Source organism: Pleurodeles waltl, chromosome 1_2 (genome assembly GCF_031143425.1).
Source record: "Pleurodeles waltl isolate 20211129_DDA chromosome 1_2, aPleWal1.hap1.20221129, whole genome shotgun sequence".
NCBI lineage: Eukaryota > Metazoa > Chordata > Amphibia > Caudata > Salamandridae > Pleurodeles > Pleurodeles waltl.
In genome coordinates this window covers 1,187,500,027-1,187,572,115 of record NC_090437.1, presented here as the reverse complement: position 1 = coordinate 1,187,572,115, position 72,089 = coordinate 1,187,500,027, and positions in this window count along the sequence as shown.

Here is a 72,089-nt window from a genome sequence, read left to right as displayed (position 1 = left end):
TAATTACCAAGACATACAGATTAGGGTGAAATACGAAACAAAATTTGAATTTTAGCCCTCATTATCTGGGACAAACTTGTAATTGGGAGTTATTAATCCAAACCAGCAGAATTACCGGCTTCATGAAATTAGGCCTAGGCGGTAAACTCAGTTCCACTGGCAGAGTTTTCAGAATTCGGGCACTTCATACTATGAGGAGTAACAGAGAGATCACGAATTCTGCCGGCCGGTAAAAAGCAGAGTTTTTTCTTTCCATTCACATGCCTAAGATTTGTTTTTGGTGTTCGCTCATGAGTGGCACAATATTCTCAGGCTGCTCGTGAGTGCGCTCAAGATTTTGTACCCGCTTGCACGGCTTGTGGCCACGCCAATATAGTGCCACTCGTGAGCATGAACACAGTAGATTGTCTACTAAAGAAGCAGCTAAATCTACTCAAAAAGACGTTTTCAAGTGGATTTTCCTTTCTAATCGACTGTCGAAGTAGTTGCGAGATCTCTTTTTTAAAACTTTTTTCACAACAGGAGTTAAGTGCTCTTGAGACTCCCAGTTCCTGTTTCTATCCAGGAGGCTTCTCCCAGTGCTTTGTCCATCTTCTGATAACTTTGCACTTGGATTTCAAAGCGTAAGGGTCACTCTTTTTATCTGCTGTATATATACCTTTGGATTTAAGGACTTTGATTTTGTGATATCACACATGCAAGTTAAAACACTTTTGTATAAGGGTGTTGCTTGTTTGCCAGGGCATGCACCAGTATTCCTTTGTATTTTTATTTGATTTTTTACATTTCATTCTGTCAGGTGGCCAGGAGTTTAAGCAGGGGCTTAGTTATTTTTTTGCACTTCATCTTTCACTTTTTGTACAGGGAAAGTGTTGCACAGTTCAGTAGCTTTTCTCCATGTTTGTTACATTTGCAATATTCATTTATTTTACTATGTGGGCTAGTCTTCCAATCAGCCATCCAGCCAGTAGATCCATGTGAGAGAAAAGGGCTGATTGCAGAGGCCCCCTAACTTTTTGCCCCCATTTTCCACTTTTTGCTGGTGTTTTCCTGACTCTGATGGTGCCCTGGGTACTGCTAACCAGTCCCAGGGCCTGTGATCTGTGTAAAATCAGTATGCAAATTAGGCTAATTATAATTGGCTAAGTCAACCTACCTATAAGTCCCTAGTATATGGTAGGGCATGTAGGTTTAGGGACCCCAGCATAGGTAGTGCCCCAATAGGTGCACTGCTGAGGTGCCCAGTGTCATTTTAAAGGCAGGCCTGCCTTGCTGGCTGCTTTTAAATTAAAGTAATATGCAAATTCGACTTTGGAATTAAAAGTAGTTACAAAGTCTTAAACTACCTTATTTTTACATATACGTCACCCCTAAGGTATGCCCTATGTGCCCATAGGGTTGTGTGCCATGTAACTATAAGCTGGGAACTTATACAAATGGTTTTATAAGACCTGGTGAGGTAAAAACAGCCAAATTCGTTTTTCCCTCATTGTAGTGAATGGCCTCCATAGGCAGGAATGGGGAGACTTTATTTTAATTTTAAATGTCCCCTTAAGTAATGGATACTAAGAGTTTGGTATCAAATTAATTGTTATAATAAATCCCACAACTTCCAGTTGTTGGATTTAATATCACTTGTTCAGGTAAAGAGTTTTAAACTTTACCTGAAAAGTTGCCAACTTCAGCCCTGCAGTGTTTTTGCTGCTGTGCTCTGATTGGCCAGCCTCTGGCAGCCTGGCCAGGCTGTATTGATGAGGTGTGAAGTGGCCTGGCTTCACACAAAGAGATGTGCCTGTGGGAGAAGATCTCCCACCAGCAGATGGTGAGGCAGGAAGGGGGAGGACTGCCAAACTGGTCTTCAAAGGCAGAGAAGGACATTTGGAGCAACCCAGCAATACCCCGACATCCTGCAAACCCAGACAGTTAGGTCCCCCCTTGATTAGATTAGGAGAGGGCAGGAGAGAGGTGTGTTTAGGATTTTTAGCCACACCAGTGGGTGGGCTCAGCCAGATGTAACCTCCAAAAATCACTTTCAGCCATGATGCTTTTTTGAGGAATGTTGCCTCCTGGGATTGATTTTTGCCACACTTCCCAGGAAGTGGTTATCACAGGTGGAAGGACCCTGCACCTGATTGATAAGGATAAAACTGGCAGACCTGCACCCACACTTTAGTTCCCTACCAGATTCCCATCAGATTCCAACAAGGAAGCACCACAGGAGAAGAAGGACTGCCCTGCTGGACCTCTGGCCTGCACCTGGATCCTGAACTCTGAACGACTGCATCAGCTGCACACTTGAGCTTCACCACGAAGGACTTTGCCTGGCTTCAACTGGTTCCAGGAGGGACTCCCTGTTTGCTACTGGGGAAAAATTGCTAACCAGAGTGCCCTGCACCAACTCCTGAAGAAGTCAACTAGATGACCACTGTCCAGTGGCCAAAAAGGAGTTTGCGCCAGGTGCATTCTGGGAGTTGTAGTCCACACCCCCAAGGATCATCTCAGAGCTTCTGGAACCTTGGGGTGAGTTGTGGACCCCAAAAGAACCTTAAAGGAACATCTGGGAGAAGATACAGAAGTTTGTAGAAGTTTGGAGAACGTTTGAAAAAAAGCTCCATAGAGGGACCGACCCGCCGTGGCAACTCTAGCCGGCTTGCCTCAACCGCGACCCGGTCTGACTTGCAGGTTCGTCCTGGCGAAGAAAATCTCCAAAAAAGAGACCAAGTGTGAACGTAGGATGTTGACCGGGACCTCTCAGCCAGCCTATCCGAGGAGGGCTCCAAGGACTTCGGATCAAGATCCAGGCTTGCCCAGGTCGAAGGATTTTCACCTCGAAAAAACGACTAAGTCCGAAGGTAAAAATCTCCACGAGGGCTCCCACGACGCATATCTGGAGAAGGGTTCCATGAGGTCGGATTAGACTGGCAGGTTCGTCCCGCTGAAGAAAATCTTCAGAAAAACGACTAAGTCCGAAGATAAACTTTTGACCGGGGCCTGCCGCAGGCTGTAGCCGAGCCGGGCTCCATCGCGGTCGGCCTTAAACTTTGACTTTGCCCCCGTCGAGGTGCAACAGATGACCCGATTGGAGCTTTTTGTTTCTAGGCACCTAGAAAACAATAATTCTTTAAAAATTCATATCCCCGGTTCCCCTTATCCGATTTTATTTGTTTTTGTGTAATTTTAAAGATAAAAATATAATCTATTTTTATAAATTGGTTTTGGATTTTTAAACTGTTTCCTGTGTTTTATTTGATTACTGTTTTGTGATATTTGAATGCTCTCCACTCTGTCATCTAAGTTAAGCTTTGTCGCTCGTTGCCAAGCTGCCAAGGGTTGAGCTGGGTTTAATTTACTGAGACCTAACTGGACCTACGTGGAGGTTAGTGGCCTATTGCTAAGTGTAGGTACTTACCTGCCCTTACCACTAACCCATTTTCCAACAATCCAGTATTAGTCATCAGTGCATGAAAGAAATGTTTCTGTGGTATATTTTTTTTAAACATAATTTAGGAAAGGGATGGCACTGGATTAAATTAAAAATGTTGGCTATTTTTTGTATTTCATGTCTTTTTCTTGTGTGTGAGTGTGTTTGTCATCAGCCACCATTTGTCTTTGTTCACTATGCGGCTAGGGGCCTTTTGTGTAGTTTATATCCATAGACCTGAACGTGATCTTTGTTCACCCTGCCTGCTTGTTCGTTGTTGTTGTTTGACCATATGGCTGGTGGCCATTTTGTGCATCCAGCCAGTGTGCCTTTGCCATATGCTTGCATGTGTTCTTTGTTTCCCATACCTCCTTATTCGCTGTTGTTGTTTGACCATGTAGCTGGTGGCCATTTTGTGCATCCAGCTAATGTGCTTTTGCCGTAGGCTTGCATGGATGGATGTCATATCAGTTTAATAGTTTGCTTGAGAATCATTATAGTATATGTATATTATGAATATGATTATGAGCTTTATGAGCTTTTTGTGCTTTATATTACATGCATTTGTTTGCATTTTTAATTTGCACCTCCTTGCCTCACAAATTATTTTCCCATAATTCCATGCAAACATCAGCAATTATTTATCTTTTTTAATGTTTTATTTGATCTATTATTTTAATTGTGTTTTTTCTTTAATTTTTGTACTTTAATTTTAAGTTTATTCTTTGTTTATTTTGTTATTTTTATTTCTTTTTTTCTTTTTGCAATTTGCATTTTTGCCTCCATCCACCATAGGCTTCAGAGCACCATTCATTTTTTAGGTATAATTCAATTTCCTTCAGGACACCCTGTCTGCCATAGAGTAAGTGCATACACATCAGCATCATTCATTTTCTCAATATTTATTCCATTGTCCCCTGGACCACCTTGCCTGTCATAGGCTCACACTAACCTTCATGTTTTTTAAGGATTATTCCATTTACCTATGGACCTCCCTGACTGCCACAAGTGTCTCCTTGAGAAGAGATGCACAGTTATAGCTGTATGTTGTGTTATCCTGGTTGGAGATTACATTTTATGGTATGGTGGTGTGGTTTGAGTTTAAAATGGCTGCCTAAAATGTTATTTATCACCTGAGTAGCTAGCCAAACTAATATTGCCTTTGTCTGTACTAATTCAAACCACAACAATGCCATGTTTCACTAAACATGTGTCTTTCTTGTTTGCTTTTAGGTGCATCAGAGAAGAAGAGTATCACCCACAGTATTGCCAATTAGAAGGCCTGTATAGTGAAGCTGCCCTATTCTGCTTGTGCAGTTTAGTGCCACTGCCTGAGCTTTAAGATGACTCCAAAAACAGTTGCTGCTAAGAGATGTGGCCAGTAATCAGAAGTAGGTTTCCAGTGGTGTGTCGACTACAACCTTTTTTGGGATATGTGTGCCTGCCGCACCAGCCTTTGGGGATGAGTCTGGGAGCAGCATGGCTTATGTCTGTCAGAAAGGCAGCCCCTGCAGTCATGGCCATGCTGATGAGCAGTGATGTTGAATTGGATTTGTTTTTTTTCACAAAGTAGTACCCAGTCGTCTCAGGAAGCAAAGTGGACAGCAGCTGCAGCCAGAAATAGTGGATATTCCTGAAGTTGGAGCACAACAGAAGGTTGACCTTCCTGTTGAGCAAGAACCTTCTCTTTTAAACAAATTAGCTCCCAAATGACCAGCAAGGAAAAGGAAAGGTACTCCACCATCTTCTCCATGCACCAGTTTGAAAGATGATGATGGGGACATGGAGTGAAGCCTGGCAGATTCCAGGCGATCCAGGAGAAGCAAGGGAAAAGAAAAGTTCCTGAAAGCCTTAGGCATCTGGGTAGTGTCTGTGGGGGTGGGTGAGCCTCCTACTAGTGACAGGGAAGGAATTCTCTGTCACTGATAGGCCTACCACCATGGTTTTCGTGGCATTGAGAATGCCATAAAAACTATGGCAGTAGGCAGGCTCAAAATGCAGCCAGCAGTAGAATAGCAGCCGCTGGGCTGGAGATTGTTATCCCCGGCCCAGCGGGTGCTACCGCCATGGCAGTAGGAATGGTAAATTGGTGGGTTGGTTGCAGCCAACCCTCCAATATCAAAATGTGGCGGTATGTACCACCAGCCTGTTGGCGTTACTACTGCCAGGGTCATAATGACCCCCATAGTCAGCAACATACTGATGATGTATAGAAGAATGCACACTCATTTCACCCATTCTTTTAAAGCCCAGAAGCACTTGCAGATTATTCATCGTTCTAATAGAGTACCAGTTAAAGCCGTGATACAGGAGGTGCCTTCATGTTGGAACTCAGCCTATTACATGTTACATGTTTGAGCACTACAGACAGATCAATCACTATACTATTCAAAGAGGAGACAATGCAATTGGGAAAGGTATGACCAATGATGCCGACAAATGGGGCCTAGTCAAATGTCTGACACAGATGCTACTCCCTTTTGAGGTTTTCAGTAGGGAAGTTAACAAGGAGGACAGTACAATAGGCCAAGTTATCCAGTTGTTGCAACTGCTAGAGGACCAGCTAAAGAAGGAGTCTGAAAGGTTTTCAGTTGCAGGTATGAACAAAAATGTAGAAGTGCACTAATTGATTCAGAGCGTAATGCTTTGCTTGGCTTGTGATGCAAGGCTGTAAAATGATATCATCTTATCCAAAGAGTACATCTGTGCCAAAATACTTGATCAACAGTACAAAAAAGTTCTGCACACTATCACTCTTTTTCCTGAAAGTGATATTTCCAAATAGAAGAGGTGGACTGTTGAGCAAGCCAGAGACCTGGAAGAGGAATGGCTGGAACTTAGAGCCCCTCTCTTCAGTTCTGGGATTCTTCCTTCAACTTCCAAAGAGGGTAGTCTTGTCTCACAGCAGCCAACACTACACACAAGAATACCAGCAACAACAGCAAAAGAAGAAACAAACTCAACCTTTGCATTTTCTTGGTTTCAAGTAGAAGGTCTAAAGTCCAGTGCAGAAGTGAAGACAAAACAGGTTCAGCAAGTGGCACCACCAATGACCATTCAGATGATGTTCCAGGCGTATCTGGATGACCCAAAAGAGGTCTATGTGGATCAAAACCCATTGGTGTATTAGTATGGAAAGATGCACCAATGGCCATAGCTCGGCAGGCTAGCAATAAAGTGTCTGGCTTATCATTTATCCAGGTTGTCTGCTGAACATGTGTTCAGTGTAGCTCACCCAGTTTTCAGAGTGAGAATGATAAGTCTCTTGCTTCAAAACGTGGAGAGATTGACCATGATCAAAATGAACCAACATTTAATGCCACATGATTACACTGTTCATAAAACAGCTCAGGAGGAGGAGAATGACTGTTCAGAATCAAGTGTGTTAGCTGACCAACTTCTCAGCATACCACCTGAGCTTGAGGACAAACTCTACTTCCCTGACTGAGTTTGCTAGTGCCACCATACAACGTTTCAATTATTTATTTATGGTTGAACTTCTTTCTTTACACAAAAAGTAGCTAGTGGAACATGATGTTTGTGTCTGATATATGCTGCCCCACCATTTTGTATTCACATGTATGGCCAGATTGGAATTGGACCAGTGTGCAGTGAAGAAGCCTTCTCAATTCCTTCAAGACATTTGATACAATGCCTGCTTATCCTTTTTTGCATCACATAGCAGGGATTACCCAGAAGATCACTGATTTACAAGACTGCCAATACCAAATTCCAATGTTTTGCTTGCATCAAAGATGCAATTGTGTACCTACTACCATACGTGGATTGGAAGAGGTAACTACAACTATTGTACCTATCAGTGAGTGATTGTGATGATTGATGACTTATGCGATGGCAGACAGCAAAGGAGGATGTTAAACTAATAGTAAACTTTATTTCTATAAATTGCAATGTTTAAGGCCTGATAGGTGAGCATTTCTCCTGAAGGTGATTGGCCTTTACAAACTTACTTAGCAAGCATTTACCTGCAGGGTTCACTCCTTCTTTCTGGTTCTTCAACATCAAGCACACATCTCTACAAAATACTGTAATTCTGTTTCTCTACTTGTGACTACAGGTCCGTCTCACTCAGGTTAGGATTGGGACACATGTACTCAGCGTCAGAAAGAGGAGTGAAGGACTCTTGGTGGAACTTCCTCAACAGTTAGAAGAATTTGGTTATCAACTTCAAAGGGAAACCATGATGACGAGGGCTCTGAGGCCTAGTGCACTACTCAGCTACATGAAATGGAGAGAGGTGAGTTGATTTGGGAAATGCTGCTGAGTGTTTGTGTGTGGCACTGGTGGCAAATGTGAAATTCCTTTTTGTTTCTCTAGTTTTTGCTCTGAGTCTCCTTGGTACACTCCTAACAAAGCTTACCTTTCTTCTGTCCTTCTCCTTGACTCTACAATACAGTTTCTATTTTACAATGTGCAGGCCTTCTCCTCTCCTGCACAAATGAAAGGCAAAAGCTGAGCTCAACACTCCAGCTTACCTACAGGACCACTTCAGACAGGCACCCGAGAGTGATGGACATTCCAGAGGAGAAGGCAGATGCACTGCCCAATTTGTCAATACAGTATAACTTTTCATTTAATAATCATATTTTTTAGAGCTGGGTGGGTTCAATTCACTCCTCCATAATTTGATTTTTTCAAACCTAGATGACAAAATATTTAGATATGCAATAACGTGGGTCTCTGGGGCATAAGGACTGTTTGCAAAGTATTCAGCTGAACTGTGTCATACTTATTCCTTTGTTTCCTTCCACAACAGATTTATGATGATGTGCTGCTCATCGACCTGATGAGTATTGTTCTTATGCTGTGGTTGTCGTACCCACACATTTCCCCAAAACTCGTTTCCCATCCATTCATCAAACCTCTGAATCTCTTCCCCAAGAGTTAGAAATGGGGTCTTATGCTGGCAGTCAGGTTGCATGTTGTCCAAGCAAGGATCCTTACTCTACTGCAAAGGACAAACACACCCGGTTAACCTCCGCTCACCCCCTTGATAGCTTGGCACGAGCAGAAGGGCTTAACCCAGAGGCAATGTATAAATTATTTGTACCAACACACACAGTAATACAGTGAAAACACTACAAAATGATTCCACAGCAGGTTATAAAAATAGGCAATATTCATCTGAGTAAAACGAGACTAAAATGACAAAAATCCAAAACCAATCAAAGTTATTAATTTTTTAAATATTAAACTACAATATAGGGCTTAGAAACACAAATGCTTTGAATTGGTGATATCACAGCGTTGTGACAGAGTTTTTCCCAACAATCGGATGCTAATGGCACTGGTCACGGAGTCACACAAACCTCCAGGTAGAGTACCTTGTGAAAATGAGGAAACCAGCTGATGCACAAGGTTGGTGATCGAGGTATCGCTGGATCCGGTGCGACATTGGTTCCGGTGCTGCGGAGCAACGGAACAGAGGCGTCAGTGTGAGGTGTCGGGTCCTTGGTGCGGAGGGGTGGAGGTGTTGGTGCAAATCGTTGGATCAGCGCACTTCTGGCAGGGTCAATGTTCAGAGGTCATGGCATGGTGCAGCAAAGTCGGGTGTCACAGATGTCAGTGACATGGTACTTCGGGACTTCACAGAATTATGCACTCCAGCACTCAAGCGAGCACCATGGTTTCAATTGCAGGTGCTTTGTGTGATCCTGCAGCGGCATCAGTCTGGAGTCGCCCGAAGTCAATACACTTTTTTTTTCCACCAGCTTCTACTTTCAAGGGCCCATCGACTGATTAGGCACCACTTGGCAGGGCAGGAGTCTCAGCAGAGAGTCCAGGTGCTGGTAGGGGAAGTCTCTGATTCCCCTGAATCTTCGGAACAGGGGTCAAGCTCAGTCCAAGCCCTTGTAAGAACTTATCAAGCAGGAATATACCACAAAGTCCAGTCTTTGTCCCCTTTCTCAGGCAGAAGCAGCAACTGCAGGATAACCCAACAAAGCACAGTCTCAAGCAGGAGCAGGACTTCTCCTTCAGATTTTCAGCTCTCCTCCTGGCAGAGGTTCCTCTTGAATCATTGAAGTAATCTAAAAGTCTTGGGGTTTTGGTCCAATACTTATACCCTTTCTGCCTTTGAAGTTGCCCAACTTCAAAGAAAAGTCTCTGTTGTTTACAGGATCCTGCCTTGCACAGGCCGGGCTCCAGACACATACCAGGGGGTTGGAGACTGTATTGTGTGAGGGCAGGCACAGCCCTTTCAGGTGTAAGTGACCACTGTTCCCTCCAGGCTAGCCCAGATAGCCCATCAGGATATGCAGGCTACACCTCTGCTCCCTTTGTGTCACTGTCTAGTGGAGATTCGCAAACACCCCAACTGTCAGTCTAACCCAGACAAGTAATCCACAAATAGGCAGAGTCATAGAATGGTTTAAGCAAGAACATGTCTACTGTGGCATTTTCAAACCAACAATTTATAAAACAACTTCACTAAAAAATGTATTTTTAAATTGTGAGTTCACAGATCCCAGATTCCATATTTCTATCTGCTTTCAAAGGGATACTACGCTTTAAGGACATTTAAATGCAGCTCCCATGTTAACCTATGAGAGAGATAGGCCTTGCAATAGTGAAAAATTAATTTGGCAGTATTTCATTGTTAGGACATGTACAAACACACCAGCACATGTCCTACCTTTAACATACACAGCATCCTGCCCAGGGTGCTATCTAGGGCCTAACCTAGGGGTGCCTTATATGTATAAAAAGGGAAGGTTTGGGCCTGGCAAGTGAGTACACTTGCCAGGTTCAATTGGCAATTTTAAAACTGCACACACAGACACTGAAGTTGCAGTTCTGAGCCATGTTTACATGGTTACTAGTATAGGTGGCACCTCTAGTGCACTTTACCAGGGACTTACTAGTAAATCAAATATACCAATTTTGGAAATCCACTTACACACACAATTTCACATAGAGAGCACTTGAGCATTGGTCAGCAGTGGTAAAGTGCCAAGAGTAACAAAAACAGCAAAAACAGAGCCCAGCACACAGCAACAACCTGTTAAGTAGAGGAAAAAAGTTAGGGTAGCCAACGTCAAGGTTACCAGGTCTAACACCAAAGCTATGTGACGTTTTTAGGTGTGTCTTAATTTTCACCACAAAAATCACAAACTTGGTGGGGCAGATGTGGTTCAATGAAATACCAGCTCCCTGCGGGATCTTCTATTACCTGGGCAATAGCCCATAGCAGCACCACTTACCCAACCATGTATAAGTAACAAAATCATTTCCCAATGCCAACATCATTATTAAGGCCTATGTTATACAAAAATAAATGGGTAACCTTGTCAAATAAAGAGTACAGATTTTGAGTACACTTTTCCTGACTTGGGGCCTCATTACGAATCAGATGGTCAACAGTCTGCCAGACTCGCTGTGGCAGTCATGTCACAAATTAATAGTTTGGCAGTCGGAGTACAGAACGATCACCGTCTCTACCAGGAACAATGTCCCCGACAAGCTGATGATGGTACAGGTCATAATCAGCCATAGCGGTGCTGAAGTCACGACCTGGTTCTCCATCAGCCTTTTCATGTATACTATTGCCAAGGATAATTAATCATTGATAGATTTTGTTTCAATATGTGGTATTCTTTGATGTGTCATGGTGGTAGTAGTCTGTCCTCAGTCTTTCTAAAACTATAATATATATGTATATGTTTAACTTACTAACTCTCTGTTTTTCTTTCAATTTAGTTGCCTGTGATGGATCTTTGATCAATCTTACTCTTGGATATCTCCTAGGTGGGAGTGGGACCTCGCTTGTTGTGATGCCTTCATTGTTAGCACACTACCAGTACATTAAAGAAGGTGTCTTGGGAAAACCTCCAGTAAGGTCTTAGAAGATTGGAGCATCCACCAGCTTTCACTTCATCTATTCAGATGAGAGGATGAGAGGATTATGTGGTGAATTGAGCCACTTTACTTAGTACATAACTAACTTATACTGCAGATAAGAGAATTGTTTATCTAGGTTTCTGTAAGCAATATAGGGAATTGCATCATAGCCTCCTGTCTGGTATACACATTAAGAAGTAGATTTAAAATGGCTGCTTGAAAATGCTAAGTTAATGTAAAACACAAACTCATTCTTCAGACATTAGGTAGGTGAAAAATATTTTCCCTTTACTAACATCACACCATCACAAACAAATGTCCAAAATAAATATAAATGTGAAAATGTACATAAAGAAAAATGCCCTGCCCAAATTCCTACCCTCTCCTCCCACAACAAAGATTCTTCCCACCAAAACAAAACATTAAAAAAGAGCTAATAAAGGGCATTTTCGATGTGTTGGATCTGGGCTTTGAGGCATGCCATTCTATGGCCCGGGTGTGCTGGCTTGCACAGCACTCAGCAATAGTGTATCCGGTCTGAAAGGGAGACAGCAATGGTGGTACAGGTTGGGCAGCTTTAAGCTGCTGTGGCCCTGGCGTGGCCTGGAGGCTGTAAGTGCAGTGGTTGGCTGGTGGGACTGGGTCCTGGAGCAGGGGCATTTGCCTGGCCCTCCTCATTCACCAGCCGCTGGTAGTGGGTCTTGGTGGCCTCCAGCCTCTGCCGCTGGAGCCAGGCCGCTATCGCCTGTCGGGTCAGTGGTGGTAGTAGACCAGCAAGAAGAGACATCAAGAATGAAAAACAAATAAAAAAAGACAAATTGTAAAGAATGCTTAGTGCAAGCCCTTGCTTTTTTAAAACTAAATAGTGCTTATCCCCTACAGATATTGGAATTTTTCACGTGATTAGGAAAGTCACAGGGATGTGATTTTACCAACACGTGCCTCTTATGAAAGCACTAACTGACTGAAAGGAGGAATCATAGGATTAAAAACACAGATTGTTTTTTTTTTCTTATGAAGGATTTCCCCCAAAAATGAAACCAGACACTTTGGGGGTCATTAAGAGTTTGGCAGTCTTTTATCAAGACCGTCGCAGTGGTGGGCACCAAAAGATTGCGATGTTAGCGGTAATCCAACCACTGTATTACGACTCACACAGAGAAGTCCACCAAAATTCAGCCAAAATTCTAAAACTGCCAGGACACTGGAGGGCAGGAAAGAGGTTGCCCCACCACCAGTACCACCAGCTCACCAAAAAACCTCAGATCCTATTATGACACACAAATCACGCTAGCCATTTTTCCAGGGTGGGAAATCAATGGTGGTGCGAACCGCGGCAGTCAGAGGTCACATCAGTAGTACACCATCCCACATTAGATAGTTTGAAAACCCCACACCTGACACACATCCCCCCACACGACACACCAGCACAGTTATAACACACCCCTTCACACCCCACAATCCTTTGCAACCAAAACACCATACACTGCTAGATAGAGGCAGCACAAAAAGTGACAAATTGTTGAATAGGTACATCTACACACATCACAGAGCACCCACCCAAAATCTGCACAACACACCCAACACATACATTAGTACCCCACACATTTGACACTACCTGTCAACAACTCATATCACATGACCCACACCTCATTACCAATTAATTTTTCTTATTATTTATTCCTCCTCATTGTCTTGTCCACCAATGACATGTCCACAGAAAAAAAAAACTATTTCACAGATGATGAATTGAGGGTCATGGTGGACGAAATCATCAGAGTAGAGCCATACCTATTTGGAGCACAAGTCAGGGATACATCTATCGCCAGGAAAATGGAGCTGTGTCAAAAAATAGTCTACAGAGTCAATTCTGTAAGCAGCTAACTACGCACAAGGGAAGACATCAGGAAGAGGTGGAATGACCTCAGGAGGAAGGTACGTTCCATGGCCAGCAGGCACCAGCTGGCAGTCGTGAAGACTGGCGGTGGGTCCACACCTCCACCCCCAACTTTCACATCATGGGAGGAGAAGGTTTTGGACATCCTGCATCATGAGGGCTTGACAGGAGTACCTTAGGAAGTGGAGTTGCGTAAGTCACAATACAACAACTGTCACCAGACACACAGGGGGTCATTCCGACCCCGGCGGTCAAGGACCGCCGGGGCCGGGGATGCGGGAGCACCGCCAACAGGCTGGCGGTGCCCCGCCGGGCATTCTGACCGCGGCGGTTTGGCCGCGGTCAGACAAGGAAAACCGGCGGTCTCCCGCCGGTTTTCCGCTGCCCTTGGAATCCCCCATGGCGGCGCAGCTTGCTGCGCCGCCATGGGGGATTCTGACACCCCCTACCGCCATTCTGTTCCTGGCGGTTCGCCCGCCAGGAACAGGATGGCGGTAGGGGGTGCCGCGGGGCCCCTGGGGGCCCCTGCAGTGCCCATGCCAATGGCATGGGCACTGCAGGGGCCCCCGTAAGAGGGCCCCACTGTGTATTTCAGTGTCTGCAATGCAGACACTGAAATACGCGACGGGTGCAAACTGCACCCGTCGCACATACCCACTCCGCCGGCTCCATTCGGAGCCGGCTTCCTCGTGGGGTGGGGTTTCCCGCTGGGCTGGCGGGCGGCCTCCTGGCGGTCGCCCGCCAGCCCAGCGGGAAAGCCTGAATGGCCTCCGCGGTCTTTCGACCGCGGAGCGGCCATATGGCGGTTCTCGCGAGGAGTGTCCTACATGCGCATTGATCACCTTTGGCCACCTTAACAGCCAACCCACTCACCACCCCACCACCCCTATGTGTCCAAATGTACAAATACCCCTCTCTGGCATACCACATGTCAACTAAACTCACCTGGTAGAACACTGTCTTTGTATGGCATGGGGAGTATTGGGACTGACAGCACTACAACTCCCAGCATGCACTGTTCTACCATGAAGAAAACCAAAATATTTTACTACAAACCAAATGGCCTTGCGTGTGAAACTAACAATTGATTCTATCCACCTGGCACCTCCACTATTGTACAGTCCATGGCAATGAGATCAATGCTATGGCCATCTGCTTGTACTATAAGCAACACACAGCTACAGCTGTGTTCAATCCTAAACTGGCATTTAAATCACCATACAAATAATGTCATATACTCACCTGGGGGGGCACCAATATGGGAAGCTGGATCTATACAGAGGCCCAGGTATAATGATCGAACCCATACTGTTGGCCGGCTCTGTTACCATAGTATATTGTGCAGCTGTTAGTTGACTCAATGATGCTATACACCTAACTTGAAGATCACTTTCAAATGTCATGTCATCAATCAGATAAGACATGAGTCAATGAATAGTCATCTAACCTCCAAGACACTCCAACATCTCGTAGCAAGGTGTATGTAGTTGGAAATCTCTGCGTCCCATCTAGCTCTAACCCAGATTTGGAAGCAGGTGTCATTGTCATATCAGAGGATCAGGTAAAGGCTTTGTGTGCATGTCACATAGCATGTCTTGTGGTCAAGCTTTGATAAATCTTGTTGCATCACTTTCAGCAACTGTGTGTTCCACTTCTCCTATAGGTAACCTAGCCATTGTCACCATGAAAAGGACACAAGAGACTGCCACTACCCTTTAGATGAAGCCCTCAGTAAGGAATACACCCCTGGATGTGTGGACATTGAAGATGAAGCTGGCCCATCTGGGACACCTCGTCTGTCACCAACTATCAGCCTCACCCTGCCCACATTGACTCCTCCCAGCCTTGTTACTTCAACATCACAGGTGACCATTCTCCCCCAAACCCGTGTTTCAAGGACAGTGTCAACCATCTTCTGCCCCCCACTATAGGTGCCTGAGTCTCCTGTTGTAAACCCAGGCAATGATGGACCTGACACCAGTGGGAGTGTGCCAACTGTGCCAGGGGTACAGGCACATGGGGATAGGGTGTGTGGGAGGGATAGCATGGGTAGATGATGGAGGCTCCTAGGAATACAAATGGCCAGGACACCATCTCCCAAGTCTTGGGAGCTTATCAACAATCCCAAGGCGTGATGGGTCAGGTACTTAACAAGATGGGGGAGCTACAGAGAGACAGTCACCAGGAAGTCATGCAGCAGTGGGGGGCCCAAAATGTCCACTTGGCTTCCATTTCAGGGGTGCTGAGAGACATGAAAAATACCCTGAATAGGTTTTGTACACACCAGCTAGCCCCTTCCACAAGCAATGAGACATCAGCCCCTTCTACATCTGTGGCTGCTAGTGGAATGGAGACCCTGCCAGTGGAAGGACATTCCTCAGAGCTGAAGAACACCCCCTGCAAACATGGACGTCCCTCAAAACATCGAGGAGCAGCAGATGCCAAGACCAAAACCACTGCAGGAAGTTTCTGAAACCTATCTCCATTTTCCTATGGCACAAGGACACTGGAGTTGTGTCTCCAAAGGTAGCAGTGACGCTGATGATTTCACCCACCATGACTGAACCCTTCACTGTTTCCTTTGAGTTATATTTGATTGAATTCATTAATTGTGCTGTGCACTCCTCAATAAATACCACTAAACCACAGATCATGTCTGAGAATCAGTTATCAACCTCATTAAACTGTTGTCTATAACACCTCTTGCACAAAAATAAGTTCCTCTAAAATGTAAGTAGTGTTCCATTTCACATGTACTATTTAATCAGGGTAGATTTTGCTTTGAATAATAATGATGGACATTACTCAAATCACTTTCATTGAAATTTCCAACATAAAGGTTGGGAGAATGCCAATATACTCAAAGTGAAGTACTGTTGCTCACTTGAGTGTTTCAGCATAGGTGTCAATCACTACAACACCACAGACTACTGACGTTATGGACCACAGACTACTTCCCCAGCCAAGTGGGGAAGCTTCAAGCCACAAGACCTCCAGTCGTGAGAATACTGGCACGATGGTCCCAGTGGCCCCTGAGGGGAGTGCCATGGGGGAGACTTGATCCTGTTCATCATCTTTGGAATCCTCCTCCATTAGATACCCCCTGATGGTGGCGGACCCATCTGGGACCACCCCAGCACCATCTCTGTCTGCCACACCACTTTTGTATCACCGCCCTCCCTGTAGCATCCCAGCCAGTTGGCCGTGTCCGCTCACCCATGAGGGTGGGTGTCTCCTCTCCCACAGGCACCTGTTCCTATGCCCTTGTTAGCGCTGCTCCCCTCAGTGAGGAGGCTATTGACCACCTGAGGTTGATCTCTCTGGGTAAGTTGACCATAGTGAATGCCATCGAGGGACTGGCAACTCAAAAACAACAGAGTAGTGCGTTCCTGGGGGGCATTCACTGTGCACTAGCTGGCCTACATAGATATTTTCAGGCTTTGGCCTGCACACTGACAGCATCCATTTGCCCTTTGTCTACTGCCCCCTCCCACCTTCCTCTTCCCAATCTCAATCCCCCCTTCCCCGACCCAGCCAAAGCACACAACAGCTCAACATCCAAGAGTAGCACAGACAACCAAAGCACCACAAGACACACCACCAGCATACACATAAACAACATACATCTGCACACACAATAGTCATGATCGGCCCTGACACCCCACCACCTCCAGCATCACAGACACAACACCTCACACACCTGCAGACACCACACCAAATTCACTGACCCCGCCTGCCACACCTATCCCACCTGCAGACAGCACCCCAGCAGACCCTCAGATATCTATCCCAGTCACCACACTCACAGACACCACAGCCACTGACACTCCTACATGCAACACACCTACCATACCTACAGTCACCACCCCAACAGACAACTATCTACCCACCACGGCATCCCCCAGCACCTCCACTCCCCTCAGCCCAAGATGCATAAACACATTCACTCACCCCCAACAGACACCCACAAGCATACCTCTCACAAACACGCATTCAAGACATTCATACCAACACCTCATACAACCACGCCCTCTCCCTCCACACCCAAACCCTTTTGTTATTACCATCCCAGTGTGTGCAAGAAATCTTTCCTCTAAGAGTTTGACCTTTTCCCTAATCCCTCTTCCCATGACACCCCCAGATGATCAGTTTCCCTTCCCAAGGCCATCACTAGGACCTCCAAGGCCTCCCCTACCCCCCTGCCAGTACCTATGCCCCTCCCCCGCCAAGAAGCTAAACCTTCCAAAGAATGCCAAACCTTCCTCCAAGCCTAAACCAAAACCCCCACCTCCTAAAATAAATCCCTATCTTCCCTCCTAAGCCTAAGCCCAACCCCTCCACCAGCCCCCAGATCATCCCTGAGGTACCTGCCTGCGCCCTTGATGCCCCTACTTGTGGAGGTTAAATGGCAGTCAGGAGTCAAGTTGGGGCACCACATAGTGCCTTTGGAGCACTACCTATTTTAATGATGGACTGGCCAATGGCCTTTGACTTTTTTCTGTTTAATGTTCCAAAAATATATTCAGACCAACCAGTTGTTGGTTTTCTGGTTACATATTTGTCCTGTTTTTCCTTTCCTAGGTTTGAGTTCATCCTGGCTGGTTGTGTGCAAGTATGTGTGTTGTGCTTCCTTTATTGTTTGGGCAGTATATGGATTTGTGTGCAGTGCTTTTCCCCCAGGGAAGAAGGTGAGTGTGTTGTGTGATGGACATGTATATGTTGCAGATATGTTGTTGTCATGGTATTGTGTTGTGTTTGTGTTGATATGGGTTTTTTGTTGTGATGTGTGGCTTCATGTGGGTTGACTGTCTAAGTGTGCGTGTATTGTGCATGGTATGATATGTACGATGTGCTGTGTGTCTCGATTGCTAAGATTGCAGTATGACCACACGGGTGGTGCCTGCAGTGCTTTGGAGGCATTCTGTATGCATCACTGCCAGAGTCAGAATTTGGCGGTCGGCTCTGCCAGCCTATTGACGGTCAGACCGCCACCACCAACATGGAGGTCCTCGGACCACCAAACTCGTAATGAGGCCCTTTGTGCAGAAAAAAATAAAAATAATGCTGATTAAGGCATCATCCACTATGGAGTACAAGAATTCTATTCTTGCTGTGCTAAATGGCTGGAAGCCTGGTGGTTAGCGCATTGGGTACAAATCTGATAACCGTTGCAGTTTGAAGCTGGGGCAGCTGCAATGGACAAAAAATAACGTTTGATTCCTACGGCCCTGCTCTTCTCTAAATACCTTTCAATTCTACCCTCGCTCCAAAGAGGCAGATGATTAATATGTCACACACATCATGTATTACATGTGAATAATAGATTGCCTGTCTGTCATAGATGGGGGGGAAAAATGCACTGTAGTACAGGGACAGGAACAGGATATATATTTTATTGGGCATGTTCATCACAGAGAATTCTATCCACAAAACTGACTTTGACAGTCAGAATTACTGGACTGCTAAAGCCCCAAGGAGGAAGCAGCTGCATACCAGCTGCCCCCCAAGTGGTATTATGATTTTCCCACTGGTCTGACTGGCTTTAACACTGCTAAGGAACTGGTCTGAGCTCCCTTAATGAAGCTTAGGCCAATACCATAATATACCAGCACCCTCAGAATGCACCATGTCTGCAAAGCAGACATGGTGCATTCTGAGGGTGTCGGACAGGGGAGCCTCTGCAGTGCCCTGGTTATAGGCATGGGCACTGCAGGGCATCCCCTCTGGTCTCCTGCACTGTGTTTCTGCCAGCCTTTTTATGGTGGGGTCCCCAGCATGAAAAGGCTGGTGGAAACTGGACTCCTTATCAGCGTGGTGATGCTGAACTTAGCACTGCCTTGGCTGACCACAATTTCAATTCCTGCCAGCCCATCGGGAACCATGTTCCTGGCAAGCACAGCAGACCCCTGGTAGTCTGACCACCAGGGTTGTAATTCGGCTGTTGGACCGCCTGGAGTGTGGTCTGACTGCCATGGTAGTGTTGGCAGTCCTCGGACCACCAATGTCATAATAATGCCCTTAATCCCACTTTACTTTCTGTCCTCACCATCAAACACAAATTATTTCAATTAATCAAACACATTTGCTTGGCAGTAAGGGAAGGAAACTTGACTTAGAGCCTCATTATGAAACTGGCCTGCCAGACCCGTGGAAAGGAGACCTCTGTAGAGCTAGCGGTGCCCACCTGGACCAATTAGAATGTTTCCATGTCAGGAGGTGCCCACCAGTCAGCCCCATGGAAACAATGAAGCACCATTGGTCTTGGCTACTCATGGAGCAGAGGCCAACGAAGTCACACACAGGGTGCCCCCAGTGCCCTCAGAATGTGCATTGTCTGCTGTAGCACACAGTGTGCATTCCGAGGGTGCTGGGCAGGGGGGCCCAAGCACTGCCTTCCCACAAGCCTTTTCATGGTTGGATCCTGCCGTGAAAAGGCTGGCAGAAAGGGGACTCGAAATCAGCATGGAGGTACTGAACTCAGGACCGCTGTGGCTGACCACAACTCTGACTGCCACCACTCTGCCAGGATCCATGATCCTGGCAGTGGCAGAGGTCCCCTGGTGGTCCCACTGGTGGTTTTACTCTGGAGTGCTCCAATTGCCACCACGAGTTTAGCAGTCCTTAGACCACCAAACTTGTAAGAGAGCGCTTAGGCCCTCATTTCAACTTGGCGGTAACTGCCGCCTTCCGCCAGGGTGGCGGCCACCAACATACCATCGCCGTGGCTACCCCCACCATTATGACCATCAACGGAATTCCACCAGAAGGCTGGTGGAATTCTGTCGATGGTCATGGCGGCGGACAGCAGTAAAGTGGCCCTGCTGTCAGCAGCAGTGCCCCACCAGCAAAACACTGCCTACCGTATAATGAGCAATGATACGGCCTGGAGATGTTGTACTGGTGGATGCTGCTGCTGACAACAGAGCCGCATCCTGTCTCCAGCCGAGGACCACCTGCAAGCAGGTAAGTCAGGTTCTCCAACGGGAGAAGGGGGCGGGGGTGTTGTGCGCGTATGTGGGTGTGTTGTGTGTGTGGGGGGTGTGTGCCTTTTTTTGTATGCATGCATGCGGGTGTGAGTCATGTTGAATGAATGCGTGAATGACTCAATGTGAGTGTATGTGTATGTTGTGTGTTGTGAATGCGTCTGTGCGACAAAGTATGTTGTTGTGTGTTGCAGTGTGTGGGTATGTATGTATGCATACATGGGTGGATGTGGGTATGCTTGTGTGGGTGTGTAAATGTGCGGGGGCAGGAGAGGGAGGGGAGGGTGGAGGAGGACTCTGGGTAGGGGGAGAGGAAAGGGAGACCCCTATTAGTGTTGGGGAAGGAATTCCCTGGCACTTATAGTGCATATTGCCATGGTTTTCGTGGTAGGACGCTTGCCACAAAAACCATGGCGGTAGGCGGGGTCATAATCCCGAGGGTGGGATTGTGACGGCCGCCTGGATGGAGACCGAAGTCTCCAGCCCAGCGGCTGTTACCACCTTGGCAGACGGAGTGGTATATTGGTAGTTTGGCTTGAGTCAAACCGCCAATGTGTTAATTTGGGAAAAGGTACCGCCAGCCTGTTGGCAGTACCTTTCCCCAAATTACCACTGAACGCCAGGGTCGTAATGAGGTACTTAGTCTGTTACAGCAGAGTAAGGTACAGGGAAAAGGCCAGGTATGTATGGTTGGGGTTTTGCTATAGAATAGTGGGAGTGGGAGTGGGAGTGGGTGGGGCGGTCATTGATGGATGTTTCTAAATTTAGGCTTAGTCAGTAACTGTAATTGAAAATGAAAGTTGATGAATGTCAAAAGAGAAATATGTTAACAGGTGTTAATACAATGCGGAAGTCCTGGGAGCCACAAGTCCTGTAACATGTGGCACATGCAAAAAAAAAAAAAATTCAATTGTTTTGGTAGGCTGGGACAGAACCTAGGATCAAAGAAAGGAGTGTGGTACTAGGAGGTGACTGAGTGGGCACTGGGACGAAAGGGAAAGAAACCTTTTTTCGTTTTGTTTGCAATCCATTGAAATCTTTGTAAATGCCACATTAACAGAAGCAGATGCACATTGCACAGCCAACACTGCAGTGCTAAACTGAACCATGCTGCAGATGGGGTCATGGGCCATGGTTTGCAAAATGCCATGGGCAGGGAAGTCATGGATGATGATGGGTGGAATCTACCTCACTTAACAAACACATTGGGTATAGTAGTAATTGTCAATCATCAAGCAATGTTACTTACCACTGCCCGTCCCTGCTTCCACAGAAACTCCCCCTTCAGGTGCCTCTGTGTCATCTGGTGTACTGGTGCTGGCCACAGCACTGGTGGTCTGTGTGGCTAGAAAACAAATTACACATTTTATTTCTTTTAACAAAACACAGTCCCACTACATGACTACAGTTCAGCTTGCACTATTTTATCTCCACTCTAAAATATCACTTTGGGCATTTTGTTGGATGACAATTTTAGAAAAGCCAGTAGTCAAACTAGCCATTATGGAAAGGCAGAGAAATTATGATGACTGTGAGTCATTTGAAGCACAATAAAGAGATAGATTAAATTGGTCAATGAAGGACATGTGGTTTGGTTGGCAAATGTAATGGGACTGTCATACTTCTTTCCTACTACGCTGTACTGTCATCAAAACTGCTAGGATTTTGAATAATACATACAACGCAGCATTGTTGGGGTCACCATAACCAAGGCCACTCTTTCGTCATTTGAACATGAGCAAGAAAATAAGCTTTCTCAACAAACAAGCATGGAAGAGCATGCTTTGATCTACAAACTCCACAGTATTCACAGTAGACTACCTAATCTATTGTCTTAGCCTTACTGTACTAGTCCAAAGGGTATAAAAGTTAGGGGGCAGCTTAATAACCAAACAGAAGAAAGCTAAGCTACAGATTAGTACAGACAGGAGGAAGTCAGCTACAGAAACAAGAAATATTGAAAAAAGAATAATACAGGAAGGAATAATGGGAATAAACTTTAAATGATACAAGGATGATTTGAAAGAAATGTCAGCATCTAAGTGAGCAGAGGAAAAAGTATTCAAATGCGGAGAAGTAAATGTTAGAGAAATAAATGATATTAACAAGAACTTACTGGGGCCAGCAGAGCTCTCAGCCGTGGTTGCAGCACTGGTGGTGGCAGTGGAACTGGTGGTGGCACCTTCGGTTCTATGACACAATATTGAAACCACAAATATCATGACACAGAAATAGTGTGTCAAAAATATTTATCACAAAAATATTGTTTTCCGATGCATATAATGGGAAGTACAAATATATATATTTTTAAAATATTGTTTAACACTAATATGAAAAAATGTGTTTAATATGTATAGTTAAAACAGTAAATCTGAAATAATTCAATATATAACTTTAATAAAAATTTTAATAAAATATATTTAGGTAATATCCCAAAATATATAAATATATACTTATTTAAACACACACACATATATACGTGTAAGTTAATGTTTACAGATACAGATATAGCATGTAAACCTAGTATAACGAATAATAATTTTAATTTATATTATAATTGTCTATTTTTATGTACTAATATAACAAATATATATGTATATATTTACATAAACAAAAAATAAAAACATAATATGTAAATACATTTAAAATATTTCCATTTTAATTGTACATGAAATGTAGATAAAACACCTTCAACTAAAAATATATTAAAAACTACATACATTTATGCATATAAATAGAAATACCCAAACACATAATAGTACTATGTATATAAACAATATTAACATAATGATTAAACTATAGCAATAATAAATATACTACTCCTACTCCAATCTATACAACAGTAGGGAAAGCATTGGATTCAGGAGGAGTAAAATGTACTAGTCCCACTCCAACCTGTGCATCATTGGACACCGGAAATTCACTATTCCCACTCCATTGTATGCAACAGTAGGGAAAGCGCTGTACTCAGAAGTAAAATTTACTATTCCCACTCCAGTGGGTATTGGACTCATGAAGGTTAACATTTACTATTCCCACTCCACTCTGTGCAACAGTATGGTGAGCATTGGACACAAGATGGGTAAAATGTATTATTCCCACTCCAGTGTGCACAACAGTAGAGAAAGCATTGTACTCAGAAGGGGTAAAACTTGCTATTCTCATTCCAGTCTTTGCAGCAGTAGAGAAAATGTTGGACTCTGGAAGAGTAAAATGTACTGTTCCCACTCCAGTGTGTGCAACAGGAGGGAAAGTGTTGGACTCAGGAGAGGTACATTACTGGCAGTCCTCAAGACTAGTGGTGGATCCCCACCTCCTCCCCCAACGTTCATATCATGGGAGGATAAAGTTTTGGACATCCTGCATCCTGAGGGCCTGACAGGAATACCTGGAGGAGTGGAGTCTGGGAAGTAGTAACACCTATAATGTCACCAAAAAGTTTTTTCTTACATGTTCACTGATCACCTTTAGACATATTAACAGGCAATCCACTCACCATCCATGTGTCCAAATATCCAAATACCCCTTTCTGGCATACCACATGTAAACTAAACTCACATTGTCACACTGTCGCTGTGAGAAACTAGGGCTGATTGTAGAGGCCCCATAACTTTTTGCCCCCATTTTCCACTTTATGCTGGTGTTTTCCTGACTCTGATGGTGCCCTGGGTACTGCTAACCAGTCCCAGGGCCTGTGCTCTGTGTAAAATGGATATGCAAATTAGGCTAATTATAATTGGCTAAGTTAACCTACCTATAAGTCCCTAGTATATGGTAGGGCATGTAGGTTTAGGGACCACAGCATAGGTGTTGCACACCTAGGTGCATTGCTGAGGTGCCCAGTGTCATTTTAAAAGCAAGCCTGCCTTGCTGGCTGCTTTTAAATTAAAGTTATATGCAAATTCGACTTTGGAATTAAAGGTACTTCCAAAGTCTTAAACTACCTTATTTTTACATATAAGTCACCCCTAAGGTGTGCCCTATGTGCCCCTAGGGCTGGGTGCCATGTAACTATAAGCAGGGACTTTATAAAAATAGATTTATAAGCCCTGGTGAGGTAAAAACAGCCAAATTCGTTTTTCCCTCATTGATGTAAATGGCCTTCATAGGCTAGAATGGGCAGACTTTATTTTAAATTTTAAAGTCTCCTTAAATGTTACATACCAAGAATTTGGTATCAAATTGATTGTTGTAATAAATCCCACAACTTCCAGTTGTTGGATTTAATATAACTTGTCCAGGTAAAAAGTTTAGACTTTACCTAAAAAGTTGCCAAATTCAGCTCTGCATTGTTTTTGCTGCTGTGCTCTGATTGGCCAGCCTGCAGCAGCTTCTGCCAGGCTGCCTTGATGAGGTGTGAAGTGGCCAGACTTCACACAAAGGAATGTGCTTGGCGGAGAGAATCTCCCCTCAGCAGATGGTGAGGCAGGAAGGGGGAGGGCTGCCAAACTGGTCTTCAAAGGCAGAGAAGGACATTTGCAGCACCCAGCAACACCCCCACATCCTGCAACCCCAGACAGCTAGGTGCCCCCTTGATTAGATTAGGAGAGGGCAGGAGAGGGGTGTGTTTATGATTTTTAGCCACACCAGTGGGTGGGCTCAGCCAGATGTAACCTCCAAAAATCAGATTCATCCATGTTGGATTTTTAGAGACTGTTGCCTTCTGGGATGGATTTTTGCCACACTTCCCAGGAAGTGGTCATCACAGGGGGACGACCCTGTCCCTGATTGGAGAACCAGGGCCCCCCTGCTTTTCACCCAGGAGCAAGGATAAAACTGGCAGACCTGCACCCACGCCTCAGATCCCCTCCAGAATTCAACAAGAAAGGAACTAAAGAAGAAGAAGGACTGCCCTGCTGAACCCCTGGCCTGCACCTGGACCCATCACTCAGAAGGACTGCACCAGCTGCACACTTGGGCTTCACCACAAGAAGGACTTTGCCTGGCTTCAACTGGTTCAAGGAGGGACTCCCTGTTTGCTACAGGTGAAAAATTGATAAACCAGAGTCCCCTGCACCAACTCCTGAAGAAAGCGACCAGCTGACCACTGTCCAGTGGCCAAAAAGGAGTTTGCGCCAGGTGCATTCTGGGAGTTGAAGTCCGCACCCCCAAGGACCATCACAGAACTTCTGGACCCTTGGGGTGAGCTGTGGACCCCAAAAGAACCTTAAAAGAACATCTGGGTGAAGCCCCAGAAGTTTGGAAAAGATTGGAGAATTTTTTTAAAAAAGCTCCATAAAGTGACCGACCCGACGTGGAAATTCTAGCCGGCTTGCCTCAACCGCGACCCGGCCTGACTTCGTGGTTCGTCCCGGTAAAGAAAAACATCCAAAAAAGAGACTAAGTCCGAACGTAAAAAGTTGACCGGGACCTCCCAGCCATTGTATCTGAGAAGGGCTCCATGGACGTCGGATCAAGATCCAGGTTTACCCCGGTCGAAGGATTTTCATCTCGAAAAAACGACTAAGTCCGAAGGTAAAAATCACCACCGAGGAAACCGACTTCGCGTATCCGGACAAGGGCTCTAGGAGGTCGGATTCAACTGGCAGGTTCGTCCCGGGGAAGAAAAACATCAAAAAAGAGACTAAGTCAGAAGGTAACTTTTTAACCGAGGCCTCCCGCGACTTGTAGCCGAGCAGGGCTCCATCGCGGTCGGCCTGAAAGTTTGACTTTGCCCCGGTCCTGGTGCAACCAGATGACCCGATTGGCGCTTTTTTGTTTCTAAGCGCTAGAAAATAATAATACTTTAAAAATTCATATCTCCGGTTCCCCTGAACCGATTTTAATCGTTTTTGTGTCATTTTAAAGATAAAAATATAAGCTATTTTTATAAATTGGTTTTGGATTTTTAAACTGTTTCCTGTGTTTTATTTAATTACTGTTTTGTGATATTTGAATGCTTTACACTTTGTCTCCTAAGTTAAGCCTTGACGCTCGATGCCAAGCTACCAAGGGTAGAGCTGGGATTAATTTACTGAGACCTAACTGTACTTATGTGGAGGTTTGTGGCTTGTTGCTAGGTGTAGGTACCTACCTGCCCTACCAATAACCCATTTTCCAACATAATTGGAAGCAGCGACGGGATCCTGTACTTGTGTTCAATATCACGTTACAGTTTTAGGTAAAACAAATTAAAAATCCTTTAAATTGTCCTAGTGCAAAAATTGTTTTTAATTTTTTATTTGGATTAATTTCAATTATTGAATTTTTGTAATTTTTCTAAATTCTTGTTTCCAATTTTTGCAAAAAGTTTTTGTTGACACAAAACTAGGGAACCATGGAGCTTGATCTGGCTAGCCTACCCACACTGACAGTAGTCCAGCTTAGGGGGTTGTGTATTGAAAGAGGGTTGCCTGCAACCACTGATCTCTGGAAGCAAATCCTGATCACATCCCTGACAGCATGGGCTGAGGCCCAAGAGGTAGAGTCAGAAGAAGCTCCAGAGGAGGGAGAAAGAAGGGAGGATGCAAGCTCTAACCACTCAGGGGAGGGAAGGCATCTGAGCCTAAGTGAGGATGAGGAAGAACGGTCCTCAGTAAACACAGTCACTAGGGGCAGATCCAAAGCTAGTGGTGGGAAGGGGGTCCTTTCAGGAGGAGAGAACCCATCCATCAGAGAAAGAGAGCTGGAGGCCCAGCTAGCATACATAGCTTTGGAAGCAGAGAAGCTGGCCCTAGAAAAGAAAAAGTGGGCATACAAAGAAAAAAGAGATGGAAGCAGCGATAAAGAAGCTGAGGTGTCCATGGGTGGGGGAGTTTGCCCCAGGTTACCCAAGGGGGTAGTTCCTGCTTATGTAGAGGGGGATGACATAGATAAGTGGCTGGGTGCCTTTGAGAGGGCACTCCAAATGAGAAGGGTTAGGCCTCAATACTGGGGTTCCCTTTTGTGGGAGTTGGTCCCCAACTCAGGGAGGGATAGGCTTCTGACCTTAAGGGGGGAGGAGGCAGATTCATACCCTAGTATGAAGAGGTGCTTAGCCAAGAAGTTTGGTCTGACCCCAGAGCAATATAGAATGAAGTTCAGGGACACCCAGAAGGTCAGTACCCAGTCTTGGGTTGACTTTGTGGACATTTCACTAAAGGCACTAGAGGGCTGGATTATTGGTAACAAAGTAGATACTTATGAGGGGTTATACAATCTGATCATGAGAGAGCACATCTTGACCAATTGTATCCAAGAAAGGTTACGCCAGCATCTAGTGGACTCTAAGCAGACCAACCCTAGAGAGCTAGGGGAGGCAGCTGATGAGTGGTTGAGAACCAGGGTGGTTGTCAAGTCCCAGGGGGGAGACTCCAAGAAGGGGGGGACAGGTCCCCAAAAACCTAAGGAGGGAGGTGGTAAGCCCACCACAGAGACTCCCTCTGTACCCCAGAACCCTAAGAAGGAGGAGAGTAAATCCCACTCTGACCAGCAGAGACAGTTAGACCCAGGGTTAAAAAAGCTCTTGGACAGTAGGGCTTGCTTTGACTGTCAGCAGGCAGGTCACTTCAGAGGAGATGCAGCCTGTCCAAAGAAGGTGGTTAGCACTGGGCTGTCCAGTGTAGCCATAGAGGAGGATTCCTCAGATGATGAAGTCCTCCTAGCATTGTGCTGGGAGACAGGACCAGATGGTAAGCTGGTGATCCCTGAGGGTGGGAGTAGGCACTTCCACCACATTCAAGTGAATGGGATCCCTACCACTGGCCTGAGAGACACTTGTGCCAGTCACACTATAGTGAGTGACCGGTTAGTGACCCCAGACATGTATGTCCCAGGAAAGACAAAGAAAGTCAGGATAGCCACAGGGGAGGTCACCTCCAAACCTGTAGCCATAGTGCCCCTAGAGAGGGAGGGTATCCTTGACTGGATTAGGGTGGTAGTCAGTGCTGACCTTCCCCTAGAGTGTATCCTGGGCAATGACCTTCCAGAGGTGAGTCTGGTCACAGATGGGGTGGTCGCCCAGGGTGCCCCCCCAACCCAAAGTCCTGGGGAGTCAGTCCCTACAGTTAGGAGACAGGGGTCCCCAAGAAAAGGAAAGAAGAAAAGGAAGGGTAGGCCACTCTTAAAGAGAGTTCCAGGGAGCCAAGGGCCTTCTGCTCCAGTAAGGGGGGAGCCCAGAGTTGGCACTGGTGAGGCCTCACCTGACCCCAAGGAAGTCCTGAGTAGTCAGGCAGCTGTCCAGATGCAAGGTGTTGCCCCTGCACTGACAGAAGGGAGAGTGGAAGGAGGGTGTCTGCCACAGGAGGTGGTAGCCCCCCACTCTAGACAGCAAGAGGGGTGCCAGGACCCCAAAGTTGCCCCTAAAGCAGCTCAGCCACCTGTCAGTGGAGAGCTTAGGGTGTGGTTCTGGGTACTGACAGCTGTCAGTAGCCTCTGCTGGGTGCTAGCCTTCCTGGCAGCACTGTACTTGGCCTGGGAGGCAGACCCCAGCGCCAATAGCAAAGTAGGCCCCCTGACCCTATTGGTCATGGTGGGGTTGCTCAAGTGTTGGGTGACCTCTTTGGGTAAGCTAGGTGTTGCCCTAGCAAAGTTAGGAGTAGGGGAGGTGGGCACCTCACTACCCAAGTTGGCAGAGAGAGAGGAGGAAGACCCCCCTAGAGGGAAGTTTCAGTTTGAGTTGGGTCCTTTTACTGTTGGGATGGCTTCACTACCCAGAGGGAGTGACCCTGACAGGAGGATATAAGGCAGAGTAGGCCCTGCAAAGGGACAGCCAGTTTTCTTCACTGTCTTCCTCGCCTAACAAGCCAGGAAGACTCTCCCAGGGTTGGGCTGAGTCTCCTGGGCGTGTGGGCTGGGGGGGGGGTTGTGTGAGAAACTAGGGCTGATTGCAGAGGCCCCATAACTTTTTGCCCCCATTTTCCACATTATGCTGGTGTTTTCCTGACTCTGATGGTGCCCTGGGTACTGCTAACCAGTCCCAGGGCCTGTGCTCTGTGTAAAATGGATATGCAAATTAGGCTAATTATAATTGGCTAAGTTAACCTACCTATAAGTCCCTAGTATATGGTAGGGCATGTAGGTTTAGGGACCACAGCATAGGTGGTGCACACCTAGGTGCATTGCTGAGGTGCCCAGTGTCATTTTAAAAGCAAGCCTGCCTTGCTGGCTGCTTTTAAATTAAAGTTATATGCAAATTCGACTTTGGAATTAAAGGTACTTCCAAAGTCTTAAACTACCTTATTTTTACATATAAGTCACCCCTAAGGTGTGCCCTATGTGCCCCTAGGGCTGGGTGCCATGTAACTATAAGCAGGGACTTTATAAAAATAGATTTATAAGCCCTGGTGAGGTAAAAACAGCCAAATTCGTTTTTCCCTCATTGAAGTAAATGGCCTTCATAGGCTAGAATGGGCAGACTTTATTTTAAATTTTAAAGTCTCCTTAAATGTTACATACCAAGAATTTGGTATCAAATTGATTGTTGTAATAAATCCCACAACTTCCAGTTGTTGGATTTAATATAACTTGTCCAGGTAAAAAGTTTAGACTTTACCTAAAAAGTTGCCAAATTCAGCTCTGCATTGTTTTTGCTGCTGTGCTCTGATTGGCCAGCCTGCAGCAGCTTCTGCCAGGCTGCCTTGATGAGGTGTGAAGTGGCCAGACTTCACACAAAGGAATGTGCTTGGGGGAGAGAATCTCCCCTCAGCAGATGGTGAGGCAGGAAGGGGGAGGGCTGCCAAACTGGTCTTCAAAGGCAGAGAAGGACATTTGCAGCACCCAGCAACACCCCCACATCCTGCAACCCCAGACAGCTAAGTGCCCCCTTGATTAGATTAGGAGAGGGCAGGAGAGGGGTGTGTTTATGATTTTTAGCCACACCAGTGGGTGGGCTCAGCCAGATGTAACCTCCAAAAATCAGATTCATCCATGTTGGATTTTTAGAGACTGTTGCCTTCTGGGATGGATTTTTGCCACACTTCCGAGGAAGTGGTCATCACAGGGGGACGACCCTGTCCCTGATTGGAGAACCAGGGCCCCCCTGCTTTTCACCCAGGAGCAAGGATAAAACTGGCAGACCTGCACCCACGCCTCAGATCCCCTCCAGAATTCAACAAGAAAGGAACTAAAGAAGAAGAAGGACTGCCCTGCTGAACCCCTGGCCTGCACCTGGACCCTGCACTCAGAAGGACTGCACCAGCTGCACACTTGGGCTTCACCACAAGAAGGACTTTGCCTGGCTTCAACTGGTTCAAGGAGGGACTCCCTGTTTGCTACAGGTGAAAAATTGCTAAACCAGAGTCCCCTGCACCAACTCCTGAAGAAAGCGACCAGCTGACCACTGTCCAGTGGCCAAAAAGGAGTTTGCGCCAGGTGCATTCTGGGAGTTGAAGTCCGCACCCCCAAGGACCATCACAGAACTTCTGGACCCTTGGGGTGAGCTGTGGACCCCAAAAGAACCTTAAAAGAACATCTGGGTGAAGCCCCAGAAGTTTGGAAAAGATTGGAGAATTTTTTAAAAAAAGCTCCATAAAGTGACCGACCCGACGCGGAAATTCTAGCCGGCTTGCCTCAACCGCGACCCGGCCTGACTTCGTGGTTCGTCCCGGTAAAGAAAAACATCCAAAAAAGAGACTAAGTCCGAACGTAAAAAGTTGACTTGGACCTCCCAGCCATCGTATCCGAGAAGGGCTCGATGGACGTCGGATCAAGATCCAGGTTTACCCCGGTTGAAGGATTTTCATCTCGAAAAAACGACTAAGTCCGAAGGTAAAAATCACCACCGAGGAAACCGACTTCGCGTATCCGGACAAGGGCTCCAGGAGGTCGGATTCAACTGGCAGGTTCGTCCCGGGGAAGAAAAACATCAAAAAAGAGACTAAGTCAGAAGGTAACTTTTTAACCGAGGCCTCCCGCGACTTGTAGCCGAGCAGGGCTCCATCGCGGTCGGCCTGAAAGTTTGATTTTGCCCCGGTCCTGGTGCAATCAGATGACCCGATTGGCGCTTTTTTGTTTCTAAGCGCTAGAAAATAATAATACTTTAAAAATTCATATCTCCGGTTCCCCAGAACCGATTTTAATCGTTTTTATGTCATTTTAAAGATAAAAATATAAGCTATTTTTATAAATTGGTTTTGGATTTTTAAACTGTTTCCTGTGTTTTATTTAATTACTGTTTTGTGATATTTGAATGCTTTACACTTTGTCTCCTAAGTTAAGCCTTGACGCTCGATGCCAAGCTACCAAGGGTAGAGCTGGGATTAATTTACTGAGACCTAACTGTACTTATGTGGAGGTTTGTGGCTTGTTGCTAGGTGTAGGTACCTACCTGCCCTACCAATAACCCATTTTCCAACAGTCGCAATGTCTGTGTATGACATGGGTAGTACAGGGACTGACAGCACTACAACTCCCAGCAGGCACTGTTACACCCATAAGAAAACCAGAACAGTGTACTACAAGTTAAATAGCGTTGCATGCAAAACTAACAATCAATCCAACCCACCTGGCTTCTCTACTATTGTACTTTCCATGGCAATAACATCAATGCCATGAACATCTGGCAGTACTATTTCAAGCATCACACAGCTACAGCTGTGTCCCCTACCAAATTGGCCTCTAAATCACCATCCAAATAATGTCAGGTAATCACCTGGGGGGACAACAATATAGGAAGCTGAATGTTCTTGCAGTATACCCATACAGAGGCCCAGGCACAATGGTCACACCTATATTGTTGCTATATTGTCCTAAACCCAGACAATGATGGACCTGGCACCAGTGGGAGTGGGACAACTGTGCCAGGGACACAGGCTCATGGGGATAGGGTGTGTGGGAGGGATAGCGTGGGCAGAGGATGGAGTCTCCCAGGGATACAACTGGCCAGGACACCATCTCACAAGCCTTGGGAGCTTACCAACAATCCCAAGGCATGATGGCCCAGGTACTTACCTTGATGGGGGAGATCAAGCAGCTGCAGAGGGACAATCACTTGGAAGTCAGCCAGCAGTGGCAGGCCCAAAATGCCCACTTGAGTTCCATTGCAGGGATGCTGAGAGACATGAATGCCACTCTGTGTAGGTTTTGTACACAACTGCTGGCCCCTTTCACATGCATTGAAACATCAGCCCCTTTTACATCTGTGCCTGCTAGTGGAATGCAGACACTGCCATGGGAAGGATGTGCCTAAAACACCCCTGCTTCTGTAGCTGAAGAACTCCCCGGCAAACGTGGATGTGCCCCCAAACATCTAGGAGGAGCAGATGCCAAGACCAAATCCACTGCCAGGAAGTGAACCTCTACTGATTGGTTCCCCTTGTGTGGATCAGATACACCCTGTTGACTCTTCTGAAACCTATCTCCATTTTCCGACAGTACAAGAACACTGGACTTGTATCTCAAAATATTGTAGCAGCTACCCTGATGATTTCATCCACCATGACTGAACCCTTCACTGTTTGCTTTGTATTATATTAGATGCAATTTTCTCTTTTTTGCTTTGCACTCTCCAATAAATGCAACTTAACCACAGATCATGTGTGAGAGTCATTCATCAACCATATTTCATTGTCATCTATAAAAACTCTTGCACAAAAAGGTTTCTCTCTAATGTAAAACATTTGTTAAGTTCCATCTCACATGTACTGCTTAATCATGTTAGATTTTGCAGTGCCTAACAATGATTGATATAATTCTAATCACTGTTATTTAACTTTCCCACATATGGGTTGAGACAAAGCCAATGGCCCCACAGTGAAGTACTTCTGCTCACTTCAGTGTTTCAGCATGCGTGCCAATCACTAGCACCCCACAGACTTCTGAAGTTAGGGACATGTCAGTCTTTCACGATCCCAATAGGCAAACATAATGGTTTAATGCATCATCAGCTAAAGCCTTATCATATACCCATACTATAGATCCCAAATGACCATACAACATGAAATGGACAGAGGTCATTACAAAAGCCTCTAGTCATGTAACCTTCCACTTACCATGGTAAGCTATCATTAGCAATGCTAGTCACCTATGTCAATCTTGATACACATGCACAGTGGCCTGCAGTGAGGAAACACACTGACAGCTACCTACAAGTTAGTTATTACCAACCCAAACCAATCCAATGGTTGACGGTATGGATAGCACAGGATGACATGTATCAGAGACACAAGATCACACACATGGTACCACTGAGCCCACCTCCCATGGCAAACAGGCCTATAGTATGGAATAGGAAACTAACATCCCACTGTCCTGGCAGTCTGGGCATGGATCTCACACATCGCAAATTTGATGCCTGATAGTACCTGGTTCGATCCATGTTCACCTCACATGTCAGTCTGCAAATCCCACCTGCCTGTGACACCATCTGATATTGCCAAATGAGTCTGACCTTGTGAAGTAAACTGCAAAATATAAATGTCAAACATAAGGTATAGTCCACATTGAAACAAAAACATTACACAGCCAATTCCTATATACAATAATAACTCTGACTGTGCATTGTGATAAACTTAGACTCTGTTGAACAAAAAGCTGCACACTACTCCGTATAACATTTTGCATGTACATCTGAGTTATGGGCTTTGCAGCTACTTATGTCCTCTCTTTGATGGTCATACTAAGACCATCATCAAGCATTCCCAACCTGAACAATACCCCACTGAGTCGCTTGAATTATTAAAAATTGCATACCTAAAATCAGGTGAAGTACTACATGATGAGATCAGCCCTGATGTCTCCAGCTTCATCCTCATCATACTCGTCCTCACTTGGCAAATCTGCATTCTCATCCACTGGAACTGCTGGCTCCCCCTCATCTGGTATAAATGGGATTTGATGTCTCAGGGCAAGGTTGTGGAGCATGCAGCAGGCCACAATAATTTGACAAACGTTTGTGGGTGAGTAGAGGATGGCAACACCATAATTATCAATGCTGGGGAATCTTGCCTTCATGATCCAAAAGTCTTCTCCATGACAAGCTTTGTCCTTCCATGGGCCTCATTGAAGCGAACTTCCCCTGGCTTGGTTGGTACCTCACTGGTGTCAAAAACCGGTGGCAGTTTGGGTAACCTCACTTCCCCGTAAAATACAGTTTAGAAAGACAAAAATAAGTAACATACATCCACACATTTTTTAGCCGATAAATGTTACTGACACACAAGACATTTGTGACTTGCCAACCAGCCAGGCCCTCGTTGTGTATTGTTGTGTCATCAGCGGTCGGATATTGCTGTTCCGCATGATGAAGCATCATGGACTGACCCCAGGTACCTTGCAAAACTTGTGAAATGTAAAGGTCAGCCAAATAGACCACTTGAACATTAATGAAGTGGACGTTCCCTTACATCTATTCATTGGCATTTGGGGGAATCAAGGCTACATGAGTCCCATTTATGGCTCCAACCACATGTGGAATATGTCCCAAAGCATAAAAATCAGCCTTTACATGGGTCAAATCTTCGCGCTGTGGAAATGTGATGTTGCTGTCCAGGTGTTTCAACAATGCAGACAATACAGCCTTCAAGACCAGAATGAACACAGGCTGAGACATCCCTGCAGTTAGTGTCACTGTATTCTGAAAGGACCTGGTGGCCAGGAAGTGTAGCACTGACATAACTTGTGCAATGGGTGGTATGCTATAGTATAGTATAGTATAGTATATGGTATATGACGAATGGCAGGCACCAGATCTGGCTCCAATTGACAACAGGGATCCATGATTTTATGCCTATCCAGGTGATAGATCTGAATCACATGTCGTTCCCTCATGGTCTGGAGGTCTGCTAGTGGACGGTACACTGTAGGCTCTCTTGTTCTTCTCATGCCAGGGTAACTATGTGGGTGCAAACCAGAATGTATGTGTATCACTCATTCTGTACAGCATAAGTTTGATCACACCTATGTCACAGGTAATACAATGACACATTAAACTGGTAAAACATATACACAACATACCTTGGCAAATAATGGCTTTTTGTACGCGGGCAGTGAAAGTATTTTACATGGCAGACGTGACAATCCATCTCCTGCTTAATCTCTCACTTGACTACTGAAACTGCTACCTGCAAGACCTCCACGACCTGAGCTGCTGTGTACTGCCTATGGGAGCAATCATGCCACATCTTATAGGTGATAGGACCCCTGCCTTCTCCCTAGAGGAGCTTGAGCAGCTTGTGGAGGAGGTCCTTCACCTGTATGAGCAGCTCTATGGTGCACCAGAGGAACAGGTAATTGCAATACAATTGCAATGTTTGAAAGTTTAAGTGTATAATTGTGTCCAAGGAATGTGTTGGTATGAAGGAATTTTGTAATATGTTTGGGTAGATGGGAATTTTCAAATGCGTACAGATAGATTTTAGCTCCTGAGACATAGTAGAGAGTGTGTTAAGTATATACCCTGAACCAACTGCATACTGTAATACATGATCATTGAAGGTGGCATGCAAATTATTTTGAAATTTATACCATGTTTAGAGATGTGCTTATGGTCTGGTCACATGTTTCAAGGTGACACCTGGTGCTGGATATGCATGATGTATGCTTGTCTTAAAATTACACATGGCCTGACTGCAGATGGTCACCCCTCATTGAAGGGGATTTTCAAGGCAGTCTGGGGATGGCTAGTTGTACTAACTTGAATTTTCACCCAGCTTGTTTTGGTATTGTGTATGTTAACATGACAATCTCTTCTTTTACATGTCATCCATGCAGGTCAACGCCCATCAAAAAAAGGTGTTTAGGCATGCCATCACCAAGGAAATGCAGACCCTGGTGGTCCACAGCCGCGGAGCACCCACTGTAGGAAGTGGTGGGAGGACCTGAGACGCTGGACTCGGAAGACCACAGAGTCCCAGCTGGGGATGTCCTTGCAAAGAGGACGGGTTGCCCATCGGACCTTGACCCCCATAATGGTCCCCATATTGACAGTGGCCTACCCAGATTTGGATGGGCATTTGAAGGCAGCACATCAGCCACAAGGGGGTAAGTACAGACGTAATGAGTTCCTAAGTTAATCCTAAACACCCAATTATGAAGAGGAGAATGTAATGCCCTCTTAGATGGAAATAGAGGAAATTGGTGAAGGTAAACAACTTTAAAGTGGATTTAAATGGTTTGTTTGGGGAGACCAATAAGCTACATATCAGTGCTGTGATGCAATACTAGCAAGAGCTTTGGTGGTGAAAAAGTGTTGTGCAGCCAAGAAGACTGGTGAAGAGAAGAGTGGGGAAGTGACATGCTGAGGTTGAGTGACCATGTATGGGTGACGTTTTCCACTGTGGCAAACGTGTTTAATAAGTTGAAAGTAAGCAATGTAGGGGATGTCTAGAGGTGTACAGTGCAGTGGAGGTGAAAATTGGAATTAAGGTGAGTGATGAAGCTAAGGATACAATGGGTGATATGGTGATTGAAAAAACACCAACTGTAAAATATTAATGACCAAATTTATAGTTTGGTGGATGTGTTACTCCGTCACTTTTGTGACAGAGATCACATCCTCCATATTAAAAAGTCCTTACGACATAACGGAATTGTAATACGATGACAGGGATTTCTGTCATGATTTTGATGGAGTACCCCCATCTGCCAAACACTAAATCAGGCCCTAAGACATTGCTTTCTTTTTTCTTTGAACTCACTGGTAACAAGAGGCACTTGGTAGACATTTGAAAGTGAACAGTGTGGTGGACATGGGCTGTGGAAGAGATGAGAAGATTGGATTGAGTAGTGGGAGTCTCTGAAAACTCTCTGGTGTGATGATCTTTAAAAGGGAGGCAGCTGCTATAGTGAGGTATGGTAGTGAATATTGTAATGAAGGTAAATAGTGTGAAGTTGATCAATGTGTTGCTGTGGAGTAAATTTGTATTGTGGTTGACGTGATTGCTCTGGTATACAGGTTATAATTAGTGCAGCTTTAATTTGTTTCACTTGATGCTGGATAAAGAGGGGGAAAACAAGCAGCCCGGGGACATCTTTTGATGCCAAACAGCAAATCATTTTAATGCTAGATAGCGAAGAGGTATTATTTCTACCTATATAATGCTATGAGACAGTCCTATGTGCTACAGTAGTGTAAAGTGTCATGTGTTCTAGTTGGCATATGACAAAAGTAATCTCTTCCTGCCAAACACACCAAAGTACCATCATCTATCTACTGAAAGTTAATTTCTATACTTTTAGTTTTTTTAATGTCAGTGTAAAAACAGTTTTTGAGCATTTACTGGTAACTAACGTTGCTATGCGTAGAGGGTAGAAGTATACAAGCACCTTAACTCCCTGCCTCCCAGAGATCCAGATCTAGGTGAAGTGTGGATGGACCTGCAGGGTAAGGTATTGGTATTTATAAAGAGGTTCTCAACAAGAGGTGTCCATTTATATTGTCATTTAAAAGGGTGCAGAACAAAACAACAAGTGGCTCTTCAAATAAGGGAGATCAGTTGAGAATCCTCTTACAATGTGTACCATGATTTCAGAGTGAATTGTGAACAGCTATGAGAAATATGCTGCCATTCATCAATGCTGTAGTCCCCTCATCGAATTCGTAAAAAACAGTAAGATACTGAGAGCAAAAATATATGATGATGAAAGTAATATTAAAAATGTAGATCCCAGAAAAAGTGGACAAATTCAGCATAAAAGATAAAGAAGGAATCATGAACAGCAGTTAAGAGTGAAGAAAAGAGAAAGGTTATTATTCATCAGAGCCAAAAAGGGCATACTACAGTCAAAGGGGGTCATTCTGACCCTGGCGGTAATTACCGCCATGGCGGAGGTTGGCGGTAGGACCGCCAACAGGCTGGCGGTGCTCCGCCGGGCATTCTGACCGCGGCGGTACAGCCGTGGCCAGAAGCGGAAAGCTGGCGGTGTACCGCCGACTTTCCGCTGCCCATGGGAATCCGCCATGGCGGCGCAGCTTGCTGCGCCGCCATGGGGATTCTGACAGCCCATACCGCCATCCTGTTCCTGGCGGTTCACCCGCCAGGAACAGGATGGCGGTATGGGGTGTCGTGGGGCCCCTGGGGGCCCCTGCAGTGCCCATGCCAATGGCATGGGCACTGCAGGGGCCCCCGTAAGAGGGCCCCACAAAGAATTTCAGTGTCTGCTTTGCAGACACTGAAATTCGCGACGGGTGCAACTGCACCCGTCGCACCTTCCCACTCCGCCGGCTCCATTCTGAGCCGGCTTCCTCGTGGGAAGGGTGTTTCCCGCTGGGCTGGCGGGCGGACTTTCGGTGGTCGCCCGCCAGCCCAGTGGGAAAGCCAGAATGACCGCCGCGGTCTTTCGGCGGGTACCGCTTGGCGGGCGGTGACCGCCGTCCGCCGCGGTCAGAATCACCCCCAAAATCTCTGTAATTCTGGTAAAAATGTCAGTATTACACATATTTGGCAGTAAAGAAGCCAAGATGAATTAGACTGGGTGCACCATGATAGTGGAGAAATGTAGTTATCAAGTTAGAGGTCTACATTTGCAGTTTCTATAACTTTGTTTTAAATTGAAGGATGTGGTAGTCTAATTGTAGATGGCACAGTTGTGGGTAATTTGGTAGAAAACAGTATATTCTAGAATAGTAGAATGAAGGGAGGAGACAGAATGATAGCTTTCAGTCTTGGTAAAGAAAGTTTTGCCGTAATAAAAAAATAATGTTGTTTGAGATGGGTAAACTCCTGTGAACAGGTATACATTTATAATTTAAAGACATTCCAATGTCTGCTTTCATCATGGTACTAGGTATCACTCTGGGGCAGTAGCAATCTAGCAACATTAAAAACTTGTTCTCATATTTTTAAAGATTTTTAGTTCCCCTTATGTCTAGAAGAAGCTACTCTAACGTGTGGGTCCTTGAACATGGAAGGATCTGTGCCTCACAACAGACATTTTTTAAATTGGACACTTTACTGAGATGAAAAGCACATATTAGTGGATATCTTGGATAAGGAGAGAGAGGCCACCAGAAACTAGACACGATAGAGGATCTAAACCATTCCAAAAACATACCTACTAGGCCACATAATATAAACAATTTCCTTCTTCGTGACTCATCCTTCCAGTTAACCTCGCATAGAGAAAAGAACAAGTAAACATTATTTTCACCAGAGAAAACTCCAATCTGACTTCTGGACAGTAGTTTTTCCATGGATTAATAGAACCACTTTAATAGTCCCTATGAAGGGATTCTAAGCCCACTAAAATGCTCCAAGGATCAGTATGAAATAGTTTTCTATATTAATGATTCTCATTGGGTATCTTCTGCCTTACAATGCCAAAATAATATCAGCCACCCATTTGTTAACGTACAGAAATGCAAACAGGTAAGGAATATGTCCTACAACAATGAGGATTAGACTACAGTAACCATCAGGACACAAAAGAAAGCAGAAAAGAAAACCCATTAAAGAATGCATCATTATACCCTCAATTATATTGGTCGCAGCAGCATAAGTGCGAGCATGTATGTACAGATACTAATCTCACATGAAAACAGGGTTGAGAGAGAGAGCCTGTAGGAACTCAAAGATTATGATCGCAGGTGATGTGGATTGGGTCCTGTTTCCTATACAGTAGAATATCACAAGGAGATGGATAAATTGATATGTAAGTGGATATAGAGGTGGAGACACTGCAAGCCCACTAACAAATGACCAAGGACAACGTGAGAAAGGTTAGATTATCATGACCTGGCTTACCTAATATCAGGAAGGTAGTATTGTAGAGGGGGTGATGATCAATCAATGGGTTGAGGTGGAGGGCAATGAGATGGCAGGAACTAGGAGTTGACAATCTCCTTTGATAATAAAAATGTTGGATATGTGGTGTAAAAGGCCATTGGTTGATTCATTAATCCAATCTCTTCAATCACTGGGAATGAGGGAAAGCAAGAGTGGAGGGTAACAAGGCAGCAGAGCCGATAATGATGATAACAGTCATTGCCATGCCTGCAGTTATGCAAGGTTTAGTATTTGGGCTGTACCTCGGAATAAATAATGTATTCACAAAGATCGAAAGGTGGTTGTGCCTGTATGTCAGATTATTGTGGTATCCAGGCTTTCCCTGTGGGTAGGAGAGAGACACTAATGACCGCCAGGGCCGGGGACGAAGGAAGCACCGCCAACAGGCTGGCGGTGCTTCTGGGGCAATTCTGACCGCAGCGGTAAAGCCGCGGTCAGAAAAGGGGAACCAGCAGTTTCCCGCCGGTTTTCCCCTGCCCCAGGGAATCCTCCACGGCGGCGCTGCAAGCAGCGCCGCCATGGGGATTCCGACCCCCTTCCCGCCAACCTGTTCCTGGCGGTTTACACCGCCAGGAAGAGGCTGGCGGGAACAGGTGTGGTGGGGCCCCTGGGGGCCCCTGCAGTGCCCATGCCACTGGCTGGCATGGGCACTGCAGGGGCCCCCTAACAGGGCCCCATTCAGATTTTCAGTGTCTGCAAAGCAGACACTGAAAATCACGACGGGTGCCACTGCACCCGTCGCACACCAGCAACTCCGCCGGCTCCATTCGGAGCCGGCTTCATCGTTGCTGGGGCTTTCCCGCTGGGCGGGCGGGCGGCCTTTTGGCGGTCGCCCGCCCGCCCAGCGGGAAAGTCAGAATGACCGCCGCGGTCATTTGACCGCGGTGCGGTCTTCTGGTGGGCAGCGCCCGCCGCCCGCCGGGGTCGGAATGACCCCCTAAGTGTAAGGGGTGGGTGTTAGAAATTGGTTTGTTGGTTGACTGGGGTATGAGCCCCGGGTAAGCAACAGCCACAGTTCATTGCGGGGTGAAGCACAAAAAGTCACTAAATTAATCTGTGCTTAAGTCTGCGTAGCTTGACACAAAAATGAGTCATTGTGTAAAGTATTTCTGTAGTACACAAACAGTAATAAAGTGAAACCACAACACAAGAAAGATCCCAGAACAATTTAGAAACATAGAGTAAATGTTAGTAAATTATTTGACACCAAAACTGCAAACATCCAATCAGTAGAACTGGCGATATGCATTTTTAAATGTTTAGAGAAAACTAGCACCTAAAAGATCAAAGCACCAACTGTGGATATCTAGCTTTTTCAAGACCGGGCCAAAGTAAAAAAATATGGCTGACTGCAATAGAGTATGGTTCAGAAAAAAAAAGTTGATTTGACCCATTCAGTTATTACGCTCGGACGTAGAAATATTCTTGAAAAAAATGTTCTGAGAAGGTAAAGTTCAGCGGGGTAAGATTTCTACATTCATATCAGACATGGCAAGCCTGGCATTTGTCTGTGGCAGATTCCCAGAGGAAAAGCATAAGCGATGCCAACATATCTGGTACAACAACTATGATGCAAGCCAACACTCAGTTCACACTTGTCAACCTACACACAGGTGTTTAGGAACTACCACAACTGCACCACATATGTTTTTTGTCAATCAGGAAGTTTCAAAACACCCTGGCCTCATTTGTCATATCTACAGAGCTACATCAAGTACACATGATAATATCCAACAGTGAGGCATGAAATTTGTCTTCAGCATTACACATGATGCTGACACAGTACTGTGAGTGGACAACCATTTCCAATGTATCATATCTGCACAAGTATACCATGGACAAGCTATGTGTCATGTGTCTACTATAAGGACATCAGCATGGCAATCACATTCTTACATCTGACACCAACATACGTGTCCCTGTGGAAATGTAGCATATGCACACTGGTAACCAACATGCATATTGTTAACTGTGATGGAACACCACACATGCCATAGTACATTCTTCACATGGACATACTCCCTGACACATAGCAGAGGACAGAGAGCAAGAACCAACCTACCTTTCCACCATGGCATTAGGGAGGAGTGATCTGTTGGTGGGAACTAGCACCAACCAGGGTAGTAAAAGCAGATCACTTGAACCCAAAAACACTTTCATGTGTGCTCCTTTTTGTGCTATAGGACTGAGGGTCACCCATAGTTGAGTACCATGTCTCAAAACAAAATGAAGGTGCACACCTGTTGCCAATAAATGACTTGTGTACATCAATTTGATCACATGAGATCTATGACACATTACACTTACCACATTGTCAGAACTAACATCCTGTCCCTCACTCAATCATCTGCTAAAGGGGCAAACAAGTCTTTGGTATGTACTTACCCCGTTGTGGCTGCTGTGCTGCCTTCAAACGTCCATCCAACTCAGGGTAGGCCACCACCGAAACGCAGGCCATTAGAGAGGTCATGGTTCGACGGGCCCCCTGTCCTCGTTGGGAGGACATCCCCAACTGTGCCTCTGTGGTCTTCCAGGCCCAACGTCTCTGGTCCTCCCACCCTTCTAACAGTGGGTGCTCCATTGGCTGTGGACCCCAAGGGTCCGCACCTTCTTGGTGATAGTACACCAAATTTCCATCTTCTGATGAGTGTTGACCTGCATGGATGACATAGACAAGAAATAAAAACATGTTCACATGTGGAACACAAAAACAGGTAGAGTTAATGACAAGTCAGTTCAACAAGTCACACATAGACACTGGGAATAGGCTGAAGTTGAGGAACTTCAGTAGTGTGGCATGTTATTTAACCATAACTGGCTGTATATGGATAAAGGGTGTGGCTACAGACTCATACTTGCAGTGCTGAAGCTATACACTAGCAGTCCAGATGGAACTGAAGATTAACTTTTGTTGCAGTCTGAGCACACATATCAACACAAACTACCATGTTCCAAGAGGTTAGAAGCATCTGAATACTTCATGTATCCCATAGACGATTGGCAAGGACTTTCATTGTGCAGAGCTTAGGACCATACAGTGTCATTAATTGGCTTCACTACAACACTACAACAATACCAAATGTGGCCACAGATGTAGATATGTGCAGATAAAGTGATGGCACAAATATGGTGAGAAACTGGCAACCAGCAGGCATCGACAACTCCTGATGTCAATTTAGCACATATACTCACACATCAAGCACATCTAATGATGAGATTTTCCTGGTGATGACTTGCATTACACCTCAGCTACCCTTGTGCCAGAGTCACAAGGTGGGTCAGGGAATGCTTATTGCACACTCTCCACAATGTCTCAAAACTCTACACCTGTCACTTCATATAGGAACAGGCCCAGGAACTCAATCATTTAAGCACACTGATAGAACCTACAGGGCTTTAAGAACACATTCTCACATATTGCCATAAGCCAGGCTAAACAAACCAAAGCTTAGTCGAGCTACAGAAATATATGTGCACATAGTACTCCTACCTGCTCTTATGGTGCACCATAGAGCTGAGCATATAGGGGTAGGACCTCCTCCACAAGCTTCTCCAGCTCTTCTGGTGAAAAGGCAGGGACCCTATCACCTGTAGGGTGTAGCATAATTGCTCCCAGAGGCAGTACACAGTAGCTCAAGTGTGGAGGTCTTGCTGGCAGCAGTGAGGAGAAAAGTGCGAAACTCATCAGGAGATAGCAGTCATGTCTGCCACATATACAACTGTTACCGCTGGTGGACACTGCCATTGGGTGAAGCCCACCGCAGTCAACATTGTGTTCCAATGTCGATGTCTGCCGCAGTAGCATCTGCCTACCGCCATGATGACTTCCGCCAGTGGATGCGGGTAGTTTCTCTTGTCCAGTATATTAGATCAGGTAGCCACCATTTTAAAGCCCTTAGATGGTCAGAACAGTTATTTTATGATGTGTCACAAGTTGGAAAACATGTCTACCACATTATATCCAGTGCTGACTATGACCAAATAAGTATGAATGTCCAGAATGAAGGGACATTTTGTTATGTTGTCTAGCTAAAAATCAGGAATTTGTAGTGACACAGTCAGCGCCCTCTTGGCAATGGGCAAGAAAGTTTTTGTGGCTTCTTAATAAAATGCCTAGTTAGATGTCAGTAGCACAGAGACTTGCTGAGGCATCTGTTTATATTTCCATGTCATAATTGAGGCATCACTGATATGCAATTATTACCATTGGTATGTGCTGTGTACCATGCTTCAATTGTATCATATGGCATGTCACATCATTATATGAGACATATGTATTGACACTTACAATGGACACAATGACTATTAGACATACCTCACTATTTTCTCTCTCATAGTTACCCTGGCATGACAAGGGCCAGACAACCTGCAGTGTACCATCCACTAGCAGACCTGCTGACCATGAAGGATAAACATGTGATTCAGATCTACCCACTGGATAGGCAGACAATCTCTGTAGTCAGTTGGAGCTAGATCTGATGCCTGCCATTTGTCATCCTAATGGCATACCACCCATTGTACAAGTCATGTCAGTGCTGCACTTCCTGGCCACAAACTTCTTCCAAAATACAATGGCCCTAACTGCAGGGATGTCCCAGCCTATATTCAGTCTGGTCTTGAAGGCTTTACTGTCTGAATTGTTAAAACATCTGGACAGCTACATGCAATGTGAGGATTTGGCCCATGTGAAGGCTGAATTTTCTGGCACACATCCCACATGTATTGTGATCCATTGATGGTACCCATGTAGCCTTGGTTCCCCCACATGGCAATGAACAGGTCTATCAGAACAGGAAGAACTTCCACTCCATAAATGTCCAAGTAGTCTGTTTAGCGGACCTCTACATTTCCCAAGTATGTGCACGGTACCCAGGTTCAGTCCATGGACAGCGCTATTTAACAGCTGATGACACAACTGCACCCAAATAGGGCCTGGCTGTGTGATATGTCACATATGTAATTTGTGTTAGTATGCTATGTCTGCTGCCAAATGTAATGATGCCCTATACTAATGGTTGCACACATGTAACCATTACTTACAGGGGACTCTGGCTGTCCAAATTGACTCTTGTTGTTGACTCCGGTGAGGTACTCAGCCACACCAGAGGAAGTCGACTTCAAAGAGGACCACGGAAGGACACGGTGTGTTGTGGAGTGGACTTTTGGGCTCTTGAAGGCAATATTCTGTGGCATTGATAAGTCTGGTGGAGCCCTCCTCTACTCAGCCACTAAAGTGCATCAGATCATTGTGGCCTGCTGCATGCTCCACAACGTCGCCCTGAAGCGTCAGATCCCAGATGACAGGAAGCCAGCAGTTCCACCGGGTGAGAAAGCAATGGAGTTGTGACTGTTGTGATAATCTCCTTTGTTAGGAGTGGTCAAAATGCATATTCTGATAAACTGTTGTATGTTGAACATGTATTTCTAGGTCAGGTTTGCCTTTATCTCTCTAAACTCCTTGTTCACCACTATTTCCTTCCAGATCTCCTCACAATGCCATCCTCATGGTCTAATTTCTGAATTTTATCATATACAGGTGGATTTAGCTGGTCTGACACGTAAAGTGGACATGGATTGATCAAGGTACTGTGTGACATACTTTTGGTGTTTTTTTAATCCCATGCACAGGTTGTTAGGACAGTGGGATGGCAGTTGTGTGTTCTACACAATAGGGTTATTTGCCATTTTATCTAGGACCAATGGTGTCATGTGTGTGATCATGTGTCTTTGAAACATGTCTTCCCATGCAATCCATTTACTCAACATTCTCACTGTTTTGCTAATAATAATATTTGACTTCTATGTAGCTGTCACTGTGTTACCTCATTGCAGGCCACTGTGCATGTGTATCAAGACAGACATGTTTGAGTATCATGCCTACAGATGGTAAGTGGAAGGTTCCCTGACTAGGGACAGTTGTACTGACCTATGTCTATATTATGGGGTATGTTCATTTGGTGGAGATGGTATTGGTATTTGATAAGTGTTGGACAATGGGTTACTGGTAAGGGCAGGTAAGCATCTACACTTAGCAATAGGCCACTAACCTCCACTTAGGTCCAGTTAGGCCTCAGTAAATTAAACCCAGCTCAACTCTTGGTAGCTCGGCAACGAGTGACAAGGCTTAACTTAGGAGACAAAGCGTAAAGCATTCAAATGTCACAAAACAGTAATTAAATAAAACACAGGAAACAGTTAAAAAATCCAAAACCAATTTATGAAAATAGATTATATACTTATCTTTAAAATGACACAAAAACGAATAAAATCGAATAAGGGGAACCGGAGATGTGAATTTTTCAAGAATTATTGTTTTCTAGCGCCTAGAAACAAAAAGCACCAATCTGGTCATCTGGTCGCACCTCGACTGGGGCAAAGTCAAAGTTTAAGGCAGACCGTGATGGAGCCCGGCTCGGCTACAGCCCACGGGAGGCCTCGGTCAAAAGTTTACCTTCGCACTTCGTTGTTTTTCTGAAGATTTTCTTCAGCGGGAAGAACCTGCCAGTCCAATCCGACATCCTGGAACTTTTCTCCGGGTACGCGTTGCAGGAGTCCTTGGTGGAGATTTTTACCTTCGGACTTAGTTGTTCTTTCGAGGTGAAAATCCTTCGACCGGGGTAAACCTGGATCTTGATCCGACGTCCTTGGAGCCCTCCTCGGATATGCTGGCTGGGAGGTCCCGGTCAACTTTCTATGTTGGAACTTAGTCTCTTTTTTGGAGATTTTCTTCACCGGAACGAATCTGCCAATCAGGCTGGGTCACGGTTGAGGCAAGCCGGCTAGTGTTGCCGCGGCGGGTCGGTCCCTCTATGGAGCTTTTTTTCAAAAGTTCTCCAAACTCCTCCAAACTTCTGGATCTTCTCCCAGATGTTCCTTTAAGGTTCTTTTGTGGTCCACAGCTCACCCCAAGGTTCCAGAAGCTCTGAGATGATCCTTGGGGGTATAGACTACAACTCCCAGAATGCACCTGGAGCAAACTCCTTTTTGGCCACTGGACAGTGGTCAGCTGGTTGATTTCTTTAGGGTTTGGTGCAGGAGACTCTGGTTAGCAATTTTTCACCTGTAGTAAACAGCGAGTCCCTCCTTGAACCAGTTGAAGCCAGGCAAAGTCCTTCTTGTGGTGAAGCCCAAGTGTGCAACTGGTGCAGTCCTTCAAAGTGCAACGTCCAGGTGCAGGCCAGGGTGAAGAACAGGGGGGTCCTGGTTTTCCAATCAGAGGCAGGGTCCTTCCCCCTGTGATGACCACTTCCTGGGAAGTGTGGCAAAAGTAAATCCCAGGGAGCAACATTCCTCAAAAATCCATCATGGCTGAAAGTGATTTTTGGAGGTTACATCTGGCTGAGCCCACCCACTGGTAAATCCTAAACACACCCCTCTCCTGCCCTCTCCTAATCTAATGAAGGGGGTACAAAATTGTCTGGGTTTGCAGGATGTGAGGTGTTGCTGGGTTTCTCCAAATGTCCTTCTCTTTAAAATGACACTGGGCACCTCAGCAGTACACCTATGGGTGCACTACCTATGCTGGGGTCCCTGAACCTACATGCCCTACCATATACTAGGGACTTATAGGTAGGTTGACTTAGCCAATTATAATTAGCCTAATTTGCATACTGATTTTACACAGAGCACAGGCCCTGGAACTGGTTGGCAGTACCCAGGGCACCATCAGAGTCAGGAAAACACCAGCAAAAAGTGGAAAATGGGGGCAAAAAGTTAGGGGGCCTCTGCAATCAGCCCTGTTCTCTCACAATAAGGGTTTAGCTGATGACAATTTCCACCAATCTGTTTGCCTACTCGGAAGGACAAAGTCTGACATGTGCCTTACATCAGTGTTTAATGGGTTGTTAGTTATTGACACCTATGCAGATGCAAAAAGGTGTAAAAAATTATTTTACTATGAAATCCCTGATATTTGGTCACCCTATGTGCAGCACGGTGCAATAAATCTGTCACTGTGTTTGGATTGAACCTTAGGCATGATAGTACCTGTGACCTGTCCCTCCTCACATTTCCTTCATATGAGCCATTTATGTGCATGGAAAATATTTAAGAGTTGACTGTTGAACATATATGACAAATGACTCTCAAACATAGTTTTATTTTTTTTATATGCTTATTTACACGTGCACAGGACATTAGGATTATTGTGAGCAAAAACAATATGGTGAGAGGGGTGGTTTAGGATGTGAAAGGGGACAAGGCAGAGCAAATAACAAATCATCTTGGTGAAAATGGGTAGGGTGGTCGGGAGGGAGTTGGGTTTTGGAGATTGCTGGAGTGGCAGTGTGTAATGTGCATGTGTCTATTGATGGTGGAGGTGCCTGTGAGTCAGGTGCATGTTGTGTATGTTTTGGTGTGTGTTTCTTTCTGGGTGTCAGTTGATCGGGTAAGTGTAGGTGTTTGTGTACAGTGTGTGCCATGTCTAATTTATGTGAATATGTGGATGGGTGTGCTGTGAAGTTGCTGTGTGTTGTTGTGGGACCTGTGGATGGGCTGGTGCATGTGTGCGTGGTGGTTGTTGTGCATGTGTGTGTCATGGTGGGTGTGGTGTCTGCTGGTGTGGTGGTGGGCGTGGATGTTTCTGTGGTGGTGGGTGTGGTGTCTACTGGTGTAGTGGTGATAGATATGGATGTCTTTTTTGTGGTGGATGTGGCATCTGCAGTTGTCATGGTGGTGGGTGTGGATGCCTGTGTTGTGCTAGGTGTGGTGTCTACAGATGTGGTTGAGGTTGTTGTGCATTTGTGAGTGCTGGTGTGTGTGATGTCTGTGGGTGTGCTTGTTGTAGTGGCGGTAGTGTCTGTAGGTTTATGTGTGTCTTTGTTTTTGCTGTGTCTGTGTTTATGTGTGGATGTGCTGCTTGTGTGTGCTTGAATAGGTGAGTGCAAAGGAGTGAGTGTGGTTTGGATGGGGCTGGGAAGAGGGATTTGGGAGGGATTTGGGATGGAGAGGGGTGGGAGTGCCAGTTGGAGACGTTCTATCTCAGCATGCAACCAATCCAGGCCACAAACATTATCTAAGCCAGAGCTATGAAACCTTTCCTGTAGTGAGACCCACTCCTGGTTAGTCCTAAACATTGTTAGCTCCTAAAGGCTGAACAACCTGTACATTATTTGCAAATAACCCTGCACACAGCTACATTGGCTTCATGCCTAAATGTCTAAGAGTTAGATACTATTGTTTGCACCAGATATAGTGACTAAGGGCAGTATGGAAGGGCTGCCATGTGTCAGTGAGAGTATGATTGTGGGTGATGAATGGACAAGTGTGTGTAGTAATTGGACATACATGTATGGATGATTCAGAGCCTATGTCATTGAAACTTGCAGAACAGGAAATACCTTTCTACATATGTGGCACCATGACATGTTTGAAACATACAGATATTTTATTCCAAAATATGGGCTGTAATTTGACTTGACAGAGCAGCATAAGAGAACTCCATAACATTTAAGATTCTTCTTGCACTTTACATTTCACTCATTTCGATATGAGCTATATGTTTGCACTTATACTAGTGGTACAGTGCTTAGTGGCCACTGGAAGTCATGGGCCTTCAATTTGTCTAATGAAATCTGGAATTGTGAGTAACATGAATGGAAAATTCAGCTTATTATTTCAGGTGATTTTTTATTTCAAAGTACAGACACATCTAACATAATCAAACTACATTCTGTACCCAGCTAAATCATTCAGTTGACTATTCTCCCCAAAACAATTGTTCAGACATGAACATAAAGGGACAAATTAGCCTGTGTACAAAGTAGGAACAAGTTACTTTGACAAACATTTCCCACTCAAACATTCTCTGGGTTCCCATAAAGCTGGCTGCACAGAGACAGGACCTGCCTGGTGATAAGTTTTGATTCCTCAAGGGAGAAGGCAGGGGCCCTTGTCACCTGCTTTGCCTGGCATCCTGGATCCCAGAGGTTGGTAACAGCAGCAAAATTCGAAGAAGTGTTGTTGGCTGCAGTGGGAGGAGGCAAGTGAGCTTTGTATGATATTCTGCACATAAGTACATGCCATATGTGATTCATGAAGGAGGCGGACATAGTCTTAGCTTTTGTGCATAGCTGTCACACGTTAGCCTATGGCTGTGTCTGTCGTGGAGTTTCACATCTACCATGGGGTCAACGTTCGCCAATGTCTTGATGTCAAGGTCAGGTACCCACCATTTTAGGATGTGAAGCAGTGTATTTTTAAATTGTTTGTGCATCACCAGCACTCAAAATGGTGGCTAGTTTGTATACCACTATCCAGTGACAAGAGGGAATGCCAGATGACTGCGCACTTGTACTGAATAGCCTCTGTGTCTCAGAGAAGTGGTATCTCCTATAATAATCTGGTCAGTCATCCAACAATACTACAATTTTGCCCCTGGAAAATTCGGGGTATAAGGAGCTTGTCTGTCAATGACGATGCTTTTCAGGCCATCAATAAGAAGGAAATAATATGCCTACAAGAAACATGGCAGCTAGGCCCAACAGTATGGCCGGATCATCTTGAATTCTTCGCTGCAGCAGAACCATCCATGTCAATTTTAATTCATAAATCCCAGGCAACAAATGCGGTAGTTTTGGCCAGCGGCCTTGGAGCCCATATAATTGTAAAATTAGCATTGCCCTCCAATTTAAACTATAGGGAATCACCATACCTCATTGTTGGGTCCATTTATATCAACCCAAAGCAGCCAAAGAAAAAATCTGATTTGGCAGAAGTGGTAAACAGTATAAGATCTTTTAGAGAGACAGACTCAGAGGCCATGTTGCCACTTTCTGGTGACTTTAATATATTTCTTCTTGACTGTGGTGCTCCATCAATCTAGGTCCAAGAGGACGTTGTCTGGTCCATCCCAGTAATTAGGCCAGGCTCAATTAACAAAGATGTGGAAGGGAAGAATTTTCCCACTCTTCTTAATCATTTAGGGCCAAGGGTTTAAATGATAGAAATGCTCTGGATACTCCTTCTGTGTGTATGTTTATTTCACAAAGCCATTCATCATTAATAGATTATATTTGGTTGTCAGTCCAGCACTTTAACCAAGTAAGCGGTTTCAAGGTGATTCCAGACTATTCCATACCCTGCTCATCCAGCTACCATGCTATGTTATTTTGTCCTTTCAATGAATATGCCTGGATGGCCGCTGGTCAAGGTCATTGGTACCCAACATGACTTGAGCCCTTTGTGTAGAATTAAGAAGAACTTTGTTATACCAGATGGAAAGTATACAGAAGATTCTTCTTATATCTGACTTGTTGGGCCGGGTTACATCTCCTTTGAAGTGGCACCTTGGGACTGCGGTTCTGTTAAATTAATATTCTTCATATCCCAAAAAATATGGCCCATCCAAGACACTCCAGAGAAGGACATGTATAGAACTAAGAACGCTCAAGTGAAAGTTGAATAATCGCTTGAGAAGGAGCCGAACTAACTATAACTCAAGTGCCCTCACTGAGGAGATACAAAACATAAGAAAGACGTGAAGCTATGGCATGGACCCTGACTAGACAGAAAGAGGTAAAACAATGGCCAGAGTTGTGTGAGGCATCAAGGTAAAGAAATTCTACTAAATTTGAGAGATTGTTTCAGCAGACGTCAATGGGGGTCTGCTCGAAAGTGCAGCCCTCAATAGCCACTCCTACTTGGGTCCAATATGTCTCAAACCTTTATGGTTCCAATACAGTTAGCCAGCTGGAAGAGATCTGGTTTTTAGGCCTGGGGCAGTGCATAGATGCTAGAGACAATTGATAGAGTAAATGGAATAATAAGAACAATCTGTGATTGATTATAGTTTCCTCATGACCCACAGGAGCCACTGAGCCCAATGGGCTTCTCGCTAGGCTATTTAAAGTGGCTCAAGAAGCCCGGTTACAGCAATTATGGACACTATTTAAGCAATGTTTTATCACAAATGCAGTCCTTGAGAGTTGAAGGGGTTCCATTTCATCAGCAATACATAAAAAGGGCTTCCCTGATCAGCCAGCTAACTTTAGACTAATAGCCCTTCTCCACGTAGATGGGAAATGTTATGCAAAATCGCTCAAATCTGAGCTCAAAGAATGGGCTACAGCTAATGCATTAATTCCAGCTTCACAGTCTGGGTTCACGGAGGACAATTGGTTGACCGTCTCCTCCTTGATTGAGGCAGCAAACAAAAAGCAAGCACCCGCATTGTATGCCGTCTTTATTGTTTACACTACTGCTTTTGACAAAGTCGATAGAGGAATTCTTTAGCGAAGCTTCATAACTGGGGTATTCCGTTCTCATTGCTGCAAGGCATTATGAGTTTGTATGTCAATACCTGCGTGAGAGTTAAGGTCTTGGGGAATACCGTGACGCAAAAAATCTGGACAAAAAACATGGATTGAAACAGGGTTGCATACTGGCCCCATTATTATTTAATCTATAACTGGCTGACCTTAATAATGTCCTTCAGGGAGTGAACGCCTTCCCTCCCAAGTTTGCAGGTGTTCACTTGCAGTGTCTGCAATATGCAGATGATACTATGGCCCGTATTTATACTTTTTGACGCTAAACTGCGCTAACGCAGTTTAGCGTCAAAAAGTTTAGCGCCGGCTAACGCCATTCTGAAGCGCCATGCGGGCGCCGTATTTATTGAATGGCGTTAGCCGGCGCTAGCAGACCGGCGCTGCCTGGTGTGCGTGGAAAAAAACCACGTACACCAGGCAGCGCCGGCGTTGGGGAAAATGGCGTTAGGGTGTCTTAAAAATGGTGCAAGTCAGGTTGACGCTAAAAAATCGCCTCCACCCGATTTGCGCCATTTTTTACGACGCCCAGACGCCATTTACATGACTCCTGTCTTAGTAAAGACAGGAGTCATGCCCCCTTGCCCAATGGCTATGCCCAGGGGACTTATGTCCCCTGGGCATGGTCATTGGGCATTGAGGCATGTAGGGGGGCACAAATCAGGCCCCCCTATGCCAAAAAAAAATATAAAAAAAATAAAAAATTATACTTACCTGAACTTACCTGAATGTCCATGGGATGGGTCCCTCCATCCTTGGGTGTCCTCCTGGGGTGGGCAAGGGTGGAAGGGGGGGTCACTGGGGGCATGGGAGGGCAGCTGTGGGCTCATTTTGAGCCCACAGGTCCCTTAACGCCTGCCCTGACCCAGGCGTTAAAAAGAGGCGCAAATGCGGGGTTTTTTGCCCCGCCTACTCCCGGGCGTGATTTTTGCCCGGGAGTATAAATACGACGCATTTGTGTCGCAGTCATGTTTTTGGACGGGAACGCCTACCTTGCATCTCATTAACGCAAGGAAGGCGTTCACGCAAAAAAATGACGCTCTTTCCTCATACTTTGGCGCTAGATGCGTCTAACGCCAAAGTATAAATATGGCGTTAGTTTTGCGCCGAATTTGCGTCGAAAAAAACGACGCTAATTCGGCGCAAACGGAGTATAAATATGCCCCTATCTTTTCGACCACACTGCAGTCAGCATGCAAAGGCTTTTGAACGTTCTGCCCAATTATTGTCATAAAAATAAGATCTCCATAAATGTCTCAAAGTCGAAAATGATGGTCTTTGGGCAAAAGAAAAATAGAAAATGAAAATTTGTATTGGATCAGGTCAATATTGAGCAGGTTTCTAGCTTCAAATATCTGGGGGTTTACTTTAATCAAGGTGGCACACATGATACGCACCTTGGGGCCATCCAGGGAATGGCAGTCACAATGACTATTAGTTTTCAGAAATTGCTGAAACAAATGTCAGGGCCGGATTGAACAACAATATCCCAAGTAATTGACTCCAAGTTTATTCCTACACTGGCATACCACTCGCTGACCTTTACAGTTAGTCTTGGTCCCTGGCTAGGCATGCCCCAGTCCTGCTGCTAAAGAAATTCATTGCAGCTCCTGCAGGCATCTTCGTCCTCACAAATTTCATCTAAGCAACCAAGTAATCCTTAAACTATTATACCAAGCTGAAGGCTGCTCCCGCCAGGTCATTAAGGGGTCTGATTTGGTTGAGAATGCAGAACAGTAAGCTAGCATGGATGGGGTATGTAAACAAATCCAGCAAGGCTACTGGTATTGAAGAAATCCTTAACTTGAACCTCCCACCAAGACCATGTGTTGGTGAAAAATATGGGAAAATATATGAAAAAATTCACTGTTAATGAAAAATCCACGGTCAAGATCTGCAGATGAAGATCGTCTCGACCTTGCCATAAAGGCCCATGCAGATTAATGTAGGTCCTTTTATCAGTCAAATGGGATGGGCCTTTATCTAGCTTGTCCCCTGAAATTGGGATTGAAAAAAGACATAATTAGGTTGAGATGTCTTATCACCCCCCCTAACAGCATATAAATACAGCCATCGGAAAGGTTCTGAGGCTTTACATTGAAGGTTATGCAAGTATAAATTAGAATCACTGGCGCACAAAGTGTGTATGTATGTGAAGAACTGAGGAGGCTAAAACGCTATTGGCTGATCCCCGTTTTTCGCTCCTTAGGGAGCAGGAAATTTCAGAATATAATCGCCGCATGTCTAAGTGGGCATCATCCTCAGGCTATGCACGATTTTTGGAAATTTTGAAAGATGTTGGTAAAGCCTTGAATATAAACAGTGGGGGCTTTATTACGACCTTGATGGAGGGGTTTTATTATCCTATTATATTCTATGGGGATCATGTTACGGTGGACGAAATACCCATCACATTTGTGATGGAAAACACCCCACCGTCAATGTCGTAATAAGGCCCTGAGTCTCCTCTAGCGTTTTAATTCCCAAGAGCTATATTATCTTGCACATTGTTCTTTTTTAGAGCTGAGCTCTTTATTTTTGTTTATAGTCAGTGGTCGTGGCATAGCGGGAACCACTACTATAAAGCATTGTGTCCCGTTGAGTAGTGAGAAACGATATGTCCCAGCCTTCTATAGAACACAATGAATGTGATAGTTTTTTATTGTGGTTTTAGAGTTTTATTTTAAGAAATGTGTTATGAATTAATTTGGGTAATTGTATACTCTAATAGAGTGGCGAAATCAGCCTTCATAAACTGTGCACATTGAATTTAAGGTTAGATTGATGTTTTACACTAAGTACCATCGAATTGCACTATTGGTATTGTGTCCGCTTAATAGTGAAGTGTGATAAGCCCCTCCCCCCAACATGGAACACAACAAATGTGATCATTTTTGCTATGCTTTATGTAAAGAGTGTCTTTAAAAAATGTGTCATTAACTAATCTGGGCAACTAGACAGCCTAACAAAGTGGATATATTTAGCCTGTATATCCTGTGTATATGCTGCACTCAATGAATTTAAGGTCAAGAAAGACGTTTTATATTATCCACCACTTCACTGAGAAATAATTAATATATATATTTAATTGAGGTGTTTTAGAAATTTGTAATGGATGTAAGTGAACCCCATATTATTTTGCATATTATGTTATGATTTGTCTTTATAAGAAGGCAAGGCCTGTTGAAGGGCTGTGTAAGGTTTCTGGCTAATATTTGTCTTATTTTCATTTATTTTATTTTTGTTATGGTTTTCACCAACTAAACAATAAACTTATGTATCTTTCCATCTATCTATATATCTATCTATTTAAAAATTCGTGCTAAATGCAGTAGAACACAAATAGCTAGTGTGAACAGCCACTCATGCTCGCTAAATGTTCTCTTGCAATAGGACTTTTTACTCCAATTACTCATCATTTGCAAACAGAGGTGATTGTGTAATTATCGGTAATCACACATCAAAGAGTAATGCAGAATTACCAAAATGACTCTGTTTACTTTGGTGTAATTGAAAAACACCCCGCCTAGTACTGTGGTAATAACAAGAAACTTGACCTTTTCACTATAGTAATACATTTTTGACTGTGTTTATTAGTAAAATGCTACGTGTTATTAGGATACATTTATTTACACTCACATAATGTACTTGTCTGTATTATGGGGTCTTTCGCTCATGGAAACTGTGGTTTGGCTAGGGTCATGTGAATCCAGAGGGAGCCACAGGCCCCTATTAAATTGCCAGACACTCATAAGTACTGTATCCCAGAGTGAACTTGAACCTCTTTGGAGACATGAAATCTAATTTGATTTTGTTACTGATAAGGAACAGCCCAATAGCATTATCTCAAGTGTATAGGGTTGCAGGAGACCTGAGGATTTTAAGATGTGTTAAAGGTAAACAGTTTGCTGTCAATATTCAAATTATTACTGGAAGCTCTATTTACAAACTAGGAAGTGACTCAAGATTCAAGCCATCACCACTGACTGTTCAAGCCTACACCCATAGAAAATAGAAAGATCAGCTCAAACGTTTTTGGAGTAGCCTTTAAAGTTTTAACCAAATGTTGATCTGAAGATGTCAGTCTTTGAAGCCACCTCGCTGGGTTCCAAAACTTGGCTTGACCTACTCAAGGACTTTGTGCTCCATATTATATTCTAAATCCTCATGTGGAACATCTGATTTCATCTTGTGCCAGCTTCAATCGTGCACCAACTTGCATCATTGACTACAGTGTGAATGGAGTGGGGCTATTAAACTTGGATATGTGGGTTCATCGGAGCCTCACACTAAAGTTATCCCACCCACTTGATCTCAAAATGCATACTGTGTTTTACCTTAATACATTTTTCTAAACGCAAGATACATTTCTTGACATTAACTAAGCAGTACCTCCTATTCCACTGTGTTAATGCCTGACTCAGTAACAGAATACTGTGGCCTTGTATAATTTCTTTGGCATACACGTAGATGGTTTTTATATAGTTTTCTCACCCATAAGTGCAGATAAATAATAGTTGTTCCTCAGGTGGCCCATCATATTGAGTCAGATCTTATCATATGACGTGTTCCATGTGTGCTTATATTTGAGCATAGTATATGAGAAGAGGTGCTAAATCCCAATCCCTGTTCAAACACTTGTTTGGTCAGGGATCTGAATTACAAGTTGTGTGATAACTGTCACACCCTCGTAGTTTTCCCTTAATAAAGTGCAGCAGGTCAAACCTACCGAAATGTATCGATTAAAACACCTATTAAAAAAAGGCAAAACATGTGAAATTGGGTGCGTTAAAAACCGATTCTGCATGGTATGCAACATTTTCCTTTTAAAACCTTTGAATAGGACGTGGTAAATACCTCACAATAGGCTAATGGTATTTACTGCATGTGGTAAATACCCCACCCTGTGCCAACAAGCTCATAATGTATCGTATTAATCTATTTGTCTTTATATCTATTCACTAAGCTTTAAAAAAGCATGCTCAAGTTTAGCACTTCTATGCCATCCTTACAGCTTGAGGTAGCCTGGAGCAGTCACAAATTTCCTAGTTAATTGAGTGTGAAGCTCAGAAGTTCTTGCTGGCACCAGCATTCAACAGCAGTGAGGGGACCTATGGTAGTGCTAGCTGAAATGCATTCCTGAGAAATACCTTGAGTCCTGGTACTTAGGAACAGATTTACAAGAAAGTGGTGCACCAGTACTGATGGCCCAGTTTGCTTGCGTCACCCCTGCCCCACCATCGACACCATGTGTGCGCTGTATTTATAATACGGCGCACCATGGAGGTCGTCCGGCCAATAGCGTCAGAATTGTTTATGCTATTGTGGCGCTTTGCTCCACTAGTGTCAAAAATGTAGACGCTAGTGGAGCACAGTGCAAGGAGGCCTATAGGTTAATATAGGTATGTCATTTAAATGCCTGCTCTGAGCAGGGGTTAAAAATGATGCTGAAAATGGTGCAGTGAAATCTTGTAGATTTCACTGCACCATTTTTGCGGGCCTCCTAATGCCGGAAAGCCCCCTTGCCTACAATAATGCCTGATGCAGGCATAAAGTGGCGCAAGGGGTCGCAAAGTGGCGCAATGCATGCATTGTGCCACTTTGTAAATATGGCACAGAGAAAATTGCCTCCTTGAGCCACATCAGCATAAAAATAAATTATGCTAGTGTGGTGCAAGGAGGCGCTAGGGCCTTGTAAATCTGGCCCTTACAGTTTTATAAAGTAAGCACTGTCCCATAGTGTGAGTAATGCTGATGTTGCTCCTCCGTTGCTCCACCCACCACTCAATGCCGGACCAGTGGGAGCCACTGCAGGACCCGCCGCCTCACCTTCCGGCTTACTGCTGCCTCGTGGCCCCATGGCCTTGCAGACAGCCACTTGTCTGCTCCTGTGCAGCCCAGAGCCCACGTTGTGCCACTTTGTGCCCCTGTCGAACGCAGGTGGTGCTCAAGCACAGTCCCTGAGGCGATGGCATGCACCAGGAGAAAAACCATAGCCGCAACTAGTCACAGCCTCACAGACCACGTAAGAGTGACTCCAGTGTGGTATGATGTGGTACGGTTTGGTGGATAGAGGCCGGGAGCCAGGAGTCACCAGCCGCTAGTATCCAGTCACTGATTTTGCAGCCCCTGACCCTGGTGGAGACAGCTGCAGTCATAGGGTCCACAGCCAGAGACCGCCAGTGAGACAGCAAGCAGGGTCAAAGTGCAGTGATGGGCTAGACGACCTACTAAGGAGGCATCCGATATTGGGTACCATCGGACTGGTTATCGCCTAGAAGAGGTATAGAAGTACGGAGGTACGGAAGCAAGTTCAACCTGTTGTTGGTGCTGAAGGAACACAAAAGGATGATTGACGGAGTGCTGAACAATGTAAATTCTCACCCCAGTCACAGATCTGGGTTTAATCCGTTGTTCTTTAGCTTACTATGCCTCCCCAGTTTGAACCCAGCCTTACGCAAATCAGTCTTCACCCTGTTCCTCATGGGAACAGTCCAGCCCGAACTGCCAAGCCAGGTCCTCCCTGGACCAGAAACAAGCATCCTGGGACCGGTTTCAGGGTATCACACTTCATCAGCCAGGCTAGCTTGAATCCAGTGGCACAATGAGCACGGGGCCCACGTCTGGGCATATCCTTCCCACTTTGGGCAATTTTAGCAACACAAAAGGATGATGAACGGAGTGCTGAACAAAGCAAACACTCACCCCCAGTCACAGACATGGGTTTAATCCATCGTTCTTTTGCTCACTATGCCACCCCAGTTTGGACCCAGTTTGTACCCCTCATATGCAAATCAGTTTTGACCCTTTTCCTCATGGGTTCATGGGTTCCAGTTGGTGCTGAAGGGCCTGATGATCTGGAACTTGAGACCCTGTCACACCACACCTTATTTGCTCTCCTTGCTCTCATTGGTGGCAGCTGGAGTCGGAGTTGGTTGGTACTCGAATTGAAAGTCGGGGGCATGTGCATGTAGAGGCACGTGGAGTGGTGGCACAGTGGTTCTGAGGTCAGTGTGTCTTTGTGAGGGTGCGCTAGGCACCTGCAGCCATGGAGTGCGGAGGCGGTCGGCATTAGGCCACTGTGACTTGTACTTCGGGGGAGCAGTAATCCAGGCCTTTAGCTCATTGTTTCACTCAGTGCTTAATTTGTAAATAAAAACGTGCCGGTGCTTGAAGCCCTCCTTTGAAACTCGAGGCTGCTACATTTAGGCCCGTATTTATACTTTTTTTAGCGCCGCATTTGCGCCGCTTTTTGACGCAAAACGGCGCAAACCTACAAAATACAATGGCATTTTGCAAGTTTGAGCCGTTTTTGCGTCAAAAAACGACGCAAATGCGGCGCAAAAAAAGTATAAATACGGGCCTTAATGTGTGAGCACCGAATACTGAGGCAGCCTAATCCTGAAGTCATCTCAGGCCTCTTCAATCCATTTAAAGCCACTCTATGCCCCTTCCGCTCTCTCTTATAGTTTTCTGCTTTCTCCCTTTGTGACGCTTTTTCGTTTTTCTCTTCCTCTGTTTTTTCCATATGTGTGTCTTGCTTGCAGCAAGTTCTTGAGGCAGAAGAATAAGCGCCAGCCCTAAAAAATATGTGCCAGTGCTCCGCACTGGAAACAACAAGCACAAATTAAGCACTGGTTTCACAGAAGAAATTGTACTCTGGGTGCCTTATTCCTCCAGCTTTAAGTAAAAAAACTAAGAAATCTACCAATCACAATAGAGTAACTTGTATTTCCATACAGACCACACAATACGGTGCAAACTAATATGTCGTTAATTCCACACTTAGCCTGTGCAGATGTTAGTGAACGAGCACTGCGGCCCTCCCAAATACTTCCCTTTCTTGTAAACTCTTTAGCCTTGGCTGCATACAAATTAAAGCCTGCGTGATTAGCGCTTTACTGTATTAACTGCCCAGCGGCACTGAACCGAAGCATTACTATTGCTAATATATATTACAAGGTCCGGACATAATTATCTCAAATGCTAATCAATGCCCACAGTAAAAATATAAAGGAACGCATTTTCCCTGCAATATAATCTAAACAGATAGAGCTGGAGGTAAATAAAATTCAGTGTGGAAAAAATCCTTACCATTACAGAAGCAGTGATAGGACACCAGAGAGCAAGGCGTTCATGTATCACAGTTCATTTGTTTGTGACAACACAAGATCAGAGCTGCACACTGTAAAACCAGAGAGCTCTGCATGTAGCCTGTGAGTATTGTATTGTATTGTATTGTATTGTATTGTATTGTATTGTATTGTATTGTATTGGGTTATTTATAGAGCGCATTCCGGCAGAAGCATCGAAGCGCTATACAGACCATAAGTGCAGAAAAATGGATCCTAAAATATCACTACTAATTAGTTTGTGAAAAGCCAGGTTTTAAGGCACTTCCTAAAGACCAAATGATTCCGTATTTGTCGCATCTGGAGTGGCAAACCATTCCAAAGTCTGGATGCTTGCACCGAAAAAGCGCGATCTCCCCATCTCGCTTTTTTGCAGCGAGGGACCATAAATCTAGAAGCAGATCTCAAAAGTCTTGGGGTTTGATAAAAAGAAAGAATGGATTTTAAATAATCACATCCCACCGACTAGAAAACTTTATGTGTGAGGCAGAGTGTCTTAAACATAGTTCTCTTCCTAATTGGGCGCCAGTGAAGAGATGTCACACACCTAGAAGCCGAGGAAAAATGGGGCATATTTAAAGTTAAGCGGGCCGCCGCATTCTGAATAACCTGCAATTTATCCAGAGAGGATTTATTAGCACTAACCAGTAGATAATTGCAGTAGTCTAATCTAGAGGTGACCAACGCCAGTACGACCGGGCGTCTAAGGTCTTCCTCCAGAAGATGAAGAATTTTCTTGAGAATTTTTAGTGTCCAGAAGCAAACCTTAACCAGATTATTAATCTGTACTTTAAAAGACAATGAGTCATCAAACATGATGCCCAAATGTTTGGCAGCTGGTACCGGTGAAGGGCAACCCCCACACACGGGCGGCCGCCAGTTATTATCCCAGGGGGAGACTTTACCCCCAAAGTACATAATCCCTGTTTTCTCCCCATTAAGTTTCAACCAATTACAAGTCATCCATTTATTAATTGCCAGCATACAGCATGGCACATTTTCCTTTGTGTCCTTTACATTATGTGAAATGGGCACAATCAGTTGAGTATCATCTGCGTAAGAGACGATCTGAGCCCCAAATGAGCGTACCAGATTGGCCAGAGGAGACATATAAAGATTAAAGAGTGTCGGACTAAGAGAGGAACCCTGCGGGACGCCACAAGGGAGTTGGAAGGGAGAAGCCCTATAGTCTCCACACGCTACTGTTGTGGTTCTGTCCAACAAAAAAGAGCTAAGGATCTGTAAGGCCTTCCCTCTCACTCCAACTTGAACCAGCCGGTTACCTAAAATAGAGTGAGAGATGGTGTCAAATGCTGCTGAAAGATCTAATAGAACCAGAATCTACCCCTCCCCGCAGTCGCCTCTTCTCCGAATCATGTCTGAGGTGGAGATAAGTGCCGTTTCTGTGCTATGATCACCCCGAAAGCCATGCTGTGAGGGATCTAATCCACCATTCTCCTGTAGAAAAGCAGACAGCTCCTGACTAAGATGTTTTTCTAGTATTTTAGACAGCCCTGGGAGTAACGAAATTGGGCGGAGATTGGACAGATCTGCCACGTCTTTCCCTGCTTTTTTTATAAGCGGAATGACAGTGGCTTGCTTCCAGATATCCGGAAAGATTCCTTCCTGAAGAATCTCTGCATACACCAGTTCCAATGCTTCGGCTATCGTCTGAGGAGCCAACTTAAGTACCCGAGGTGGGCAAAGATCTGTCGGTGCCCTTGATTTAAGGACCAAAAGAGAGTCTCTAATTATGTTTGCAGAGAGCGGTTGAAAATTATCCAAAGTGTACAGAGGTTTGGCCGTATCAACGGCACCTGTATTCACCTCCTCTATCTGGACAGGGAGAGGGGGACTAAAATTATTTAACAGGTTGATGATTTTGTTGTGGAAAAAGTCTGCCACTGACTGACAGAATTGATGTGAGTTCTCCAAAGGGATAGCTGCTAAAGAAGGAGAGGTTAAGGCGCGTAGTTCCCTCGGGGCATTCAAGGCCCCTCTTATCTTTTTGGAGAAATATGTCATTTTAGCTAACTTAAAGGCTGTTTTATACTCCCTCAGGGAGTCTCTGAAAATCATGCATTGTACGTCTCGAGATTCAATTTACTTCATTTCGGGGTCGTTGTTAACCTAATATATTCAAACTGTTGTGTCATGTTAGTCTATGCTATGCTACGCTGTGTTACTTTATGTGATGTTACCTGAATTTTAATACATTTTAATAGTGCACGGCCTCTTACAATTGATCTTATCGAAATTTCAACGAGGTGAAGACTTTCCACATGGCTCAGCGTTTGCTACCGAGAACTCGCTCACCAATCCATCTATAAAATTGCGTGATTGATGCACCAATATGATTGATAGACACTGAACACGTCAAATATCTATTTTTTCCTATAAAATTTAGGGCCTTTTTCAAAACCAAACACAACTATTTTCAGGTTTTCATTGTTTATGTACAGGAATACTAATTATAAATTGATTTTTATTAGCAGGATCACTTGGTGATCCTACAATTCACACATTTTAATTTTGTAATGCAACCAGGTGTGCAGTATTTTGGTAACACAATTCTTTCGAAAAATGTTTTAATTGTCGAGTAATTCATTGGCTATTCAAATAAGTTTTGATTGCAATTTCCATACAACAGTTATTTAGTCAATGCGCATAGTTCTGTGTCAGAGGTTGCACACTCCTGCAGACTGAATTATTAGTCTTGAAGTGTGCCTATGCATTGACTGATCAATATTTGCTTTTAGAGTAATCTGGTTTATGAGTCAGTGTTTTAAACAGGATAACCTATCACTGCTAAGTAATTTGAGATATAAATGGAAAGCTCTTTGTTTTAAATTTACTAAAGTAAATGGCATGGTGTTACAAATGAGGCTAGGCCATCTCCCACTGGAAGAACGCGTTACCACACATGGTAAAAGACCGGATTTTCTGGAACTACATTACATATCCTATGGATTCTAATCCGCCACATTTCACTGCGTATTTCGTGAACAAACCAACCATCCTACTGTGAATCCTGGGGATGCTATCCAACCACACTGCCCTGCATCACATGTGCACTAAATCACCGTACCGAATCTCGGATAATAACCTGCCATGTTTCATTACACTCGAGGCGCACTGTACTGTGTTCTAGGGGCAATAATCACCACAGTCCACCTGAGGGAAGATAAAACAAATACAGCACATTTTAGAGGCTTTACCTCGCATCTCGGCTCCTTAGGTACACTTTCTCACTATTCTGCAGTCTATGGAAAATATTTCAACACAAAAAAAACTAAGGCCGATATTTATACTTTTTCAGTACCGCATTTGCGTCACTTTTTGACACAAAAGCGGCGCAAACTAAATTTTGTAAATGTGTGCCACATTTGCCTCATAAAGTGGCACTTAAAGAGTATAAATAAGGGCCTTATTATTTTTAGACCACAATCACTGCAGATTTAAGAGCCCCTAGCGCCTCCTTGTGCCACATTAGTGCCATTTGTTTATGCAAATGTATACTTTTAATGCCTGCTGAAAGCAGGCGTTAAAAGGAGGCACCATTGTTTACAATGGGCCTCAATGGGCTTTGCAGGATTAGGATATGTATACCTAAAAAACAAAGGTTACAGAGATGTAATAGTTAGCCTCACATTTTAAATGTACAGAACTGTAGAAATTCACTTGTTGTAGTTAGAGATATTTCAAGTAAATATAACTCGCGCCCTAGGGTAACTATAAATAGCACCCCCCCCCCCCAGTTATCTGATCAATAATTTTACTACAGATGTTACACTGAAATAATCACTGATGTTATCAAAGATGTCATAAGCGCTGTAATTTGTGGGGTAATTAGCAGTGCATGGCAAGGGCCTGAGTTGTAGTTACTGTAGGGTGCGAGTTATAGTTACTTGAAATAAGTCTAACTCTAACAAGTGAATTTCTATGGGTTCGTATGTTTAAAATGTGAGCCTAGCTATAACGTCCCTGTAACCTTTGTTTTTTTCTGTGAATTTCTTTGGCTTTTTTAATGTAATGTAATTTTCATTTCCATACGTTAAAACACCCACCTACCAAGCACAGCCTTTGGCTGTGCACGGCGGTTGTTAGCCACAAAGCCTGGACTGTGGCCAGACCCTGCAGACAACGCATATAACCATCCAACCCAGCACTGCACACAGCAGAAGGCCTGCTGCCAACCCCATAACCACCCAACCACGTGCTGCGCATGGCCAAATGCTATGCACAGTGGGGGTTGGCCGCAAGGCCTGCAGCCAACCCTCATAAACATCCAAACCTGCACTGTGCATGGCTTTGGATGTGCACAGCAGGGGTTGGTCGCAATGCATGGCCTGAATCCAGTCCCTGCGGCCATCCAACCACCCAACCTCACCCTGCACACAGCCTTTGACCATGCACAGCGGTAGTTGGCCAGGCCATGCGGATAATCCCTATAACCACCCAACACCATGTGGCCCCACCTCCCCAGAGCCAATCCCGGCCCCGGGGATCCCATCTCCCAGGGTCTGGCACCTAGTCACAATGTTGGGGACTGTGGGGGGAGCCTGAAGGCTCAAGGTCCCAGCTAGCTCCCCACCCCCTGTGAGAGCAGGCATTGCTGTCACAGAAATGGAGCTGCTAAAGCAGCTCTGTCTCTGTGAGAGCAATTCCCTCTGTTTCCCTATCTGCATCTCACGGACAGAGAAACAGAGGAAACCTCCACTCACAGTAAGGAAGAGCTGTTTGACAGCTCTCCCTCAGTGCAAGTGGAGTGTTTTGAGTGACCTTGTGACCTGCTGGGAGCTGTCAGCTCCCACTGAGTCACAGCAAACAGCTATTTCCTGGGGGTGGCATCCCAGGACATAGCAGGAGCTGGCCCTGGGTAGTGGTGGTCCCCAGGACCATTAAAGGCTCCTTGAGGGGGCTATGCAGCTCCCTTCAACATGGAAATAGCCACAGGGAGGTGGAGATTGGACCCCACATTATATTTACTTCAAGGCCTGGGGTGGTGTTGGTCCCTGGGTCTGCAGGGGCCTGGTGGCCCCTCTGCATTGTCTTTTATTAATGCCTCTGGGAGGTACTGGTCCACCGGGACTGTGGGGGAGCTGCCCCATACATTATGTTTACTTAGAGCCCGTGGGAGGTGGTGGTCCCTGGGGTGTGGGGGCAGTTGGCCCCCACCTTTGTATTTTAGTAATGCCCCAGGGAGGTGGTGGTTCCAGGGGCTGCGGGGGACCAGGCAGCCCTGCATTGTCTATTATTGAAGCCCCAGGGAGGTGGCAGTCCCTGGGTCTGCATTCAAAATTGTAATGACCCTGGGACTGGTCCACCCAAAGGCTTCACTAAAACAAGTGCGGGAGCCCATGCTTGTTTTTCTTTTTCAATTTCCAGCAGATCTGCAGTCCTTCAGCGGCTCCTGCCATGAATTTTAAAAAAATACTTTTTTGCTCTTGCGGGGGTGGTCCCTCTGGGTCCCCAGCACTAGAGCTAAGAGGTCAGGGTGTCCCTTCTCTGGCCCCTTTTGTGTTTTTTTATCCTTTTTTTGAGGGTCATGGCATCCACCACTTCTTTGCTGAAGTAGATTTACACCAAATAACAGAAAGGGGCTTTTTGGACCAAGAGCTACCTTTCTGCCAAATTTGTATAATTTTGTCCAGTGTTAAGTGCACTATTGCTGTTCAAATTCCCTCGGGAAAAATGCATGGGGAAAAAGCGTTTTGGGATCCCATTTTTCTCAGCCCCCATTTGACGGATCACCCAAAAACTTTCCAGACAGATGCTGAATTGAGTGAGTGTCAGATTTTCTTGGAAAATTTCATGAAGATCAATCAAACAGTGCCAAACTTATTAGTAAAATAATTTCTTTTTTTTTTCTATATTAAAAGGTCCTAACTATAAAGACCTATTAGCGACTGCCACTGGCAAAATATGTATGTTAGGTGTTTTATTATTTTTTTTGTAATTCATTTCTGACATTTCTTTGGCAAATTACTTACTTTTAAATTTTTAGAATATTGTTTTGAATAGTAGGCAATTACTATTTACATTTCAACAATATTAACGCTTTGTGAAATAATTATTAATTTATAGTTTAAATATACATTTACATACTTATTTTTCTATTTTTTTTTTATGTGGCGAGAGATCTTTTTGAGCTGTGTTTTCACTATTTTACTGTTTGAAGTGTTGCACAAATACTTTAAACATCGCCTCTAATTCAAGGGTAAGTGCTCTGTGTCAAGCTACCATGGGTGAGCACAGGTTAATTTGGGTTTTGCTTGTGCCTTGCCTAGACAAGTATTGTGATTGCTGCATGACCAGGGCTCACACCCTAGTTAACCAGTAACCCAATTTCTAACATCGACAGTGAGAGATGAGGATATGACTTTGTGCATTACAATACAGTGATTTGTTTTACACTACCATCGTAGGTCTAAGACCAATTTGAGTTTTGAATTCTCCCTGATTGTCCTTTTTGCTCTTTTAAATTAATTCCCACTCTACCTGACTGCTTGTGTCTGCGGCCCCACATCAAAGGAAGGAGCTTCAGCTTGCCAGCCTGGAGAGCTGAACCGTGGCTAAGCTCAAGGAGTTTTGCCATGAAAGGGGGCTGCCCACCAAAAGGAGCATCAGGAAGGCAGAGCTCCAAAAGACCTTGAGGGCCTGGGCAGAGACCCACCTGTCACCAACAGATGAAGAGGAGGGAGGGGATGATGAGGAAAGGATCAAAGAAAGAAATGGGCATAACCTACTGCCAGGATTGGAAAGCCCTCCCTGCAGAGGACCTTTTAGTATGGTGCTTCCACTGTTTTATTGTTTAAAGTGTTGCACAAATACTTTACACATTGACTCAAAGTTAAGCCTGAATGCTCTGTGCCATGACAACAGGGGGTGAGCCCAGGTTAATTTGGGGTTTGCTCGTGCATTGCCCTGACTATGATTGTGAATGCTGCTTGACCAGGGTTCACACTCCAGTCAACCAATAACCCAGTTCCTAAGAGCCTCCACTACTGTTTGTTTCTCATCTTCTGATGCATTATCTTGTAGCTTTGCAACCTCTTGCAATGTTACTACTGGGGATTCACTATGCAGACAGAAAAGAAGTACTGGGGGATTGAAAGTTCTGCAGTTCTAGCTGCTGATTCAGATAGGACATTTCCTAAGTAACTTCATCATGGGCAGATTGCTAGGATGCCCACCTTATGACAGCAATTTCATAGGGGGTTGAAGGCATCTAATAGGGTGGCTACATACAGGCAATTTTTATGTTGTCCCACACTGGAATTGAGGGAGCCCTGTTGCTTCCACAGCTGTCCATAGTCATGTACAGCTCTGAAGGCATAACAACATTCAGTGCAGATGTTAGTTGATTTATCTTTGGCTGCAATCCAAGCTCTGGGGAGAGTGTTAAGTTCAGATGCATGAGCTGAGTGTTCAGTGATCAAGTGGTTATTCTCTATCAACTTAAGCTAGACACATACTGTGTTACCAGCTACCAGAAAACCACTGTCATTGCGTAAACAAGAGCCACCTACCCAAATTACCAGGTTGGGGTTGTAAAATGGGAAAAACGCCATCTGGGGAACAATGGATGCTGCACTCTAGTTTACAAAGCAAATATCTCCCAAGTAGGTTAACAGGAGAAAATGGGGTGAGGAGAAAGGCATGCAGGTCAGATATAAGGCCAAGAGTAATGGTGACAGCCTGGGAAACTGGGTGGCAGACTGCATTGTAGGTTTTACCTGCCGCATCAATGGACATGTCAGTGAGGAGCAAAGTACAGAGTTTGGAAGCCTTCAAGACAGAACTGGTCGCACCTGTGCCTACTAGACAGACAATCATACTGTCTGTGCTGGTGAGAGAGCGTAGCTTGGCTGTGCCACTATGCCTCCAAACATGAATGAGAAAGGGTGGTTATTTTTCTACATAATGTGAAGAGACGTTTTCATATAAATAATGCACTGCAATACATATGAATAAAGTTCACAGTTGGAGGTAACCTTTTTAAGGAAGCTATATTTATCATCGTTTTGAAAGCATGTTTATGTTGTAATGTTTTAGAAGTATTCTATAAAATCATTTAATATTTCATCATAAGTATTGCATAGAATTCAATTAAACTGAAAGCACATTCATGCTTCACTAGCCTGGCTGGAGTGAAGGCCACACATATTTTTCTGTACCTACTTTTCAACTTGAAGTTTACTTTTGCATGTTTTTCTTTTAACTGCAGGTGATCCGGGACTGAATTAATGAAGAGCTCATTGTGCTCAAGAGATAAGAAGATCTGCACAAAGTGCCACAAGGATACAGGAAGTAATCTGGGATGATGGTTGTAACTTTTCTGAAAATCCTAAGGGTGTACAAAGGTCAATGCAGAAGGTTTCGGAAGGTTTGAGAAAGGTAAAGTTTCAATTAATTTTTATTTAAAGGCTTATTTTTCAGTAAGGATGATTTTGCAATGATGTACACCTCTGGAAGGATTGAGATTTAAGTGTGGTTTAGCTAGTGGAAGAGACAGATTCCATTTGTCCTTTGCTGAGAGCAGACCCTGCTGAGATATAGCCTTTAGACTAGGGGCCGTATTTATACTCCGTTTGCGCCGAATTTGCGTCGTTTTTTTCGACGCAAATTCGACGCTAAACTAACGCCAACTAACGCCATATTTATACTATGGCGTTAGAGGCGAATAGCGCCAAAGTTCCCGGAATGTGCGTCATTTTTTAGCGTGAACCCCTTCCTTGCATTAATGATATGCAAGGGAGGCGTTCCCGTCTAAAAAATGACTCCCAGGCCTTTACGTGGTATTTATACTGCCGGGCAAAAGAGACGCCCGGGAGTGGGCGTGGCTAAAAACGGCGCATTTGCGCCGCTTTTTAACGCCTGGGTCAGGCATGGCGTTAAGGGACAAGTGGGCTCAAAATGAGCCCAGAGTGCCCTCCCCTGCCCCCAGGGACCCCCCCTGCCACCCTTGCCCACCCCAGGAGGACACCCAAGGCTGGAGGGACCCACCCCAGGGACATTCAGGTAAGTTCAGGTAAGTATTATTTTTTTTTTTTTTTAATAATTTTTTTGGGCATAGGGGGGCCTGATTTGTGCCCCCCTACATGCCACTATGCCCAATGACCATGCCCAGGGGACAGAAGTCCCCTGGGCATGGCCATTGGGCAAGGGGGCATGACTCCTATCTTTACAATGATAGGAGTCATGTTGATGGGGGATGGGCGTCGTTAAAAAATGGCGCAAGTCGGGTTAAGATGATTTTTTTGCCTCAACCTGACTTGCCCCATTTTAAGACGCCCTAACGTCATTTTTGCCCAACGCCGGCGCTGCCTGGTCTACGTGGTTTTTTTCCACGCACACCAGGCAGCGCCGGTCTGCTTGCGCCGGCTAACGCCATTCCATAAATACGGCGCCCGCATGGCGCTTCAGAATGGCGTTAGACGGCGCAAAATATTTTGACGCTAAACTGCGTTAGCGCAGTTTAGCGTCAAAAAGTATAAATATGGGCCTAGATTCTCATGTGGCTTCATGCCGCTGCACCTCTCTTAACGGAAACGTCTGTAGACGTTCGGGGCCGTATTTATACTCCGTTTGCGCCGAATTTGCGTCGTTTTTTTCGACGCAAATTCGACGCTAAACTAACGCCAACTAACGCCATATTTATACTATGGCGTTAGAGGCGAATAGCGCCAAAGTTCCCGGAATGTGCGTCATTTTTTAGCGTGAACCCCTTCCTTGCGTTAATGATATGCAAGGGAGGCGTTCCCGTCTAAAAAATGACTCCCAGGCCTTTACGTGGTATTTATACTGCCGGGCAAAAGAGACGCCCGGGAGTGGGCGTGGCTAAAAACGGCGCATTTGCGCCGCTTTTTAACGCTTGGGTCAGGCATGGCGTTAAGGGACAAGTGGGCTCAAAATGAGCCCAGAGTGCCCTCCCCTGCCCCCAGGGACCCCCCCTGCCACCCTTGCCCACCCCAGGAGGACACCCAAGGCTGGAGGGACCCACCCCAGGGACATTCAGGTAAGTTCAGGTAAGTATTATTTTTTTTTTTTTTTTATAATTTTTTTTGGCATAGGGGGGCCTGATTTGTGCCCCCCTACATGCCACTATGCCCAATGACCATGCCCAGGGGACAGAAGTCCCCTGGGCATGGCCATTGGGCAAGGGGGCATGACTCCTATCTTTACAATGATAGGAGTCATGTTGATGGGGGATGGGCGTCGTTAAAAAATGGCGCAAGTCGGGTTAAGATGATTTTTTTGCCTCAACCTGACTTGCCCCATTTTAAGACGCCCTAACGTCATTTTTGCCCAACGCCGGCGCTGCCTGGTCTACGTGGTTTTTTTCCACGCACACCAGGCAGCGCCGGTCTGCTTGCGCCGGCTAACGCCATTCCATAAATACGGCGCCCGCATGGCGCTTCAGAATGGCGTTAGACGGCGCAAAATTTTTTGACGCTAAACTGCGTTAGCGCAGTTTAGCGTCAAAAAGTATAAATATGGGCCTCTGTTTGCTGACCCTTTTCTCCGAAATCTTTGGTGTTAGAATAGTTAAGAACTTAGATTCAATGGTTAGGCAGGATAATTTGATTTTAAACACCAGTCTTTGTTTCTGATTTTCAGCATTATCGCTATTGAGATACTTGTCTTTCATATGCTTGTAAAGTTTAACATTGTGGGAAGCTTTCATTCTCCTTTGGTGATTTTGTATCTATAATATGGTTTTGAGACTCATTTATGTAAGTTTAACTTTGAGTCTGTAATAAGGCCCTTTGAAACTTTAAGATAGTCTCTGAGACTTAGGGCCATATTTATACTTTTTGACGCAAAACTGCGCTAACGCAGTTTTGCGTCAAAAAAATTAGCGCCGGCTAACGCCATTGTGAAGCACCATGCGGGCGCCGTATTTAATCAATGACGTTAGCCGGCGTTAGCCGCCGGCGCTGCCTGGTGTGCGTGTAAAAAAACGACGTACACCAGGCAGCGCCGGCGTAGGGGGATATGGGGCTTGGGCGTCAAGAAATGGGGCAAGTCAGGTTGAGGCAATTGTTTCGCCTCAACCCGATTTGCGCCATTTTTTTTACTCCCAACCCCCATAGAAATGACTCCTGTCTTAGCAAAGACAGGAGTCATGCCCCCTTGCCCAATGGCCATGCCCAGGGGACTTCTGTCCCCTGGGCATGGTCATTGGGCATAGTGGCATGTAGGGGGGCACAAATCAGGCCCCCCTATGCCACAAAAAAAAAAAAAATATATATATACACTTACCTGAACTTACCTTAATGTCCCTGGGATGGGTCCCTCCAGCTTTGGGTGTCCTCCTGGGGTGGGCAAGGGTGACAGGGGGTGTCCCTGGGGGCATGGGAGGGCACCTCTGGGCTCCTTCAGAGCCCACAGGTCCCTTAACGCCTGCCTTTTGCAGGCGCTAAAGCGGCCGTACGTCATTTTTTTTGACCCGCCCACTCCCAGGCGTGAATTTTGCCCGGGAGTATAAATCCGACGCACATGCCTCGGAGTCAATTTTTTAGACGTGAACGCCTACCTTGCATCTCATTAACGCAAAGTAGGTGTCCACGCTAAAAAATGACGCAAACTCCATGGACTTTGGCGCTAGACGCGTCTAACGCCAAAGTATAAATATGGAGTTAGTTTTGCGTCTAAATTGCGTCAAAAAAACGACACAATTCCGGCGCAAACGGAGTATAAATATGCCCCTTAGTGTGTGGCTCACTGCGTTACATTGTATTTGCTCTTAATATTTTGATACATGTTCTCCTCATCTCTTCGAATTGAATTCATCAAAAGATTCATCGGACCCCAGATTTAAAGATAGGGCCCAGTGCTGTATCACATGGTGGCAGATACGGATGGTTCTCTTCCTGCAAAGGGGAGA